The sequence below is a fragment of the Lactuca serriola genome, chromosome 5 (assembly GCF_051521515.1).
Source record: "Lactuca serriola cultivar US96UC23 chromosome 5, Lser_US96UC23_V15, whole genome shotgun sequence".
NCBI classification, from domain to species: domain Eukaryota; kingdom Viridiplantae; phylum Streptophyta; class Magnoliopsida; order Asterales; family Asteraceae; genus Lactuca; species Lactuca serriola.
In genome coordinates, this window is record NC_136412.1 from 225,945,890 (window position 1) to 226,017,978 (window position 72,089).

The window sequence follows — 72,089 nt, forward strand, 5'->3', positions numbered from 1 at the left end:
GATGTTCGGGTCTATCAAGACCACGTTGATAGAGACATTCGATGAGAAGTACGCTGCTCTTTCCGAGGCTGCTGTTGCTGCAGCCACTGTAGCTATAGCTGCGACGAGGCCGTAGGGTGGTGATGTGTTGCTGTTCCGAGAGTTCAGCAACACAAAACCACCGGAGTTTGACGGGACCCAGGACCTGATTGCGGCAATGAGGTGGATTTCAGACATAGAGGGGTGTTTCTTCACTTTCTCATCTCCTGAGCATTTGAAAGTCCGGTTCACGCTGAAACAGCTTCGCTTGGGAGCGAAGGACTGGTGGAAATTTGTGACGGCACACTATACGCCTGCTGAGCTTGCAGCAGTGACCTGGGAGAGGTTCACTGCTATGTTTCCAAGATGAGTATGTTCCCCAGGTGGAGAGGGAGCGTTTGGCCTAGGAGTTTCTGACCCTCAAGCAGGGTACTGAGTCTGTTACGGTGATTACGAGGATGTTTCATGAGCGAGCGATGTTCTGCCCAGAGCACGTGTCCTCCGAGCAGGCATGTATGAGTCGATATTTGAGCATTCTGAGGAGGGATATACGTGATTTCATGGCGAACTTGACGTACCAGACGTTTGCCGAGCTTCAGGCAAATGCCCGGAAGAGGGAGATAGAGTTGGAGACTCAGGCTAGGGAGGAGGCTGAGTCTCAGGGGAGGGATCGGCGACCGGTGCAGTCTCAACCGGTAGCCAAGCGGGCCAAGCCCACCGATTCGAGATCAGGGAGCCAGAGGGGCCGCACTTTTGGCAAGTGCGGCAAGAGCCACGACGGTGTGTGCAGAGTAGGGTCTTGCTACAAATGTGGCAAGGAGGGGCATATGGCCAAGGACTGCCCCAAGGAGTTTGCAGTATGTTTTCACTGCAACCAGACCGGACACCGGAAGGCAGATTGTCCGCAGTTGCGGGGATCAGCACAGGGAGCACCTCAGGGATCTGCCCCTGCCTCCATCAGAGCTACCGAGAGTCGGCCAGTGAAGGCCGAGGCGCCGAGAGCACGAGAGAGAGCCTTTCAGTTGACCGCGGAGGAGATAATATGCTTATATTATGTTATGCGTAGGTACTCTTCTTGTGAATTATGTACCTGCCTTGGTGTTATTTGACTCGGGTGCGAGTCGGTCTTTTGTATCTCTGGTTTTTAGTCAGCACATCAGTGTTAGTCGTGAGGCGTTGAGTTGGCCTCTGAGAGTTTCCATAGCTGACGAGAGAGTGATATATGCCACGGAGGTGATCCGTGGGTGCGTGTTTGAGATTTTCGGTGTTGAGTTCCCATTTGATTTGGTTCCTATTGTGATGGGTAATGTCCGTGTCATTGTGGGCATGGACTGGTTGAGCAGATTCGGTGCGGTTATCGACTGCGAGCGACAGCTGGTGACCATACGAGACCCTAGTGGGGGAGTTCTTACGGTGTACGGCGAGGGTACACGTTCTGGGTCAGCGTTTTGTTCGGCCTCTAGGGCGAGGCAGTGTCTACAGTAGGGCTGTAAGGGCTTTGTGGCGTATGTGATGGATACGCGGGTTGATTCAAAGAAACCGAGGTCAGTTGTGGAGGTTCCGATAGTGCGTGAGTTCCCGGATGTATTTCCAAAGGAGTTTCCGGGTGTGCCTCCCGTGAGGCAAGTGGAGTTCAGTATCGATTTGGTTCCGGGGGCCACACCTATTGCCAAGTGCCCTATCGCCTTGCACCTCCAGAGATGCAAGAGTTATCCTCGCAACTTCAGGAGCTGTTGGGGAAGGGGTTTGTTCGGACGAGCAGCTCGCCGTGGGGAGTGCCTATCCTTTTTGTCAAGAAGAAGGATGGTTCACACTGGATGTGCATTGATTACCGGGAGTTGAACAAGCTGACGGTCAAGAACTGTTACCCGTTGCCGAGGATCGATGATTTGTTCGATTAGTTGCAGGGAGCATCTTGGTTCTCCAAGATCGATTTGAGGTCGGGGTATCATCAGGTAAGGGTGCGAGATGACGATATCCAGAAGACAGCATTCAGGACTCGTTATGGGCATTATGAGTTTGTGGTGATGCCTTTCGGACTCACCAATGCCCCGACAGTGTTCATGAATCTCATGAACAGAGTGTTCAGGCCGATGTTGGATCGGTCGGTGATCGTGTTCAACGATCATATTTTGGTGTATTCGAGATCCAGAGAGCAGCATGAGGAGCATTTGAGGGAGATCCTCGGAGTTCTGAGATCGGAGAGGCTTTACGCCAAATTCTCCAAGTGTGATTTCTGGTTGCGAGAGGTCCAATTCCTAGGGCACCTCGTAAACCAGAAGGGGATTTTGGTCGACCCGGCCAAAATGGAGGCAGTGATGAGTTGGGATGTGCCGAGGTCACCGTCCGAGATCAGGAGTTTCTTGGGGTTGGCAGGCTATTATCGGAGATTTATCAGGGATTTCTCCAAGATCGTTGTGCCACTCACCAGATTAACCTGGAAGGGTGTCGCTTTTTCATGGGGACCAGAGCAGCAGACCTCTTTTGAGACGCTTCGCCAGAGGCTATGTGAAGCCCCAGTGTTAGCCCTCCCAGAGGGGATGGAGGACTTTGTGGTGTATTGTGATGCGTCGATCTTGGGATTAGGAGCAGTGCTGATGCAGAGAGGGCATGTGATAGCATACGCATCGAGGCAGCTGAAGCCTCATGAGTCGAGGTATCCCACCCACGATCTAGAGTTGGGGGCAGTGGTGTTCGCCCTCAAGGTTTGGCATCACTATCTATACGAGGTTCGGTGTACGATATACACGGACCACAAGAGCCTGAAGTATTTGATGGATCAGCCCAACCTAAACATGCATCAGAGGAGGTGGTTGGATGTGGTCAAGGATTATGATTGTGAGATCCTGTACCACTTGGGCAAGGCTAATGTTGTAGCCGATGCACTGAGCCACAGGGCGGAGAGCACCCCGTTGCGAGATGTATGTTTGAGATTGACTGTGATAGCTCCAGTATTGGACGCCATTCGTGGGGCATAGGCTGAGGCTGTGCAGCCTGAGATACAGAAGAAAGAGTGAGTTGTTGGGTTGGTTTCGGAGTTCGTTACCGATGGTCGAGGGCTTATGACATTCTAGGGGCGCATCTGGGTACCGTTTGTGGGAGGGACGCATACCATTTTGATGGAAGAGGCTCATCGGTCGAAATTCTCGATCCATCCTGAGGCCACTAAGATGTATTTAGACCTGAGAAGAGAGTATTGGTGGCCCTGTATGAAGAGGGATGTCGCGTGGTTTGTTGCGAGGTGCTTAACCTGCCGTAGGGTTAAGGCCGAGCACCAGAGACCGCATGGTAAGTTGCAGCCGTTGGAGGTTCCCAAATGGAAGTGGGAGCAGATTACCATGGATTTTATCACCAAATTGCCAAGGACTGCTAGGGGAGTTGATGCAATTTGGGTGATTGTGGACAGGTTGACGAAGAGCGCCCACTTCCTTGCTATTAGTGAGAGCTCTTCCGCAGAGAAGTTAGCAGAGATGTACGTGAGGGAAGTGGTATCACGGCATGGAGTGCCGATCTCGATTGTCTCAGACCGAGATGTGCGTTTCACTTCCAGATTCTGGAAGAAGTTTCACGAGGAGTTGGGTACTAGGCTGCATTTTAGTATCGCATATCACCCCCAGACTGACGGACAAAGTGAGCGGACGATTCAGACGCTCGAGGACATGCTCCGGGCATGTGTGCTGGATTTCGGGGGGAGTTGGGATACGTATTTGCCCTTGGCAGAGTTTTCCTACAACAACAGCCATCATTCGAGCATTGATATGCCACCCATTAAGCTGTTGTATGGGAGGAGGTGTCGGACCCCCATTTGCTGGGGAGAGGTCGGGCAACGTGTTATGGGTAGTACTGAGATCATGCTTCAGACGACAGAGCAGATCCAGCAGGTCAGACAGAGGTTGTTGACCGCTCAGAGTCGTCAGAAGAGTTATGCGGACAGACGCCGGTCCGAGCTTGAGTTTCAGGTTGGCGACTTTATGCTCCTGAAGGTCTCTCCTTGGAAAGGAGTGATCCGATTCAGAAAGAGGGGCAAGTTGGGGCCCCGATATATTGGTCCATTCAGGGTGGTCGCGAGGGTAGGCAGGGAAGCCTATCGTTTGGAGTTTCCAGCAGAGTTGGGTCAGATTCACGACACTTTCCACGTGTCGCAATTGCGGAAGTGTATAGCCGATAAGTCGGCAGTGGTACCATTAGAGGATATTCAGGTGGATGCGAGCCTGAATTATGCTGAGAGACCGGTGGCAATCAGAGATTGGAAAATCAAGGTTTTGAGGAACAAGGAGGTACCTTTGGTTTTGGTTCAGTGGCAACATCGGAAGGGGTCCGAGATGACTTAGGAGCCGGAGCGTGAGATGCGTGAGCAACATCCGGAGTTATTTGCAGATCGAGACTTCGAGGGCGAAGTCTAGTTCTAGTGGGGGAGACTTGTAACACTCCGGATTCCCAGGTATTATTTATTCTTGTATTTTTGGGTTTTGTGAGGGGACTCGGCGAGTTGGAGCCCAAACTCGCCGAGTAGGATCGCGGTTTTGGGCGCGGGTTCGCGTTTGGACTCGGCGGGTCCAAAAGTGGACACTGCGAGTCCATGCTGTTTAATGAAACCCTAATTTCTAGGGTTTGAGGCCTATTTAAAGGGGCTTATGGCCATCATTTGCGGCCACCAACCCCCCAGAGAGAAACCCTAAAGAGATTTGAGCGTTTTGGGAGAAAGAAGAGGCCATTGTTGACCTTTGAAGCCTTGTTTGGCAAGTCAAGTGAGATTCTAGCTAAGAGAAGGAAAGGGAGGTAGACATCCTTCGATTTTGGAGCTCAGAGCATCATCTTGGAGGTATATTTTGGCTCCCTTTTCTGTTGTTATGATGAACATGGGGGTTTAGGGTTTCTTTACCCCTTTGTTGGTTAGATTTGATGTCCATTTCATCCCTATTTGTGATGAGGCTTGAGATGAGATCCATAGAGGTCCAGAGAAGCTTTATTCCTTAAACTTTATGAGGATTCATGAGAGTTTTGGCCTACAGTTATGAGATATGGGGCTAAAACATCATTTATGAGCAAATAGTTGTTGTTTGAGCCCCAAGGTTTCGACTTTACGTGATTATCATGCCTGGGGAGGCCAAATCTATGATTGTATGGAACAGATCTGACTTCAGAAGTGAGTTTGAGTTTATTCATGGAATAGACTCGTCGAGTATGAAGAACAGACTCGGCGAGTAGCATGAAGTTTGCCCGTAACCACTCAGCGAGTGGTCTTGCCGAGTTGAGGGGTCGACTGAGTGAGTCAGGGAGAGTCAAGGGGGGGCTGAGTCAAGCCGGAACTCGCCGAGTTGTTCTTGAGACTCGGCGAGTTGAGTCGTGGTGGCCCCGCGATTCATGCCAGGTGGAACTCGTCGAGTAAGGGAAGTACTCGACGTGTCGAGAGAGGATCCAAGGGAGTCAGTGGACACATATAGACTCGCCGAGTCGCCCTAGTGCACTCGCCGAGTCCGGTCAAAGTTGACCGTTAACCTTGTTGACCTTTAGGGTTGAGTTCAGTTGTATTTATGAGTGTATTACTTTGTGTGATTAGGCGGAGGCTAGATCACATTTATTTCGAGACAGATATTTACCAAGATACCCGAGGTGAGTCTTCTCACTATACTTTACCTAGTGTGGTAATAGAATTCAGAGACAGAGTATTATAGATTTATATGCCAGTATGTTTGCATGTTATTATGTGTTGTGATTTGTTGTGATATGTGATATGCATGATTCAGAGTTACAGAGTTGGGACTTTCGGGTCCCTAGAGTTAGGGCCAGAGAGCCCACAGAGAGTTGGGGATGGAGGGCCCCACTGAGACACATTGACCAGAGGGTCAATAGAGTTACAACCTCGAGTGGCTATTATGTGATTAGTGTGGTATTTTGGGAAACTCACTAAGCTTATGCTTACAGTGTTCAGTGTTATGTGTTTCAGGTACCAGTGATGACCGCGGGAAGGCGCCGGCTTGATTCGTACACACATATGGGATTGGATGTATTTTGATCTTGGGAGACATTTGTGATTTGAAAACTTGATGTTATGACATTTTGTGAATGAATGGTTTAATTAAAAATGCGTTTTCGAAAGTGAAAAATTGTTTTAATTTTTATGGTGTTACACCATATTAGGCTGTTGCGTTCACTCTAATCGAGAGCTATCTTACTCTTCTCATATTGAGTTTAGAGTTTTCTGCTAGGTCCTACTTTTATAGTAGAGGTACATTTTCTTCTTAAACCACCTCCATCATTTTTCTCCATTACACTTCATCTCACTCATGTAACCCTTGAGACTATTAGCACTTACCACTGAGGTTTTTGGTTACACAAAAATTTGTGTTTATTATCTTAGTCTCGTGTCACTACGTACTAAGTGAAACCCACAATTCAATACACTTAATGCATTGACGGTGAACAATTACTATGTTCAAGATTTCACCATTGAAATCTCTTTTTATTTTGAGAGATCCTTTTGAAAATGTCTATTACCAAGACTTTTCTTCCCTAAGGATGCAGTTATATTTCTTTTTGAGATTTCTCAGTTTCAACAAGCTACTAAATACATATCAAACCTACTTGTTCAACAGGCCACATTGGTCTCATAAGTACTTCATTCTCTTTTAGTCTTATATCGAGTACCGAAATTTGAATTGAAGAGCAAGCCACCCTTACATGCCTCATATCTAAAAGATGCCTTTCATTGCTTCTTCAAAATTCTTTGATCGTATTTTAACAGGAAACCACATAGACACTTTGAAGTCTCTCTTGACTTGAAAGGAAGAGATTCATGCCCGAGATCTACTGTTTCATGTCTTACTTGACATCACAATATCCAATAAAGTTCGATTTATTTCTGTTTCATTCACACTCTATGCATGAAAATCTTTGATTTTCCAAAACTCTGGTTCTATTTTATATATGAGCTAATTTTTATAGCTTGGGTTCTAAAAAGCATTATGATGATTTTCAATCGATATAATAAGAATGACAACGGTTCATGTAAATTATGTGGGTGACGTTTCAGAAAGCACAATGGATGAGTAAGCTATTATCCAATCATTTCGTCGATTTGAAAAAGGTACTTTCTATGGAAAGGCGCGTAAAAAGTGCAACGTCTTTTCTCTCTCTTGCGTCATCATCGGGGTTGCCAACTGTCTACTCCCCATCGCATCAGGAAACGTTTCCCAAAAGGACGAGATTTTAGCCGGATCTTTCTCTCTCCTACTCTCACGTATAAAAGGGTTTCTCACGATTAACTTTACTCTTTTACCACTCACAAATCTTCTAAAAGAAAAAGGTGATTTCTTTAACTGTTCATCATCTTCTACTCAAGCTTCATCAATGGCGGGATCGTCTTCTGTTCAAGATACCTTTGTTCACTCCAACCTTCTGACCATTAAGCCACAATAAAACCTCATCATTGACCTTACACCATTCGTCTATGAACCCTACATGTTGTTCGTGGTAGAATGTCTCAAATACTCTCCACTTATCGATGCTCTTACAAAGGTGGAAGTGGTTCCCATGACTTGCCTCTCGCACATCTATTCAACTGCTTACTATGACAAGGTTGCTAAGAGGATTCACTTTGACATTCACAACAAGAAGACCTCGATTTCCAAGAATCGCTTATGTGCCCTACTTGGTCTTGCTCACGAACCCACTCTAGTAAACCCTGACTCCATCACTACTGGTCAACTGTTCTCGATGTTCTACCAAATGAGGTACACTGAAACCCTAACCACTGTTACGAAATTCAAGAAGTCTTGCCTTCCCCCACAATGGAACTGTCTCTTTACTCTCTTATTCAAGGGCCTCTCAGAGCGTAGCACTGGATCAGATGGAGCAAGCAAGTCATTTATGACTATGCTTTATGGGTTATACAATGGTGTAAATCTGGACTTTGGGGCGGTCATATAGCAACAACTTGATCAGAGTTTATAATCTTCTTCTCACCATTCTCAGATTTCATGTGGTAGGTACTGGTCAATTATCACAAAGTGGGCAATGGATCGTCTTCATGTTCCAATCATGGCAGACTCCCTTCTGTCATCGATCACAACATTTCACACAACGAAGATTATCGTCACAGATCCTTCCAAGTTTTTCTTCATTGGATCGATTCCAAAAGCTATGTATGCTTGTGTGTCTAAGGCAAGTAACGTCATTCAAGAATACAAGAAGCTTCCTTCTTCAGGTCCAAGGGAACTCACTCCTACTATGATTCGATCCATAGAGGAAGCAGACAAGCCTGCAAAGAGGGGAAAGAAACCAGAAAAACAAAAGGATGTGAGAGTCATTAAACCAGCTAAGGGGCAAACCCCAAAGAAGAAAAAGTCAAACAAACTGCTCCTTCACATCCTAAGCAGAAGAAGCTGAAAAAGCCAGCCCAGAGACTTATTCTTCAATCCTCTAGTGATTCAGATTCTGAGTATGTTCCTCCTGGCAACAAACCCCCTACTCCTACAGAATCAGAGAGCAAAAGCTCTGACGAGGAGGCTTCGACTCGTGGTGGTACTCCACCTAGATCACCCACACCTAAGGTACCTGTTCGCTCCCCAGTTCCTTCTTCTCCACCTGCTTCTATTCCAATTTCCTTACCAACAACCTTCCCAGTTATCACATCCCCACCTACCTCTACCATTCCTATTCCCACTCCTCTCTTTTCTGAAGCAACCAAAACAACCACCACTGGAGTTCAAACCAACGTATCTGATACGAGGGTTCGGTCTTCAGTCCTGGAAACAACCAAACCATTATCTCCCACACTTTCAACCGAAACCAACATTGTCCTTGGTGGAGAAGACATGGAATTTGATTCCATATACTACAGCCCTTATCATGTTCAAAGTGATGAAGATGATGATGCTCCTCTTACCAAAAAGCATCTCAAGGAGCTGAATGCCAAAATTGACACTCCCATGGCCTCTTCTACCTCTCACAATCCCAATTCTGAATCTGCTATTCAGAAAATGCTTGACTCCTTTGTCAAAGCACATGAGGCTTCCATTTCTCGTGCCACAACAGCTATTACCGCTTCAACCAAAGTGTGTACCGACGCGACCAAAAAAGTCGATAATATAATTCAAAATGCTAACATTTTTCTTGAGTCCTTACAGGGAGCAGCTGAGTTGAACGCTTCTAAAGTGACCAACTCAATAACCAAGCTCGAAGAAGCATTTGCCGCTGAGAAGCAAAATTTTGTCAATCTTCACCAAGATATTCAAAAGGACAATGTTGCTCTTCTTTCCTCTCTCAATGAGCATTTCACCAAGCTTCAAGATGATCTAGCCATGGAGAACTCACTCATGGATGAGCTTGCTCGCAAGACCACTCAACTCAAGACCAAAAATCTCCAACTTTCTTAGGCGAACAACGAGGTCAGTCAGCTTCGCTCTGAAAGGGCTGTCGTCAAAAGTTGTGTCTCCGAAATCCACACTATTCTCTTGAGTGTTTTGGAGGTTCATGAACCTATTCTGACTATTTCCGTTAGACGCCATCTTGCTGACAAATTCCGTCCTGCCCTTGGGATGTTGAGTCGCATTGAAGGTGTTTTAGAGGCGATGGTACCTCCAAAACAAGGGGGAGAAGGACTCACATCTAAGTCTCAACCTCCTCCTAAATCTCAACCTCCTCCCACTTCCCAACCAGAACAACAGAAGACTGAGCATGCTTCAGGTTCGGGTCCTAAGGATAAAGGCAAAGTTCCAATAATAGATGACAGTGATGAGGAAGAGGAAACAATTGCTGATGCTTTGAAGCGAAAGGCAAGGGAAATGGAAATCGATCTCAATGCCAAAATTGTAAAAGAAGCTGAAGAAAGAGAAAGGAGATTAAAGGAGGCTCTGGATCTCCTAGAAAACAAGAAAACCCTTTTCCCCTTCTAGACGTTGGAGAAGCTGCTCAAAGAAGCCATTGACTCTCCTAGCACGCATTGGCTTGAGCCAATAGTGTCTTTGGACTGAGAAAGCATAACGGACTCTCAATTTGATATGCCTATCACCTGAAAGGCGTTTGTCTTTCACTACTTTCTTCCCATTGCAGAAGTCCCACATCCAGACCCGAAGGTTGATCGTGAGCTCATTGACTACTACTTGGAGTTCGCTCAACCACAATATATCACTTGGAGCGCTCAGAAAATCATCACAGTTCGGTTCCTTAAGCCTCAAGCAGCAGGAAAGTTTATCAACGTTAAGTTCAAAGCCACCAGAGGTTCGACTTTGTCTAAGCATACCTTCTCTCTTGCTGATCTGCCCAATCTTAATCCTCATGATTGGATTCTCCTGCACAATATTCTACTCTCCAAACCAGTTGAGTATGAGCCAATTATTGATCATCTTAAAAGATTGTTAGTCTGCTACGTTCTGGAGGTAGCTAAGATGGATCAAGAGGTCGCTTCGGTTCTCAGGAAGAAGCCCACTTTTTTGCCAGTTGGTTCTGCAAGTGATGTCAACAAGATGAAGATGGGAAAGATTGATCCAGTCTTAAACTCTGTGATGTTCACCAAACAGGATGGTAAGAAATGCCTGTTCGCTTTGATAGATAACCATCTCTTTACTACTTCGTGCTTGGAGTATGTTTTGGGGATTATTCACAGATGCAAGCAGAACAGTGAAAGCGACAAGAAGTACTTCATTGATATGATAAGATAGTATATCCACTTTCGCCATGCTCTTCTTGCAGTAATTCCTTGTTTGTTCAAAGTAGTGAAAGGTCTTGCCCTAACTGACGCAAAGGGAGAGATTGTTGGGATTATGATGTTGCGTCTTAGGCTCGTTCCTTTTAGCCTAGTTTTGTAGCCGGTTTGGGCATGTCCAACCGTGCTTTATTTTATTCTAGGGTTTTAGTATTTAAGGTGCATGCAAGCATCCTTAGTAAGTAACACTTTAATTATTTTCTTATCATAGTATTGTAAACCCTAGTTCACCTCTACAGTGGAAGTTCTTTATCGAGCTCTGCTGAGGCGTGACTACGTTTGAATCATAAGTTTCATATTGATTCTATATTGTGTTCTTTGTCGTGTTTTGATTGAATAGTTTGTTCTTTATTAATATACATGTGACAAATCTAATCGATCTAGAGATTTATTCTCATCAATAGGAAAACACGTATATAAATTGTGATAAGTATAATTTATGAGTCAATCCACTCTTTCTATCGTACAAAGTTATAAATGAAAATTGTTATTTTTATTTACTAAAAGGTTTTTCATAAATTACTAGTGAACTTATTGTTAGAGAATCATCTGTGAGACAACGGCTTTCTTTAGTATTAAACGAAAGTCCATCACTTATAGTCAGAGTCTCTTGTAGGGAGAGCGTGAGTTTGTGTATAGATCTATACGGGACAGACAATCCCATGCCCTGACTGTTAGCTACAGTTGGAATGAAAGTTCAGGGGTGACGAATGTCATTAACAGTATGAATATCCGTTATCTTAGCATAGTTATAGGAACTCGCACGCTGAAATAATGACTCATGAACGTAGTAATACTCAACTCAATCAAGCTCGGGGGATAATAACTATATGATCACTTAGTATTTACATCGGGGTTTTATATGGTTTTCATTTAATAGATAGTGAGATGTGTGATTTCAGCTTCATTTCTTGTTCCTTGTTTGGTTGTGGACATGGTAGAATCACCCAATCGACTGTCGGTTCAAGTCTTAGTCATATATAACTTGTAGGGACTGGGTAATCATGATAGGGTATTATCAACACATTCATAATTCAGTATAGATACAACTACATCTAGTTTTACTTAATAATAAAACTACAAGTTATCAAACTAAGTATGACATAATTACTTACATTCATGGTCTTGGTTCATATAAGACTACACCTCAATTTTAGAAAAATATAGGATTTTCCTGGTTCAAATATATTCATTTTGTACAATAACGATTTACAACATCATTCTTAAGAAAATATCGGATTTTTTTGAAAACAAATGCGGACTTTTCAAATGACATTCATTTACACAAATAATATATTATGAACTCACCAACTTAAATGTTGACACTTTTTCTTTGAAATAACTTGTATTCTCAGGGAATCGCTAAGCCAGGTTAGCAACTACTTTTGAAGACTTACGCTCAGACGTTAGTTTAATCTTTTGGATATCATATTGTAATTGACTTTTGCAAACATGTAATACTACAATCATGTAAACTTTTCAATTATGTATATCATGGTTGTGTGTACTTTCTTTACTATTCAATGGTTATGATATTGTACATGACGTCCTCCGCCCCCAAATGTTTCCGTCGTTCTAGTTTGGGGATGTGACAGATTCGTATCAGAGCATTGTTTATAGTGAACTAAGTATATCAAAACCATTTTTGATATACAACTATAAACACAACTGGGCAAAAACACTCTGATTAAGAGTTATACTTTTTAAAATAGAATTTTTACAAATGTATACATTCATACATTACATAACAGGGTCAGTATCATAATAAAACCAACATATAAGTATTTCAGATGAGTTGTGCACTACAGGTATGCCTTGGGACATGTAATTGGGACTGGGATAAATATAGCATGATCAACTATATTTGTCCGAGAGCCAACCAACATATGCCAGGGGATAGTTACAGTGGACAACAAGTCTAAAACTTACCAAACTTATAAACCTTAGAATCAAACATAACATTTAGAATACTATAGGAGTATTTTAAGTACAATAAGATAAATTATGTGAAAACTAAAAGACCCTTGCTGGCAGGTCTATAATTGCGGAGTGTATGCTCCAAGGTTATATATAAATTTCATAGACTTAGAAGTAGTGATCTTTGCTCTGCTACCTATTCCTTTTTTGGTTGTGGTTTTAGAGTAGGATCACTTAATCCAAAGTCTATTTAATCTAAATTATATACAACTGGTATACACTGCATAATTATAGGAGGAACCAATAAGGATCACCATAAAAACTATTAATATTCTCTAGACATTCCCATTCTCGCACGACAACATAGTTAGATATAACCACTCCATTACATCACCGACAGAAGAGTCGAGGAAGATCAAAAAGAAATTCATGAGGAGAATTCCGAGAAGGAAACAGAAGAGGATCAAAGAAATAGAGAACACTACTAGAAAAACAACCTTTTACGACGCTCATTGTGCGTCGTAAAAGGCTCAGACGACACGCAAATGCGCGTCAAGGAAGGCCCTGTCATAAAGAGAGACGACGCGCTTTTGCGTTTCGTCTCTAGACGACGCGCGTTTACGACTCGCAATGCGTATCAAGGAAGGCCCTGTCATAAAGGAAGACGACACGCATTCGTGTGTCGTAACCTTACGACGCGCGTGTTGATGACACGCAATGCGTATCAAGAAAACCCCTGTCAAGAAAGGCCATGTCATAAATGAAGATGACACACATTTTTGCGTATCATAATTTTAAATGTTTAAAAAAAATTATTTATAGATTTACTTATTTTCAAATTAAATTTGTATTTAATGTTTCATAAGAGAAAATAAAATATCATATACAAAAAATAGAATCCATTGCATAAATTTAATGTCATACAATTCTATTTCGTACAATATATAAATTTGCATCTAATCTACTATGTACATTAAGTTCCAACTAACTAAAGTTGCATCTTGCCTTTCATAATTCTTTAAGACTAATGCTCCAAACAGCTAATTATATGGATAAGCAATTGTACATTGGCCCATCTCACTTAATAATGACTTAGCCAAATTCAACTCCAAGTCTTTACTGCACCTTGTTGATAATGCTGCAAGATTTAAATCAAATTCAACTCCAAGTCTTTACTCAATAATCAAAATCCCAAGAGCAACATCAATTGTATAGGCAAGTTCATTTTCAAAACAAAACATAGTATTTATAATGATAAGGATGTGGAGGGTATACTGTAAAAACTCAGACATGGCTATAATGGAGATAACAGGGATAGATATATATACCTTAAACAAATTAGCTTCCAGATCAGATTGAGAGCTGCAAAAAAACTAATATATGTAAAGGTAGTATTTGGAGGATGTAATATGATGGCATACACATCCAGAAGGCTATTATCTATGAGCTTGACCAACACCAAGGGCATTATTGGTAGAAATAATGTTACTATTTGCAGGGTTGATAAGGATAATGTCTCCTCACTTTGTTCATGTACTGAAGCTCCCTGTTGAATATATTATGTTTTTCTATGCATATGGGAACATGGGGAGGCGTCCTATGGGGGTAGATTTATCATTCGACATACCGGTGACTGAACTGGAGGTGAAGACAAAGCATTTTCATGAAATTTTTTGTTCATATGAATTCCTTCTACATAGGACAATTAAGCCAACTAAATTGACTTAGTTGACATGGTTTCTAATTGAAACTAGTTTCTAGATGATGAATGGAATATAAATTCAAGTAGGGTTTTGAAGTTTGAACAACATATATGTTGTTACCTTAACGAGGTCAGGTGGACCAATGATAACAAGATCTTCAAGTGCTTCTACTTTGTCTAGTGATAAGGTGTTGTATAACATATCAACATCCTCAAACTTATCAAAATCCTCCTGCAGATGAAATGGTTTGTGGTGGTTTTAGATGCTTTGTGAAAAGTGAAAACAACAAGAATCTTTTATCATGAATTTGACAAGGTGGCATAGAGGAGAGAACCTCAAAGAAACTATTGAGAAAATGTGAAAGGGAAAAAAGTATATGATGACCTGATTTCGTTCAACATAGTCATCAATGAAGTCCTTAACATCATTGACTTGTTCCTCCAAAAATAGGAGGCATACCAAGAAGGGTGACGCTTCCTTGTTGTAGTTGTTGGAATCTGGTGCTATTTCAGTTCTTCCACGGAATTGTCCCTATTAAAAAAAAGTATTTTAGTTAATGTAGATACAATGTATAGTATAGCAATATATATATCATAACCCTTCATGTTGAGTTTGGAAGGAACTACCAGGTCTCCACTGAATGCCAGGAACACCAGAAGGTGAAAAGACTCTTGTGCCCATGCCACCCTCACCACCATTTCCATTATCACCATCAGTACTTTTGACACCACTTTATGGCAACATCATTCTGCTACTCAAAGATGAAACAGGAGGATGCTGCTGAACCACTCTCTCATCTGTCCCTAACATAGGCCTCTTAGCCATTTCAGAAGCTTGACCAACACCAAGGGCATTATTGGTAGAAATAATGTTACTATTCGTAGGGTTGATAAGGACAGTAACTGAAGATTGACTTGTCAAACTGGTCAAACTTCCCCTCCCGAGATTCCTTAATACAGATTCACTAAGGGCAGGAGATGATTTACGAACAGGGAATCCTCCGACTTCTTCTTCCTTGTTTATAGGTGATGAAGGGATGGAGGAGACTAAGACTGAATTCTCTAAAATGCCCCTCACTGGACTTGGACTTGGACTTGGAGGGACTGAAAAATGAAACAAAGTAAATGAATATCTCACCATTTTCCCATAGTATAAATAACTAATTCTAGGGCTAAACACAACAAAGTACAAGGATTTAATAGAAAGAGATGAAATAGGATGTTATAATACACGTGTAAAAGAAAGTATGCTGTTGTTTCTTGCATTTAACAATAAATAACAAGTGCAATAAAAAGTAAAAAGTAACCATGTGTAGCTCCAAGGGAAGGAGTACTCCTTCGCAAAACTGTAGGTCAAGTTGGCTTCCACAACAATAAAGTTGTGAGTCACTTCATTACTATTGTTCTTTCTGATTTAAAAAAAAAAACACATCAAATCTGGATCGTAAAGTTTAAAAACAATATTAAACTCCAAATTTTATAAATACTTAACAAGTATAAGTAAAAAACAGAGGATTGATTACCTTATTGTGGGTTGCAGAACCACCGTATTGAAGTGGTAAAGTGTCACCCATTTTTTCATAAACTTTCATTAAATTCTGTGCTAAATTGGAATCAAGCTCAATAACTGTGGTGTCATTGTATCCCATGGTATAAGTTTCTTACGTGTAACAAATATTATTTGTTAAAGATTGAATTTCATCAGCATTCAGCAGTGAAATTGTTCCCATAGAACAAGATAATGAGCAGGTCTGCTAGTTCCTTGTAGAGAAATAAGAATGTAGTTTTATTAATTTCATTATTATGGCATCCTACTCTTATTAAATGATTGTTTAATTATCATACTTGGATTCCTGCATGACTGCAATGGTAGAAGTCGAACTCAACTGGATGACAAATCTTTGTGTCCACAACCGTACCTACAAATCACCACGTATAGTAAACTACCTTTATATATATTTTTTGGGATTTAAGATGATAAATATGAAATATTTTTTGAAAATGAAAAAGATACCGGGTAATATGTTTCTACTTTTGTCGGTGCATTTTCGGTCGTTGTGGTTGTTTGGAAAGAGGCGCGTGTGATGGCGTTTTTGGACAACAATGAATGTGACTGGAGGTTGGTAATTAGGTTCAAGAGAAGCACAAGCCTACAGAATGTTGAAAAATATGATTTTAAATAATAGAAATTTCTGATTAATCATTTGAAGCAAATACAAATAATAGGTATCTTAGAATTATTTATAAACCAACCTTACGAATTGCATCGAGCTCATAGAGTAGGACCTGATAGAACTGTCCATCACATATACCATCTCTGTAAATAAAAAACAAAGTGAGGATTCGATATTTTTTTTTTTTTAAAATTGCACAAGTTGGAATTATATATATATATATATATATATATATATATATATATATATATATATATATATATATATATATATATATATATATATATATATACCTGTAAAATATGATCCTCATTGGTTTTTTCCTTGTATTTTCTAATATCTGAGTTACTGCATTACCCAACCTATGAACATCCATAAAAACACATATTTTCTTTTAACCCACCCTAAAAAAATGAAACAAGGTAGGACAGGGACTTGCTTTAGACCTCTCGTCTGTGCAAAAGACATAAACGCCCCTCATATCAAACACAATATGTAATATGCACCTAATCATGCCTCCATTGACTTTTCCACGTTGAGGATCTTGCCAGGTTTTATACAAGTCCTGGATAAGTTCTTGCTTGTGAGGTTGAGCACTAACTAGCCCTACATATTTTGTAACTTCTCGCTAGTCTTGAGAGGAAACAACCTTTTTTTATAAAAATAGTTGTAAGAAAAATTACAATATTATATGCAAATTGAGCAACATGTGTTTGATCCCAACGGTCTATATAAATAAAATCTTGAGCGAAGAATAAGTTGTCTTTTTATGTAAATAAAATCTAATTAAAAAATTGTGAGATACTATCAAGTATTAAGGTTTTATTAATTTTCTATATTATATTTAAATGTGCGTATAAGATAATATGCGTTCTAGCCACTGCATAATTTAATTAAAAAACAATCAAAAAAACAAAACTATATTTGGCTAGTATATCACTCGGTCACTAAGTCTTAAATAAAGAAAATATAATTTTTATGAATGTAATAGTAATAAGAACTTTTTACTAACTTGGAATCCGAGTGTGACAAGATCTTTTTCAGATGATCCAACAACTGAAGAAACACCCCTCTATGTCTGAAATCCATCTCATAGACGCCACCGGGTCCTGGGTCCCATCAAACTCCGGCGGTTTGTGTTGCTGAACTCTTGGAACAGCAACGCATCACCACCCTACGGCCTCGCGACAGCAATAACTACGGTGGCCGCTGCAACAACAGCCTCAGAAAGAGCAGCATAACGCTCATCAACGTGGTCTTAATAGACCCGAACATCTCTGGTATCTCTGCCCTGATGGCCGCAGCCACCTCCTCATGGATGATCCGACGGATCTCCTCATCACTGGCCCCACTGCTCTCAGGTATAAGACGTGTCCTCACCATGATCTACCTCTGAAATACAACATACGATAAATTAGAATCCATTCGAGCATACTGACACTTGACAACTCATCCCTCCTTGATCCTTGGCATTCCAAAGATTCTTACTTGAACTGTACACCGCCCCGGTGCTTTCAGTAGTACGGGCCCAATACTACTGTCCGCACCGTATCAGTATACACCCCAAGTCCTCCTCTTCGGATCCCAAGTTCCAAGTACTCTGTTATGCACAATCCACTATCTAACAGATCTCTCATAAGCTCCTCGCTGCTACCTACTCACTCTCATGCATCTCATAGCAGCTCACCTCTCCCTAGACTAAGGCATCACAAATCAGGTCACTCTAGTCCTAATAGGAGTACCTAGCCTACTCTAGCATGAGAATACATCATATCAATATCATAACACATATCATGAGGGTATCTTGGGAAATCACCGTTCGGGCGCGGACTGATCGTACACACGATTCTGCTCTGCGTTTTTCAAAAAATCTTTTACTCTTTTTCAAAATACTTCTCAAATCCTCAGTTTGAGTTCAAATACGCCCGAAGGTGTACTCGAATCCCTCAAACCAAGGCTCTGATACCAACTTGTAACACCATAAATTTCAAAACAATTTTTCGCATTTTATAAAAGCATAATTCATTTAATATTCATAAAAACATCAATGTTTGAAACTCAATCCATGACATATAAAAATCCCAAGATCTCATAACATAAAAATCCCGTGTGTGTACTGATCAAGTCGGCGCCTTCCCACGGTCATCACTAGTACCTGAAACAAATAACACCAAACACTGTAAGCACAAAGCTTAGTGAGTTCCCCGAAATACCACACATAGCACATATTAGCCACTCGAGGCTATAACTCTGTGGGTCCGTGGACCCTACTCTGTGAACCCTCTGGTTCTAACTCTGTAAACCTTCCGGTTCCAACTCTATAAACATGCACATCATAAATCACATAGAAATAATGCAGTACAACACATAACATACATACAACATACAAATACTCTGTTACATAACTCTGATTACCTAATCAAGGTAAAGTATAGTGAGAATACTCACCTCGGGTATCTCGGTAAATATCTGTCTCGGAACAAATGTGATCTAGCCTTCTCCTAATCACACAAAGTAACACACCCATGAATACACTGAACTCAACCCTATAGGTCAGCATGGTCAATGGTCAACTTTAACCGGACTCGGCGAGTGCACTAGAGCGACTCGACGAGTCTATGCGTGTCCACTGACTCCCTTGGATCCTCTCTAGAGACGTCGAGTACTTCCCTAACTCGACGAGTTCCACCTGGCATGAATCGCGGGGCCACCACGACTCAACTCGTCGAGTCTCAAGAACAACTCGACGAGATCCGGCTTGACTCACCCCCCCCCCTTGACTCTCCCTGACTCACTGGGTCATCCCCCAACCCGGCGAGTCTACTCGCTGAACAATTTACGTGAAACCCAAACCCTACTCGCCGAGTCTCAAGAACAACTCGGCGAGTTCATGCCATGCACAAACTCTATTGACCTTCTGAGGGTCAGATCTGTTTCCCCAAACCATAGATCTGGCCTTCCCAAGCATGAATGTCACATAAAGTTCGAAACTTGATGCTTGTATAGCCACAACAAGGCATCAAAAGGAGATTTGGTCCCAAAAATGACAACCGAGGTCCAATAACTCCATACTAACCCAAAAAGCTTCAAGGGTTAAGGTCTCTGGACCTCTTTAAGTCCAGATCCAAGGCACAAACTCGAAGAGGGACCATTTGCTCCACATAATCACTCTCCAAAGGGGTTAGCAAAACCCTAACTCTAAAGATCAACCCTAAAACTGAAGGAGGTTCGAACTATTACCTCAAAATGAAGTCTCTGGACTCTGGATCTGCTTGAATCTCACCTCCTCCTTGCTCTTGTCACCTTCTTCTTGCTAAACAAAGGATACAAAGATCCAAAAGTGAGTTCTTCTCTCTCAAAGCGATTTAGCTCTCTTAGGTTTCTCTCAAGGGACTGGTAGCCGCAATAGGAGGCTATAAGTGCCCTTAAATAGGCTCCAAACCCGGGAAATTAAAGTTTCATTAAACAGCGTGGACTCGTCGAGTCCACTTTTGGACTCGCCGAGTCCAGACGCGAACCCGTGTCCATAACCACGATCATACTCGGCGAGTTTGAGCTCCAACTCGCCGAGTCTCCTCACAAATCACCAAAAAAATACAAGAATAAATAACACCTGGGAATCTGGGGTGTTACAATATGAGTAGAGTTTTCGACTCTAATTTTCCAATAAAAAAATGTTTATGTCACAAAATCCACTTGATATGCATGGATAATTGAAAAAAAAAAGCAACGAACCTTTTTCGCTTTTTTTACGATTTGTGGCTTTGTGCTTCATAGGTTACCTTTTTTATGGATTATGGTACACCCTAGTATGTGACTAATTTACACTTGGCCTTCGATAAAATCACACTCTTAACACATAATCAATTCTTTTATCATTTGTCTTTCCTATTACTGCCACCTGATTTTTAAGACATGCAAACAATTTCAAGTCAGTTAACATCCAAATCATGTTATAAAGTAATATAATTTAGAAGTATTATCCATCCAAATCATTGATATGATTTGTATATTGTGAAAAAATACCATGTGTAGATATAACATTTAATTGTAGTACTTAATAACTTTTTATAAATAACAAAATAGAGAATAAAAGCCTATTAAAACCCATAGAGTAAAATTATCTCTCAGAAGGTGCACGATCACCCAAAACTTGACAATTCCTAAAGCTCAAGAATCCTCTTGTACTCCACCCATACACACATACATTGAAAAAAAAATAGACGATTTAAACAGCAAGAGTAAGGTTTCTGAGACAAAAGAACAAAAGGAAATTAAAGAAATATGCATGTAGATGAAGAACAAAATCGATAATTACGTCAAAAATTAAACTTTACAAACTTCAACATGTCGATTCCAAATGAAAAGTAAAAGGAACAGAAGGAAAAAGAAAACAGAGGAGATTTGGAATCTGATATATACAAGAAAAAAACACTTGAAATGAAAGGACGAAAGGTACCTGTTCCTAAGGGAACATCAAATTAATATAAACTAGTGATGGGTCCCATGCTCCCCATGGATTGGGAGGGTTTTGTGTTTTTTTCACTTTCACTGATTTTATAGTGTTCTTTTTTGTTTCGGTAGATTTTCACTATATACTTATATTTTTAAATCCACACTACCAGCACATATAAATAGAATAAATTCCATCACAAGGCTCAATATATTGATTCTAGTCATTCAAAACCATGTAAACAAAAAACAACACTAATGAAAAAATTACCCCTCCACAACCTCATACGAGTTGGTCTATTGCAACTTTATTTTGAGAGATAAACTTGATATTTCTTAGGCTTTTAACTTTAAATTGCTTCATCTCCAATGGGATGTCAATAGGGAATTCAATAAGCAAAAAAGATGATGTGATGTTAAATCTAATAAACTCAACATTGCAAGTTAAGTTAAATGAACGAGTTTAAACCTCATTCAACACGAAAGTTTTTCAACTCAACGGTGGTATATGATTTTGCATTTTTTACCCAATTTAATATAACCAATTCTATAGAAATTTAACATTTTTTTTATCATAAACGGACTATAATATTCTTTTTTGTTATATACTATAATTATAATTTATTTCATTTTATGCTCAATAATTTAATTTATTAATTTATTATATTTTTCTTATTATTATTATTATTATCATTATTATTATTATTATTATTATTATTATTGAAAGATATATCAAATTGCATTGATGATATACTAAAATTATTCAAAGTTGCGCCAAAACTAATGCAAAGTTCTTGCAAATACCAAATAAATAAGAACAAACATAAAAGCTAGCATTTATGTTTATAATCAATTTAACATAAACCAATCATGATTTAGAAAAGAATCTTCATTGATGATATACTAAAATTAAATCTATATAACATTTAACTTTTTATAAATTATATTGCATAACTTTATTTGAATAAATGAAATACTTGTCAATATTTAATGCAATAGAAAAAACGGTATATTGGTTGTCAATATATGTTTAAATTAGGTAACATTATTATGCAAGGAACGTCGAATTAAAATGCTTATAAATATATAAATATCATAACTATATGAGACGAGGAAAGTCGTTCAACTAATAAAACAAAAAATGATGTCTACAAAGAGATCTTTCAATGATTATATATATTCATCGTTTTCAATGTATACTTTTTTATAATCATTCTACAATATCTATAAACGATTATATATAGTTTTTTATGCGTTTCTCGCGTTTAACGCGGGCTATAATCTAGTATAATTATAAAAGTTAAATACTAACAAAACCACAACTAATATTCATACGAGTTGGTCTATTGCAACTTTATTTTGAGAGATAAACTTGATATTTCTTAGGCTTTTAACTTTAAATTGCTTCATCTCCAATGGGATGTCAATAGGGAATTCAATAAGCAAAAAAGATGATGTGATGTTAAATCTAATAAACTCAACATTGCAAGTTAAGTTAAATGAACGAGTTTAAACCTCATTCAACACGAAAGTTTTTCAACTCAACGGTGGTATATGATTTTGCATTTTTTACCCAATTTAATATAACCAATTCTATAGAAATTTAACATTTTTTTTATCATAAACGGACTATAATATTCTTTTTTGTTATATACTATAATTATAATTTATTTCATTTTATGCTCAATAATTTAATTTATTAATTTATTATATTTTTCTTATTATTATTATTATTATCATTATTATTATTATTATTATTATTATTATTATTGAAAGATATATCAAATTGCATTGATGATATACTAAAATTATTCAAAGTTGCGCCAAAACTAATGCAAAGTTCTTGCAAATACCAAATAAATAAGAACAAACATAAAAGCTAGCATTTATGTTTATAATCAATTTAACATAAACCAATCATGATTTAGAAAAGAATCTTCATTGATGATATACTAAAATTAAATCTATATAACATTTAACTTTTTATAAATTATATTGCATAACTTTATTTGAATAAATGAAATACTTGTCAATATTTAATGCAATAGAAAAAACGGTATATTGGTTGTCAATATATGTTTAAATTAGGTAACATTATTATGCAAGGAACGTCGAATTAAAATGCTTATAAATATATAAATATCATAACTATATGAGACGAGGAAAGTCGTTCAACTAATAAAACAAAAAATGATGTCTACAAAGAGATCTTTCAATGATTATATATATTCATCGTTTTCAATGTATACTTTTTTATAATCATTCTACAATATCTATAAACGATTATATATAGTTTTTTATGCGTTTCTCGCGTTTAACGCGGGCTATAATCTAGTATAATTATAAAAGTTAAATACTAACAAAACCACAACTAATATTCATACGAGTTGGTCTATTGCAACTTTATTTTGAGAGATAAACTTGATATTTCTTAGGCTTTTAACTTTAAATTGCTTCATCTCCAATGGGATGTCAATAGGGAATTCAATAAGCAAAAAAGATGATGTGATTTTAAATCTAATAAACTCAACATTGCAAGTTAAGTTAAATAATCAAGATCAAATAAGAAGGAAATTATATATATATATATATATATATATATATAAATTTCCTTCTTATTTGATCTTGATGCTATATATATATATATTATTTTAAAATGAAAACATATTATTTATTATAATCCAATATATTGACCTAGTGGTAGAGAGTGACTCTCTCATTTGAGATCATCAGTTAAAGTCTCACGACATAGATGGTTATAGTTAGGAGTAGATTACTTTGTCGTTTCAACATATATATATATATATATATATATATATATATATATATATATATATATTAATAAAACATTCTCAAATATGCTTTATTAAATCATGTTGAAGAGTGTAACGTATTACATTATCATGTTGTTCAAACTTTCTTTGAATATCAAAATGAACTTCTTCGACAGGTCCTTGATTCACACGTATATGAGGATCAACATCATCTGACCACTTACTAATTCCATTTCTTTCATTTTCTACGATTATATTATGTAATATGATACATGTATATATTATATTTTTTATGTCTTTAAGTTGACATGATCTTGTTAGACCTCATACCATTACCCCAAGATGTGACATCCCCAGTTTTTTCGGCTAGAAAAGACCGTTTTGTTTATGCTTATTTTAAAAATAAAGTTTGTTTATAAATGAGGACTTGATCCTATAAAAGTATTTCTGAAGAAAATGTTTTTTGTTGATTATTAAAAATTGGGATGTCATAACAGATACATAAACATAAGCATAAATAGGCCTTTAATTAATACTCCAGCGACCTACAAACTCCTTAAGTCTCTTAAAAGATAATTACATTATCTACGAGTACCTTTGTATAGCTAGTTGTGATACATAGAAATTAAATCGGTCAGGCTTGGGAGTCTGGTGAACACATAGGGTTTCAACCAAAAATATTATTATTATATTGTTTTAAGTATATATAAAATACCAAACATATTAATCCCGATTACCTATGCCTATTATTCTCACTCTTCGATCCTAAAATGATAATCTCAAGGGACCTATCCTAGAAGATTTCTGTATCAATGAGTAGACAACATTGCCTCAGGGATTCCTTAGCAATACATGTCAGTAAGGCAACTATGAGGGGGATAGAGTACTCAAATGAACACGCAATCCATACTCACGGATAGTATGATTCATTAACATTTACAAATTGTGAGTCTGCTAGTGTTCCACTAGACTGTCTAGAAGAGTCGGTGGGTGTCATCAATACTCTATTTGATGACTGCTCTTACTTAGGAAAGGTCTTTCACCATTATCTCTAGTATGGTCTCTCACCACTATTTTATCTTTGGCATTGTCTTTCACCATTATTTAATCTGGTATGGTTTCTCACCACTATTCTATCTCTTTTTTCTCTCTCTACCCTTTTTTACCCGATACATTATAAGTTTAATAAAATACATATATAAATTAATGCGAGCAAAAATCATTATCTCATTTAACACAATTATTAGGAACGCTGGTAATAAACACATAGGACATCTAAGAAAATTAAATACTTTATATCTAAGCGTAAGATGAAAGTAATTATGCACTCACTTGACTTAGGTGAATGACTGGTGATTTCGGCAGAGCTTCACCTAACACCTTTAACTTTTCCTTTGACACGACCTCGGTATGATTTATACCAAGTCTTAGTCTAATATTCCTGGTGAATAATGATAGTCTAGATTCCTCAAAAATCTCAATGTCTACATCAAGATCTATCAAGTAAGGAACAACCATGTAGGATCATATTTGAGGTAGGGTTTGTTTGGTATTTATAGTATACTGTTTGGCAATCCTACTTTAAATACGTCACTAAATATAATATCGACATCATCCCCGTAAGTACATCAAACAATATAATGACTTGGAATCAATGATAAATCTTATTAATAGGTTCATAATAATGACTTACAAAGGTTTTAGTGAGAATCGGGAAAACGCATGGACATAACTCCGAACCGAAAGCTTCTATTCGTTGGACACATTAACCTCTCAAAACCTTACGAAATACCCCTAAGAACCTCAAAAAATTCAGACTCGAGAAGAGATAGTGGCTCAGAGAGAAAGGATTGAAAATTTAGCGTGAAAATGAAGAAATTTGGAGGTCTATATATACCGCAGGGCGTGCGCGCCGCACAGGTCGAAGAGGCATGCAGCGCTCTAAGGCCTGGTTGGCTCCCCTCCCCATTTCGCCATGTGTCATGCTCTGATCTCTCCTTGTAATACCTTCTAGAAGGGTACCACGTCTTTGCTCTTTATGGCACCACGTCTCATGTCCACAACGTGCCACATCTCATCGTACATGTAGTTTCTTGCAGATCTTCGGTCGGCCATAATTTTTGCATACAAGATCCATTTTCAACGTTCTTTATATCCCTGGAATCCTCTCGAAGAGGTCTGCAACTTTCATTAAGGAATACACATCTAAATATCGATCTAAAAAAATCCATATATAGACCGGTTTAGACCGTTAAAGTCCGTGCGAAATTCATAACTTTTTCGTATGAACTCCGTTCTCGATTGTATTTTTATCGATGGGTTCATATTCACGAGATCTTTAATTCTCGTTTAGATTGTTTCGGCTAAAAATCAACCGATTAAAAGTTCGATTTCTGTGCACTCACTATTACGCTGGAACTTCGAAAAATCATAACTTCCTCTTGCGAAGTCAGATTTGGACATTCTCTATATGCATGCTCTCGTTTTTACAAATACTAATAATTTCATTTAGATCACTTAGGGTAAAAAGTAATTTATCAAAAATTCGCTTTTTGAGGTACATAGATCCATGCTAGTTTAATAGCAAAACTTCAAAGAAGCATAACTCATTCATACGAAGTTGTATTTCAGCGTTGTTTATATGTACGAAATCCTTGTCACACATACTACAACTTTGGTTAAGATTATTTAGCCTAATTATTTTTCGATCAAAAGGCCATTTTAATGTTTACTATATCTTAATTTACTAGCTCGAATTTGTGGGTGTTACAAAAGAGATTCAAGAACACCAAATACTCATCCATGTCCTCTCTTGCAGCCTCTTTCATTTCTTTAAACTTGAGCCTTTCTGGGTTAACCAGATATGGAAAACTTTTAACCATTGTATCTCATCTAGGGTATATACCATTTGCAATGTAATGTCCTTTCCTGTATGTTCTTCCATTAGCAGTAAAATTGCGTTCATGAGCATGCCCTTATAATACATCATTGAATAATGGTGAGTGATTAAGTACATTAATGTCATTGTTAGACCTGGCAACCCCAAAATACGCATGCCCTAACTAAGGTCTTGTGATGCAACTACTTCCAGCATAAGTATTAGATACCCTTGACCACCTCGAGTATATTGACCTTACCATGCAACATTGAATAATGGTGAGTGATTAAGTACATTAATTATAACGTCCCGATTTTCAACCCAGAGTTTTCCATTTTTATTTATTAAGATATATTAGAGTATTCTTACATTGTGTAGAAAAATGTTGTGAATGTACATGTATACAGTCAAACTTTTCCCTTCTCACGCATCACTGAAGTACCTAAAAAACATTTCGATTCAACTAGGTATAAACGAGGCTTAGTGAGTTCCCCAAAATATCATTTACCACAATACATATACATGCGTACAAACAATGCTCCCATATTTTTTTCGTTCCTGCATTAATCCAAATTAAATCTACATGGGTTTATAGGATCCCGTACTTTGGTCGTTCCGTCATCAACCCAAACTCAACCTATGCGAGTCTATAGGCTCTCGAGCTTTGGTCGTTCCGCCATCAACCTAAATAAATTTATGTGGGTCTATAGGTTTCCGTACTTTGGTCATTTCGCCATCAACCCTCTAACCAAATCTAATATCACAACAATTACACATTTAGAGACTGCACTTTACATTCTACATGCACATTTATACTTTCTACTATACTAGTTTACACTTAACCACATAGAGACTATTCTATTAGTTCTTTATCCTAACATACATGGACATGTATTATAATACATAGTATAGTGAGATAACTCACATGGAAAGTTACTAAGACGATTGATGGCTATCTGGACGATCCAACTAGAAATACAACTAGTGGGTAACGCGCATAACAAGTATTAACCTATAATAATATTACTTATTAATCCATATGAAAATCTGGTTTTGAAAGCTAAATCTTTCACTAATCTAAATGAACACTGAGAGTTATATCAAATAGCGATTGATTACGCCGGACAGTTGGGAGGCATGATCAGTTTGGCATATAGCCTTTTTCAAATCAAACTACCAAGCCAACATGACCATACTAGACACCTTTATCGTAAGTAGATCAATCATCATTATAACTGGAATTACTGATAAATCTTATTTATATATCCATAACAATGACTATGATAATAAATATAAGTTACTCGTGCATAGTAAGTGTAGCCTAATTTACAGAGAGTTTCTGGCGAAAACCAGAAAAGTCATGGGCAGGACCCCAATTTTAACGTGAATATTGTAGAACTCCAAAAACTTAGGAATCCAGAAGGAAGAAGGTTATCTAGACAGAGAAATCCAAGAGTGATAGTGTGAGGAAGTGAGTGAGGCATGGGCTACTACTCATATGCCATTTTTGGGAGTTGGCGTAACACAAATGGGAGGTGAATGTTGTGCACATGGGGTGGTGCCACGTGTCACTTTCCTTATGGTTCACGTGTCACCTTCCAGAAGGTTGTGTGTCATGCAACGCAAAACGTAGATTTTTTCAATTGCATAACTTCTTCAAACGAGCTCCATTTTCGATGTTCTTTATATCCATGCATAGCTATCGAAAATATCTACAACTTTCATTTAGACTCTTTCAGCTAATTCTCACTTTATTTTTAAAGTTATATTTTTATAAGCTTAGACTGTTAAAGTCCATATAAAAACCATAACTCTTTCTTACGATATTCGTTCTCGACTATCTTTAAATCGACATATTGGTATTGACGAGATCTTCAATTCTTGTTTCTATTGTTTTCCCTAACGGTCAACTGATATTAATTTTGGTTTCTATGGGCATTCTCTATATGCAATCTCTCAGTCTTGCGATTACCACGACTTTCATCAAGACTATTTATCCTAAATAGTCTTCTATATAAAATGTTTATTTACGTGTTTATACTATAAGGAGAATGTAACAACGTAAATTTCAAACCAAAATTTTCATTTTTCATCAACCAAGTTCATATAAAAACATTCTCAAATATTTCCAATATTAGTTTTTGGAACATAACATATCCCACGATCATAAAATCAAGCTCTCTCTCTAGTGTGTATGAATCACGCCGGCACCTTCCCACGGTTCTCGCTAGTACCTGAAACACATAACATAACAACTCTAAGCATAAATGCTTAGTGAGTTCCCCAAAATACCGCATACAACACATACGCCACTCGAGGCTATAATACGACCCTGGTCGATGTGTCTCAGTGGGACCCTCCAGTCCCGTAGCTCGTTGGACCCTCTGGTCCGGTCATAGGTCGTTGGACCCTCCGGTCTGGTATATAACATCATACGACATACATATATCACATATCACATAAACTCATACGCAACACATAAGACCCTCTGGTCAACACATAATACCACTCTAGGTAACGTATAGTGAGAAGACTCACCTCAGGTGTCTCGGTAAGTCTCTTGCTCGGTAGAAATGTGATCTAGCCTCCGCCTAATCACATAAAGTAAATACTCTCATAAATATAACTATACTCAAACCTTTCTTAAAACCCTCAGAAGAGTAAAAGACCATTTTACCCCTCTCTTGGCTTAAAGGCGTCACTGTTGACCAAACCCTAAAAGTCAACAAAAGTCAATGGTCAAACTCTGACCCGACTCGTCGAGTGCACTTGGGCGACTCGGCGAGTCTACACGTGTCCACTGACTCTCTTAGTCCCTCTCTTGGCACATTGAGTCCTTCCCCTTACTCGATGAGTTACACCTGGAATGAATCGTGGGGCCACCCCGTCTCAACTCGTCGAGGCTCAAGAACAACTCGGTGAGTTCCGCCTTGAACTCCAGTCCCCTAACTCTCTCTGACTCACCGAGTTATTTCCCCAACTCGGTATGTCTACTCACTGAGTGATTTACGGGAAACCCTCATCCTACTCGCCGAGTCTGCTCTTCGGACTCGGCGAGTTCGTGCCATGCACAAACTCCATAGACCTCCTGAGGTCAGATCTGTTCCTTAAATTCATAGATCTGGCCTTCCCAAGCATGATAATCATGTAAAGTTCAGACCTTGACACTCATATAACATCTAAATGGTTTAACTTGGTGATTTAGCCCCAAAAATGACATCCCAAGCTCATGGCTCCCAAAATAACTCATATAGCTCCAAGGGTTAAGGTCTCTAGACCTCTTTGGGTCCAGATCCAAAGCATAGACTCGAGAAGGGACCAATTGCTCCACATATCCATCCTCTAAAGGGGCTAGAAAACCCTAACTCTAAGAATCAACACCAAAACTGAAAAAGGTTCGAACAAATACCTCAATATGATCTCTATGAACTCAGAAGTCACCAAAATCGCACTTCCTTCAACCTCCTCTTGCCTTGGTCACTTCCTTCTTGCAAATACACCAACAAAAGGATCAAGAATGGCCTTTCCTTCCTCACAAACGCTCTAGATCTCTTAGGGTTTCTCTCTGGGGTTTGGTAGCCGCAAATGACGGCCCTAGGGCTTTTAAATAGGTCCCAAACCCAGGAAATTAGGGTTTCATTAAACAGCATGGACTCGCTGAGTCCGAATGTGAACCCGGATACGAATCCGCGACAATACTCGACGAGTTTCAACCCCAACTCGCTGAGTCTCCTCACAACTTCCAAAAATAAGGAATAAAATATTATACCTGGGAATCCGGATGTTACAATTCGCCCCCACTAGAATTTTACTTTGCCCTCGAAGTCTCATTCTGAAACAGCTCTGGATGCTGCTCCCGCATCTCACGCTCTGGCTCCCAAGTCAACTCTGACCCTTTCCGATGCTGCCACTGGACCTGCACCAGAGGCACCTCCTTGTTCCTCAAAACCTTGATCTTCCGATCCCTAATCGCCACCTGCACCACTGCCGACTCGTCGGCTATACACTTTCGTAGCTGCGACACGTGGAATGTGTCATGGATCTGACCCAACTCTGTAGGTAACTCCAAACGGTAGGCTACCCTGCCTACCCTTGCGATCACCCTGAAAGGACCAGTATATCAGGGCCCCAACTTGCCCCTCTTCCTGAATCGAATCACTCTTTTCCAAGGAGAGACCTTCAGGAGCACGGAGTCGCCGACCTGAAACTCGAGCTCGGATCGGCGTCTGTCCGGATAACTCTTCTGAAGACTCTGAGCGGTCAACAACCTCTGTCTGACCTGCTGAATCTGCTTTGTCATCTGAAACACGATCTCGGTACTACCCATCACACACTGCCCTACTTCTCCCCAGCAAATGGGGGTCCGACACCTCCTCCCATACAACAACTCAAATGGCGGCATACCAATGCTCAAATGATGGCTGTTGTTGTAGGAAAACTCTGCCAAGGGCAAATACGTGTCCCAACTTCCGCCGAAATCCACCACACATGCTCAGAGCATGTCCTCGAGTGTCTGAATCGTCCGCTCACTTTGCCCGTCAGTCTGTGGGTGGTACGCGGTACTAAAATGCAGTTTTGTACCCAATTCCTCATGAAACTTCTTCCAGAATCTGGAAGTGAAACGTACATCTCAATTTGAGACAATCGAGATCGGCACTCCATGCCGTGATACCACCTCTCTCACGTACATCTCTGCCAACCTCTCTGCGGAAGAGCTCTCACTGATAGCCAGGAAGTGAGAGCTCTTCATCAACCTGTCCACAATCACCCAAATTGCATCGACACCCCTCGCAGTCCTTGGCAATTTGGTGATGAAATCCATGGTAATATGTTCCCATTTCCACTCGGGAACCTCTAACGGCTGCAGCTTACCATGCGGACGCTGGTGCTCGGCCTTAACCCTGCGACATGTCAAGCATCTCTCCATAAACCATGCGACATCCCTCTTCATACAGGGCCACCAATACTCCCTTTTCAGGACCAAATACATCTTAGTGGCACCGGGATGGATCGAGAACTTCGATCGATGAGCCACTTCCATCAAAATGGTATGCATTCCGCCTACAGACGGTACCCTTATCCGACCCTGAAATGTCATAAGCCCTCGACTATCGGTAACAAATTCTGATACCAGCCCGACAACTCGCTCTCCCTTTTGGCTTTCTGGCCTTACAGCCTCAGCCTGGGCCCCACGAATAGCGTCCAACATTGAGGTCATCACTGTCAATCTCAAACAAACATCTCGCATCGGGGCGCACTCTGCCATACGGCTCAGTGCATCGGCTACAACATTAGCCTTGCCCGGGTGGTACAGGATCTCACAATCATAATCCTTGACCACATCCAACCACCTCCTCTGGCGCATATTCAGATTGGGCTGATCCATCAAATACTTCAAAATCTTGTGGTCCGTGTATATTGTACACCGAACCCCATACAGATAATGTCGCCAGATCTTGAGGGCGAACACTACCGCTCCCAATTCCAAATCATGAGTGGGATACCTCGACTCATGAGGCTTAAGCTGCCTCGAAGCATATGCTATCACATGCCCCCTCTGCATAAGCACCGCTCCCAATCCGGATATCGATGCATCACAATATACCGCAAAATCCTCCATCCCTTCTGGAAGGGCTAATACAGGGGCTTCGCATAATTTCTGGCGAAGTGTCTCGAACGAGGTATGTTGCTCCGGACCCCAAGAAAATGCAGCACCCTTTCGGGTTAACTTGGTGAGTGGCACGGCAATCTCGGAGAAATCTTTAATAAATCTCCGATAATAGCCGGCCAAACCCAGAAAGCTTTTGGTCTCGGTGGGTGATCTCGACACCTCCCACCTCATGACCTCCTCAATCTTGACCGGATCGACCAATATCCCATTCTGGTTGACGAGGTGCCCCAAAAACTGAACCTCTCGTAACCAGAACTCACATTTGAAGAACTTGGCATAAAGCCTCTCTGATATCAGAACTCCGAGGATCTCCCTCAAATGCTCCTCATGCTTCTCTCCGGATCTCGAATACACCAATATGTCGTCGATGAACATGATCACCGAGCGATCCGACATCGGTCTGCACACTCTGTTCATGAGATCCATGAACACCGCCGGTGCGTTGGTGAGCCCGAAAGGCATCACCACGAACTCGTAATGCCCATAACGAGTCCGGAATGATGTCTTTTGGACGTCCTCATCTCTCACCCTCACCTGATGATACCCAAACCTCAAATCGATCTTCGAGAACCTAGATGCTCCCTACAACTGATCGAACAAATCATCGATCATCGGCAACGGGTAACGGTTCTTGACCGTTAGCTTGTTCAACTCCCGGTAATCAATGCACATCCGGTGTGAACCATCCTTCTTCTTGACAAAAAGAATAAGCGCCCCCCATGGAGAACTGCTTGGCCAAATAAACCCCTTCCCCAGCAGCTCCTGGAGCTACGAGGATAACTCATGCATCTCTGGAGGCGCAAGGTGATAAGGCGCCTTGGCGATAGGCGCAGCTCCCGGAACCAATTCAATACTGAACTCTACTTGCCTCTCCGGAGGCACACCCGACAACTCCTCTGGAAACACATCCGGAAACTCACGCACTATCGAGACCTCATCAACCGACCTCGGTCTCTCTGAATCAACCCTCGCATCCATCATATATGCCACAAATCCCCTACAGCCCTGTTGTAGACTCTGTCTCGCTCTGGCGGCCGAACAAAATGCTGACCCAGCACGTGTGCCCTCGCCGTACACCGTAAGAACTCCCCCACTAGGGTCTCGAATTGTCACCAATTGATGCTCGCAGTCTATCACGGCTCCATACTGGCTCAACCAATCCATACCCACCATCACACACACATCCCCCATCACAATCGGAACCAGATCTATCGGAAACTCAACACCGAAGATCTCAAGGACACATCCTCGAATCACATCTGAAGCATACACTGCTCGCTCATCAGCTATGGAAACTCGCAGAGGCCAATCCAACGCCTCCCGACATATACTAATGTGCTGATTAAATGCTACGGAAACAAACGACCGACTCGCACCCGAGTCAAATAATACCAAAGCAGGCACATAACTCATAAGAAAAGTACCTACGCACATCATCATATAAGCATAATAACTCAACTCAAATAAAAGATGAATATAGAATACATACCAGCCACAACATCGGGCGCCGCGCGGACCTCCTCTGCAGTCAACTGGAATGTTCTCCCACGAGCCTTCGGTGCCTCGGCCTTCACCGGCCGAACCTCGGTAGCCCTAGCAGCAAGCGCAAATCCCTGCGCTGATCCCTGAAGTAGCTGAGGGCACTTGGCCTTCCGATGGCCGGTCTGGTTGCAATGAAAGCAAACCGAAAATCCCTTGGGACAATCCCTCGCGATATGCCCCTCCTTCCCGTACTTGTAACATACTCCAGCCTTGCACGACCCCTCGTGACTCTTGCCGCACTTCCCATAAGTGCGGCCCTTCGCGCCTCCAGATCTCGAATCAGTGGGCCTAGCCCGCTTGGCTGCCGGATGAGACTGAGTCGGTCGCCGATCCGCCCTCTGTGACTCGGCCTCCTCCCTGGCCCGAGTCTCCAACTCAATCTCCCTCTTCCGGTCATTTGCCTGGAGCTCAGCAAATGTCCGGTAAGTCGAGTTCGCCACGAACGCCTGAATATCTCTGCTCATAATACTCAGATAACGGCTCATACGAGCCTGCTCAGAAGACACCTGCTCAGGGCAAAACATCTCCCTCTCATGAAACTTCTTGGTGATCACTGCCACAAAATCAATACCCTGCTTTAGGGTCAAGAACTCCTGAATCAACCGTTCCCTCTCCACTGGGGGAACATACTCGTCTATGAACATAGTGGTGAACCTCTCCCAGGTCACCTCAGAAATCTCTGCCAAAGTGAAGTTCGCCGTCACGAACTTCCACCAATCCTTCGCTCCCAAGCGGAGCTGGTTCAGAGCGAACCGTACCCTCAAGTGCTCTGGACAAGAACACATATAGAAACATCCCTCGATGTCAGAGATCCATCTCATCGCAGCAATCAGGTCCTGCGTCCCATCGAACTCTGGTGGCTTCGTGTTGCTGAACTCCTGAAACAACAACGAGTCACCTCCCTGAGGTCTTGCAGCAGTAGCTGCAGCTGCCACAGCCTCAGTCAATGCTGCGTACTGCTCATCAAAGGTCTCAATCAATGTGGTCTTCATGTCCCCAAACGTCTTAGGAATCTCATCCCGAATGGCAGCAGCCACCTCCTCATGAATCAATCGACGGATCTCTTTGTCGCTGACACCACTTCTCTCAGTTTTGTGTCGAGTCCCAACCATGATGCCTCTGAAATACAACAATAAATATCAGAGATTAGATCGAGCATACTCATACTCGATGATGCAACCCTACTTTTCTTCCGTTGTCCAAAAGATTCTTACTTGGAATGCCCACTGATCCGGTGTCTTTAGTAGTACGGGCCCAATACTACTGACCACACCGCATCAGCATTCACTCCAAGTCCTCCTCCTTGGAGCCTGGATTACAAGTACTCTACTCTCATTATGCATTGGCTACCCTCCGATAGTCCTCTTATGAGCTCCTAACTGCTATCTACTCGTTCTCAAAGCATCTCAGCAGAAGAAATCTCCTAGGCTAAGGAATCACAAATCAAGCCACACTAGTCCTAATATGAATACCTAGCCTACTCTAGCATGCATAATGTAACATAGCGTATCTCATAACACACAATGTAAGGGTACTTTTGGGGATTTACCGTTTGGCCGCTGGCTGATCGTACACACGGCTCTGCTCTGTTTGTCTCAAAACTCTTTTTACTCTTTTCAAAAATTTTACTTCATTATCAAAATTTTTCCTCAAATCCTCGGTTTGAGTTCAGATACGCCCGAAGATGTATCCGGATCCCTCAAACCAAGGCTCTGATACCAACATGTAACAACGTAAATTTCAAAACAAAATTTTCATTTTTCATCAACCAAGTTCATATAAAAACATTCTCAAATATTTCCAATATTAGTTTTTGGAACATAACATATCCCACGATCATAAAATCAAGCTCTCTCTCTAGTGTGTATGAATCACGCCGGCACCTTCCCACGGTTCTCGCTAGTACCTGAAACACATAACATAACAACTCTAAGCATAAATGCTTAGTGAGTTCCCCAAAATACCGCATACAACACATACGCCACTCGAGGCTATAATACGACCCTCCGGTCGATGTGTCTCAGTGGGACCCTCCAGTCCCGTAGCTCGTTGGACCCTCTGGTCCGGTCATAGGTCGTTGGACCCTCCGGTCTGGTATATAACATCATACGACATACATATATCACATATCACATAAACTCATACGCAACACATAAGACCCTCTGGTCAACACATAATACCACTCTAGGTAACGTATAGTGAGAAGACTCACCTCAGGTGTCTCGGTAAGTCTCTTGCTCGGTAGAAATGTGACCTAGCCTCCGTCTAATCACATAAAGTAAATACTCTCATAAATATAACTATATTCAAACCTTTCTTAACACCCTCAGAAGAGTAAAAGACCATTTTACCCCTCTCTTGGCTTAAAGGCCTCACTGTTGACCAAACCCTAAAAGTCAACAAAAGTCAACGGTCAAACTCTGACCCGACTCGTCGAGTGCACTTGGGCGACTCGGCGAGTCTACATGTGTCCACTGACTCTCCTAGTCCCTCTCTCGGCACGTCGAGTCCTTCCCCTTACTCGACGAGTTAAACCTGGCATGAATCGCAGGGCCACCCCGACTCAACTCGATCAGTCTCAAGAACAACTTGGCGAGTTCCGCCTTGAAATCCAGTCCCCTAACTCTCTCTGACTCACCGAGTTATTTCCCCAACTTGGTAAGTCTACTCACTGAGTGATTTACGGGAAACCCTAATCCTACTCGCCGAGTCTGCTCTTTGGACCGGGCGAGTTTGTGCCATGCACAAACTCCATAGGTGTAACAACCTAGATTCCCAGGTATTATTTATTCTTCTTAATTTTGGTGTTTTATGAGGAGACTCGGTGAGTTGGAGCTCAAACTCGCCGAGTATGATCGCGGTTTGGGAAAGGGTTCGTGTCCGGACTCGACGAGTCCAAAAGGTGGACTCGGCGAGTCCACGCTGTTTAATGAAACCCTAAATTTCAGGGTATGAGACCTATTTAAAGGGGCTTATGGCTGTCATTTGCGGCCACCAACCCCAGAGAGAACCCTAAAAGAGTCCTTGAGCGTTATGTGAGAGAAAAGAGGAAGATCCTTGATTACTTGTGGGTGATTTTGCATATAGAAGAGGATCAAGGCAAGAGGAGACCAAAGGAGGTGCTAATCCAGTGATTCCTGAGTCCAGAGACTTCATTTGAGGTAACCATTCGTTCCTTTCTCAGCCCTTGGTGTAAATCTTAGAGTTAGGGCTTCTTTGTGGAATGATTCATGGAGTAATTAGCCTCTTTTTGTGTTGATGCTTTAGATCTGGACCCAAAGAGGTCCAGAGACTCTTTTCCCTCAAGCTTTATGAGTGTTAATGGAGGCCATGAGCTTAGAATAGCATTCTAGAGACCATATTATCAAATAAATCCTTTTGACCTTTGCATGAGCACCAAGATTGTAACTTTATGTGATAAATGTGCTTGGAAGGACTGGATCTATGAGTTACTAGAACGGATCTGACCTCAGGAGTGAGTTTGAGTTCATGCATGACTTAGACTCGCCGAGTCCAAAGAACAGACTCGGCGAGTAGCATGAAGATTGCCCATAACCACTCAGTGAGTAGTCTTACCGAGTTAAGGGTTGACTCAGTGAGTCAGGGAGAGTCAGAGAGGGTTGACAGGTGGACTGAATCAAGCTGGAACTCGCCGAGTTGTTCTTGAGACTCGGCGAGTTGAGTCGTGGTGGCCCCGCGATTCATGCCAGGTGGAACTCGTCGAGTCAGAGAAGTACTCGACGTGTCAAGAGAGGATCCTAGGGAGTCAGTGAACACGTTTAGACTCGTCGAGTCGCTCTAGTGCACTCGCCGAGTCCGGTCAAAGTTGACCGTTGACCGTTGACCAGAGTTGACCAGTGTTGACTTGATAGGGGTAGTCAACCTTAGTTGTGAAAGTGTTAATTAGAGATATATTGTGTTATAGGAGGATTATAGCTCGGAGGATCGAGCGCAAGTGATTTTCGGGATTTGCGAGTTATCGATATACGCAAGGTGAGTCTTCTCACTATACTTTAACTTGAGTAGGTAACCAGAGTTATGTGACAGAGTATTTGTATGTTATGTGTTGTACTGCATTATTTCTATGTGATTTATGCTGTGCATGTTTACAGAGTTAGAACCGGCAGGTTCACAGAGTTAGAACCAGAGGGTTCATAGAGTAGGGTCCACGGACCCACAGAGTTATAGCCTCGAGTGGCTAATATGTGTATGTGTGGTATTTTGGGGAACTCACTAAGCTTCGTGCTTACAATGTTTTGTGTTATGTGTTTCAGGTTTCTCTCAGGATCACGAGACGGCACCGGCTCGATTGTACACACCAGAGAAAGAGTCATGTTTTGAGGATCCTGGTTTATTATGCAAGTGAAAATGGAGTTACGTTTTGTAATTCGATTATGAATGAGATTTTAAGCAAAGTATTTTAAGAATTAAACGACTTTTTTAAATGAAAAATTGTTTTGAAATTTTCGGCGTTACAAGTTGGTATCAGAGCCTTGGTTTGAGGGATTCGGATGCGCCTTCGGGTAAATCTGGACTCAAACTGAGGAAGTAAGAAAAGTTTTCAAAGAAATAATTTTCTAAAGCGAATAAGAGTTCAAAGAGAAAGCGAGAAAGAGCAGTGTGTACAATCAGCCAGAGCCCAAACGGTGATTTCCCAAAATACCCTTACTTTTGTGTCATGAGATATTTATGATACACTTTATGAGATATTATTGCATGCTAGAGACAGGCTAGGTATTTCATATCTTAGGACTAGAGTGGCCTGATTTGTGATGCCTTAGCCTAGGGATTGCTGTTATATGCGATGTGCTTTTGAGTATGTGATGAGTGAGAATATTTAGTTGGAATCCTTTAGGGGATTTGAGTAGAGGACTAATCTAGGGGAGATACCTAGATAAGTACCGTGGTACTTAGAGAAAGAATAGTTAGAACCCGCGAGGGGAAGAGTTGCAGAGTTCGGTGGTACTTTCGAGGATGAGCAGAGCAAGCGGAGTTATCACCCAGAGTGAGTCATATATATTCTTCGATGCTCGAATGCTACTTGCTTCGTGCTTTGTGGAACTCTCGATGATGGGAGTCAGCTACCAAGTGAATATGACGATATTCAGGAGGTAGATGGCTGGCATCATTAGGAGCTCTTCAGCAGCTGATGGCAGAGAAGTGTGGGAATCTAAGAAGAGCCTAGGGAGTAACCTTAGCCAGATGAGTGTGCTAGCAGAGTAGAGAATTTCGCTGTGGAGCAAGCACGCGACGGAATTGGTGAACGAGAAGGTCGAGCAGCTACTTAGGAGCTCCGGGATAGTGCGTGTGGAAAGTATGGGTAGATATGGCAGGTAGTATGGGCCCGTACTACTGAAAGCAGAGGACCCATACTTGATACATGGAGTATTCTGAAGGTTCTAATGAGCGGATGGAGGAGTGATGTTATGGTTCAAGTACCATACATCGAAGCGTACTGAGGAGTGATGTTATGGTTCGAGTACTATACATCGGAGCAGATTGAGGAGTGATGTTATGGTTCGAGTACCATACATTGTAGCGGATTGAGAAGTGATGTTATGGTTCGAGTACCATACATCGGAGAAGATTGAGGAGTGATGTTATGGTTCGATACCATACATCGGAGCGGATTGAGGAGTGATGTTATGGTTAGAGTACCATACATCAGAGCGGATTGAGAAATGATGTTATGTTTCGAGTACCATACATCAGAGCAGATTGAGGAGTGATGTTAAGGTTCGAGTACCATACATCGGAGCGGATTGAGGAGTGATGTTATGGTTCGAGTACCATACATCGGAGCAGATTGAGGAGTGATGTTATGGTTCGAGTACCATATATCGGAGCGAATTGAGGAGTGATGTTATGGTTCGAGTACCATACATCGGAGAGGATTGAGAAGTGATGTTATGGTTCGAGTACCATACATCGAAGCGGATCGAGGAGTGAAGTTATGGATCGAGTACCATAAATCGAAGCGGATGAAGGAATGATGTGATGGTTCGAGTACCATACACCGGAGCAGATGGAGGAGTGATGCTATGGTTCGGGTACCATACATCGGAGCATATTGAGAAGAGATGTCATGGGATGAGTACCATGGTTCGTAGTGAATGATGCTTGTGGTTCTCCGGTTATCCGGTCACGATTGATGAGGTAGAGATTGGACGCTATGGGTTTTAGGCCTGTGGGCCATGATTGAGTTCGAAGAGGCGTCCCTTGAGAGAGAGGTCGAGAGCATATCAGAGTATTTTGGTAAGGAGTTAGAGGGAGGGGAGAATTTCGGTATGAGTTGAGCAATCAGTCGATAGAGGAGATGTCACCTTCTATGACCTGAGTGGTGCTATTTATGTTCGTGTGCGGAACATGAGAGGCCTAATGTTTATGTTTCGGGTTTGGGGGTAAAACCCTGCAGGTTGTCATTGATAATGATTTTCCATCAGGGTATCAGGTAGCATGTGTGCTACGAGACAGTGATTTACGATGGGCAGATAGTCAGTTGGGACTGAGATAGTCGAGGACCACGTTACACCTATTTGAGTATAGTAGGGCGTATTGTAGAGGTATCAGTGGGGAGTCCAGTCGAGTTAATCAGTGCAGTGGTTTTTCTATCTATGTTGGGTATTGAATATGGGAGTGGGTCCCTGTTCTTGGGATGATCCATGTGTTGGAACGTCGGTTGATGAGTCGAAGTGGGGGAATATGATGATTTCGTGGTCCAGTCTATGAGTCAGTGATGTTATTGGACAGTTGAGTTGTTTGGTATTGGATTGGTACGAGACTTGGAACGACTAGAGGCAGTCATGACGAGAAGTTCTTGAGGATTTCATCTGAGGTTCAGAGTTATGAGATCGATTGATTTCCTTAAAGGGGATTATCAGGCGTTGCGTAGCACTTTCCAGGAGCAGGTGCGTTATTGCTGGTGAAAATAGTTCGTGAGGTTGTTGATGTGTCAGATAGTGATGGTTCGAACCCTAAGTAGGGGAGAACCGGGTGGTTTATTGAGAGAACCAGAGATTTTTACAAGAGCGGTTAGGGGTTGGATGCAGAAACCTGCGACTTGAATTCATGAGATCAGGGTCATTGGTGATCAAGGAAAGGTGCAGGGTGAGATAATGCATGTAGTATATGTATGAAAGAAGGATGGGTGTCTCCGCGGCGGGTGGTCAATGGTCAGGAATTTGGTGGTGGTCAGAAGCGTTTCAAGTGGAAGACTCGTAATGATGGTATGGGCAGTTGAAAACTTCTGGGTTGAGACATGGGTAGAAGATTGTCGAGTAGCCAACTCCCGGGCTGGGATGTGTATTCTTGCTTAGATTTTGAGCAGTAGTGGAAAGGGTTTCGGAGGATCATCAATGTGTTCTGAAGGGTTAGCGCCTTCCTTGTATTCCAATTGAGTGTTTGGCTGCACTGAAGTTGCGCATTGAGTGAAATAGGAAATTATTATGGGATTCAGAGGAAATGTATTCTTGTATGTGTATGGTGCTGGGAGTAAGGGAATCAGTGGTAGAGGCAGGACATTGTGATGCTCTGTTATGGTGTTCCGTGGTTTCCGCGTATAGCGTCCCGATTTCAGAGATATTTAGAGTCTTGGGTTTAAGATGACTAGTGATGTATCATGTATCCACGGTTCCAGTGGGAGCCCTTCATGTATTGTCATCAATAGGGATTATTTAAGGAAGTGGATCTCCACAGAGGTAGGTTCTGTATTATGGCGGTTGCCGCCAGAGTCTGTAATGCATATCGGGGTAAGTGTGTGTGTAACTATCTATGATAGACTTTGGTGCATGAGTTAGTGAACATAGTGTGGCGTTGTAATGAGAATGAGAGTATAGGGTGATGCTACAGGGAGCCGTAGTACTCACAAGTCAGAGAGAGAGAGAGTAGTGATGCTATGGGGAGCCGTAGTATTCGACAGTCAGAGGGTGTTGTGATGCTACGGGGAGCCATAGTACTCACAAGTCAGAGAGAGAGAGAGAGAGTCGTGATGCTACGAGGAGCCGTAGTATTTACCAGTCAGAGGGTGTTGTGATGCTACGGGGAGCCGTAGTACTCACAAGTCAGAGGGAGGGAGTCGTGGTACTACGGAGAGCCGTAGTACTCACTAGTTAGTTGGCGTTGTGATACTACGGGGAGTCGTAGTACTCATTAGTCAGAGGCTGTCGTAATGTTGTGGGAAGCCATAGTACCCACTAGATGGCAAGAGAGTGTGATGATGGAGTGTTCTCCGATAAGTGCATGATGCAGAAGAGCTTTAGGCTTCAGTAGCCCTAGTGTTGAGTTTTTGGAATCCTAGTGGTTAAACCGGGGCGAGACTGGGGTCTCCGTCTCTGTCGGGAGGGTCAGCGAGGCACGCGGGAGAATATGCGCAGCAGACGCCAGAGGTTAGAGCTAAGTCGATCTTCGATTGGATTGTATTTTTTATGAGGAAAAGGGAATTTCGTGACTTGCGTGTCACTGGGCTATGATAGTGGTCACGGGGAGGAAGTTAGTGAAATGTTTTGGATCATGTTATGTGTGACCTTTGGGGGTTCAGCTGTGGGGCCAAAAGCTGACCAGGTGCTCAGTATCGAAGATGAATATGAGAAATGAGCTAGAGTTTATCATGGTGATGTCTATGGACACTTCAGAGAGAGCGAGCGACTCAGACACTCGAGGATATGTTTCGGGCATGTGTATTAGATTTCGGGGGGAAATTGTGGCCCGTATTTGCCCTTGGCAGAGTTTTCCTACAACAACAGCCATCATTAGTGCATCAGTATGCCACCCTTTGAGCTGTTGTAGGGAAGGGGGTATTGGACCCCATTTGCTGGGGAGAGGTAGAGCAACGTGTGATGGGAAGTACAGAGATTGTGCTTCAGACGTCAGAGCAGATACAATAGGTCAGGCAGAGGTTGTTAACCGCTCAGAGTCGCCAAAAGAGTTATGCGGACAGGCGCCGGTCCGAGCTCGAATTTTTGGTCGGTGACCTTGTAGTCCTGAAGGTCTCTCCTTGGAAAGGATTGATTCGATTCAGGAAGAGGGGCAAGTTAGGGCCCCGATATATTGGTCCATTCCGAGTGATCGCGAGGGTAGGTCGGGTAGCCTATCGTTTAGATTTGCCAGCAGAGATCGGAAAATCAAGGTTCTGAGGAAATGTATAGCCGATGAGTCGGCAGTGGTTCCATTAGAGGATATTCAGGTGGATGCGAGCCTGAATTATGTTGAGAGACCAGTGGCAATCAGAGATCGGAAAATCAAGGTTCTAAGGAAAAAGGAGATACCCTTGGTTTTGGTTTAGTGGTGGCATCGTAAGGGGTCCAAGATGACTTGGGACCCGGAGCTTGAGATGCGTGAGCAGCATCCGAAGTTATTTGCAGAGTGAGACTTCGAGGCCGAAGTCTAGTTCTAGTGGGGGAGAATTGTAACAGCCCGGATTCCCAGGTATTATTTATTCTTCTTAATTTCGGTGTTTTGTGAGGAGACTCGGCGAGTTGGAGCTCAAACTCGCCGAGTATGATCATGGTTTAGGAAAGGGTTCGCGTCCGGACTCGGCGAGTCCACGCTGTTTAATGAAACCCTAAATTTCAGGGTATGAGACCTATTTAAAGGGGCTTATGGCCGTCATTTGTGGCCACCAACCCCAGAGAGAACCCTAAAAGAGTCCTTGAGCGTTTTGTGAGAGAAAAGAGGAAGATCCTTGATTACTTGTGGGTGATTTTGCATATAGAAGAGGATCAATGCAAGAGGAGACCAAAGGAGGTGCTAATCCAGTGATTCCTGACTCCAGAGACTTCATTTGAGGTAACCATTCGTTCCTTTCTCAGCCCTTGGTGTAAATTTTAGAGTTAAGGCTTCTTTGTGGAATGATTCATGGAGTAATTGGCCTCTTTTTGTGTTGATGCTTTAGATCTGGACCCAAAGAGGTCCAGAGACTCTTTTCCCTCAAGCTTTATGAGTGTTAATGGAGGCCATGAGCTTAGAATAGCATTCTAGAGACCATATCAACAAATAAAGCCGTTGGACCTCTGCATGAGCACCAAGATTGTAACTTTACGTGATAAATGTGCTTGGAAGGACTGGATCTATGAGTTACTAGAACGGATCTGACCTCAGGAGTGAGTTTGAGTTCATGCATGGCTTAGACTCGCCGAGTCCGAAGAACAGACTCGGCGAGTAGCATGAAGATTGTCCATAACCACTCAGTGAGTAGTCTTACCGAGTTAAGGGTTGACTCAGTGAGTCAGGGAGAGTCAGAGAGGGTTGACAGGTGGACTGAATCAAGCTGCAACTCGCCGAGTTGTTCTTGAGACTCGGCGAGTTGAGTCGTGGTGGCCCCGCGATTCATGCCAGGTGGAACTCGTCGAGTCAGGGAAGTACTCGACGTGTCAAGAGAGGATCCTAGGGAGTCAGTGAACATGTATAGACTCGTCGAGTCGCTCTAGTGCACTCGCCGAGTCCGGTCAAAGTTGACCGTTGACCGTTGACCAGAGTTGACCAGTGTTGACTTGATAGGGGTAGTCAACCTTAGTTGTGAAAGTGTTAATTAGAGATATATTGTGTTATAGGAGGATTATAGCTCGGAGGATCGAGCGCGAGTGATTTCCGGGATTTGCGAGTTATCGAGATACGCGAGGTGAGTCTTCTCACGATACTTTACCTTGAGTAGGTAACCAGAGTTATGTGACAGAGTATTTGTATGCTATGTGTTGTACTGCATTATTTCTATGTGATTTATGTTGTGCATGTTTACAGAGTTAGAACCAGAGGGTTCATAGAGTAGGGTCCACGGACCCACAGAGTTATAGCCTCGAGTGGCTAATATGTGTATGTGTGGTATTTTGGGGAACTCACTAAGCTTCGTGCTTACAGTGTTTTGTGTTATGTGTTTCAGGTTTCTCTCAGGATGACGAGACGGCACCGACTCAATTGTACACACCAGAGAAAGAGTCATGTTTTGAGGATCCTGGTTTATTATGCAAGTGAAAATGGAGTTACGTTTTGTAATTCGATTATGAATGAGATTTTAAGAAAAGTATTTTAAGAATTAAACGACTGTTTTTAAATGAAAAATTGTTTTGAATTTTTCGGCGTTACAATAGGCCTCCTGAGGTCAGATCTGTTCCTTAAACTCATAGATCTGGCCTTCCCAAGCATGATAATCATGTCAAGTTCAGACCTTGACACTCATATAACATCTAAATGGTTTAACTTGGTGATTTAGCCCCAAAATGACATCCCAAGCTCGTGGCTCCCAAAATAACTCATAAAGCTCCAAGGGTTAACGTCTGTGGACCTCTTTGGGTCCAGATCCAAAGCATAGACTCAAGAAGGGACCAATTGCTCCACATATCCATCCTCTAAAGGGGCTAGAAAACCCTAACTCTAAGAATTAACACCAAAACTGAAAAAGGTCCGAACAAATACCTCAATATGATCTCTATGAACTCAGAAGTCACCAAAATCGCACTTCCTTCAACCTCCTCCTGCCTAGGTCACTTCCTTCTTGCAAATACACCAACAAAAGGATCACGAATGGCCTCTCCTTCCTCACAAACACTCTAGAGATCTTAGGGTTTCTCTCTGGGGTTTGGTAGCCGCAAATGACGGCCCTAAGGGCCTTTAAATAGGTCCCAAACCCAGGAAATTAGGGTTTCATTAAACAGCATGGACTCGCCGAGTCCACTCATGAAGTCGCCGAGTCCGACTGTGAACCCGAATACGAATCCGCGACCATACTCGGCGAGTTTCAACCCCAACTCGCCGAGTCTCCTCACAACTTCCAAAAATAAGAAACAAAATATTATACCTGGGAATCCGGATGTTACAGAGAAAAGGGGGTGTTACAATAATTTTTTTAAGGCCAATGCATGTAATCAATACTTTCTAGCATACCAAGAAACTTTTGATTTTTTGAACGTTGTTGTACTAAATTTTGGGTGTCACTAGCATTAGGCTTTCACAAATAATGGCTTGAATAAACCTCAATCACATATTGACAAAAGTTTTGTAGACATTCAACTGAATTTGATTCACTAATTCATAGGTCATCATCAAAGAGGTCACCAGTTGTGCCATATGCCAACTGGCATATGATAGTAATGCATATTTGTAAAATGAAATCCAAATTAAAGTCAAACGAAATTGAAATTGGAGGAATATGAAATTGAAATTACAGTAAAATGAAATTCAAATTAAAGGTAAATACATATAAGATTCTCACCTTTACAGATGAGGGTGACCTATTATATTATCATTCACACCTACCAAGCATCTAATACATGAATCATGAATCCAAAATTACTATACACAGTTGTTATCATCATATGACCCAAAAATTCAAACAATCCTCCACAACACCCTTACCCAGATCCAAACAATCATCCACAAAATCCATACTCAAATCCAAAACAATCATCCAAAAAATCCATACCAAAATCCAAAAAGTCAAGATGTCATTGAAAAAAATTTAGTAAGTTTTTTTCATATAATCCATGAAAACCTTATTCAATAAATCCTTCAATGAGGTTGTAGCATTAGTGAAACCATAAGATTAACTTGTAATGGCCCTAGTGAGTTTGAAATTCAACATTGTGTATATCATCTTCAAACACCTGAATCTGATGGTAACCACTTCTCAAATCAAGCTTCGAAAACTACTACTACCATGTAAATCATCAAGCAATTCCTTGGGATGTGGAATTTCTCTTTAATCATGATGGAATTGAGTGCACAATAATCCATAAAAAATTTCCAGGTATTGTCCTTTTTTTCACCAGCAACACTAGACAGGCATAAGAACTCACACTTTCCCTGATAATACCACTTAACAACATCTCATTGATACGTTTTTCTATCTCTTTTGGATGTGTGGTATCTGTAGGGCCTTACATTCACAGGCTCACTACCATGTTTTAAGGTAATGTAGTAGTCATGATTCCTCTTAGGAGGAAAAGGTCAGGCTTGTCTCTAAAGGATTTACATTTACTTAAAGAAAAGACTTGATCCAAGGAACTATAAAAGTATGATGGGAGGCCTAAAATCTTTCATGTTGACCCAACCCGATATGACGTTTTCTATGAATCAAGTCTTTTTGTTTATGTATGCTCCTCGACAAGAACATATACAAGATGTCAAAAGAAGACTCCATGAACAAAACAAACAAGATTGATTATGTATCACAATTTCATCACTACATTGAAGGCTTTTTTTTGTAAATATATTTATAAGATAGCTTAGTATCCAAACTTTATCAATGATTGTGATCCTCATTACAAAGTGTACATAATTCGTGTTAGGATCTACCAAAGAGGGTGGGTATAGGGCATCTAATAAAAAAATTTCCATTTCTATCAACCATAAAATCAATAAAAAAGAAAAAGCAGTCAGAAACAATTTTATTCTTTAAACAAGCAGGTTTGGGTTTCTTTTTCTTAAACACCTGATTTGTCTTGTTTATTGGCTTTAATACCATGAAAGAAAATAGAGAAAAATACCTACAAGATAATAGTCATTTTAAAGAGACAAACTCCAGTGAACAACTTTCATCCTCTTTTTTTTCTTCATTCCATTCATTCCCCTTTGAAAGAAATAAAAAAAAGATTCTAACACTCTAGTCTATTTGAAGACTTTCAATTCTCATGTTATTTAAAAGAGCTTTCAACACAAAATGGAGACTCCATAACGTACACAAAGGATAACTACTCTAAGAACGTCATCCTAATTCAGGTCTTGTTCCATAGTTAAACAGATAACTCAAATCCATACATTGACCAGAAAAACCTCAATGACATAATCATTTATAGTCACTCACTAGAGGTTTGGAACCCTGAGTACAGTGTTCCGGGTGTAGCATTAAAAGAGGTTGTACGTGAAAGGATACTCAAACTAAAGTGTTACTTCTTGGCAAATCAACCATAATAACCGTCCCCAAATCCAAACAATCATCCACAACATTCATACTCGATATCACCACACCATCCCTACTAAAATACATATAGATTCTACATGTCCAGATCCTGCCCATATTCCAAAAAATAAGCCAACACATTCAGAAACTCCCATTAACAAAAAAAAACCTAATTGAGAAAAGAAAAAGAAATGTTGTTGGAACTACAAATTTCCAAGAAAAAGTCAACAATGTGATAAAGAGTTATGGCGACGAATTACTACGTACCATGACAGTAACAACATGTCGAACATTGCAATAACTCAAGACAACCTCAAAATGCATTGTTATTAAGTAACCCGGTTGCAATTGCATTTAATCAAATGTATATATTGTTGAAAAGTCTGCACCTCAGTACATGCTATGATGCAAATATTAGGCACGAACAAATTTAGAATATCCTTAGAAATGAACCCAAATGGAAAGGTTGAAGCACTACATTTGGGGGGCGTCTATGTCTTCATCAAATACAAAATCATTCATTAACCTGGATAATAATGAAGTTACAACTCGCCCAATTGGTGGAATGCAACAAAAAAGCGGCAAAAGGAGAAGCAACCAATTCCACTTCGTCATTGGGTGATAGGCTCGATGAAAACTTGAAAAACATATAGAAGAAAATGAAAAGAGTTTAGAACGTTGCCAAAAATCTTTGGTTATGAAGAATGCACTGAAAGAAAAAAAAAATGATAATTAAAGAAGAAAATGTAAAGAATGAAAAGACTTTAATCCTTTTCATGGATCTAAGTATTATGTCGGAAGATAGACGTGAAATTTGAAGAAACTGTTGTCACGAGATTAAAATAAAATACAATTGTAGAAAATTTTGTATTTTAGATGTATTTTTTATTTAATGTATTATTTGTAACTTTTAATTTATAACTTGTAATCTTTAATTAATAATTTATATATTTAAATTTTGATTTCTAATTATTATAATATTCTAGTTTTATTTATAAACAAATGATATAATAAAATATTGATGTGTCAAACCATACTTTTAAAAGTTTGATGGAGCCTAGAGTTCAACAAAAATTTTATGTATGAGAGTTTACTTACAAATATGGTGGATTGGAGAGACGATGATGTTGTTGCTTGGGATGTAGTTTTGAGAACGAGGGACTGAGACATAGAAGTAGCAACACTGGTGCCAGATCATTAACTGTAGCTATACGAACATAGACAAATATTTGCTTTCACTACAACATGAACACCCTATGGCGACGACAATTCCGGACCCTATCCTGACGACATGTCGTCACCATAGGGTATGCAGACGACTTGTCGTCGGCAAACAGTCGTCGACATCGGTCAATATTGTCGTCGGCATAGATGTCGTCGGCATCGCTTCCCCCTATTGCGACAACTTTGTGTCGGTACAACTTTTGTCAAGCATATTCTCGGGTAAAAATAATGTTTTATTAATTACCTGCGGCGACGACAAGTCGTCGGGAAGCCTACATCGACGAAATGTCGTCATTAAAGGTTTAATCTATTATGATGACTTGTCGTTGCTATAGGTTTTTCATAGTTTTCGATTAAATACCTATAGTGATGACTTGTCGTCAGGATAGCCAATGGTTGTTTTTTTAGTTATACAGATTCTGTACATTACTATTCCTGCATTTTTAACAAATCCAAAAACATTACAGTATATATCAATTGAAATACATTAACTAGGTACCATTGTTCAAATTCAAAACATCAAATTCAAGTTTAATATTATAATAAGTAGTTAATTAACATTGTTCAAAATACTAAAAAAACATCAAACATCATTATCATCATTGTCTTCTTCTTCTTCTCCTTCTTCTTCTTCTTCCCCCTTTTCTTCCATGCTTTCGGCAAATTGTTGAGAGGTACTTGCTTGTGTGTTAGAGTTGAATAGAAAGTTAGGAAATGGTGGTGGTTGGATGTTCGGAATACATGTCGCCAATGATGCATTACGTTGTTGCAAGTATTCTTGCATTTGTTGTGCATCAAATTGAAATTAAGATTGGCGTTGAGATTAGGATGATTTGGAAGTGGAAGGTCATTCATTTGGAATTAAACTGAAGTTGGTTGTTGGTCTCCTATGCACCCCACGAGTATATAAAGAAATATATACCCTGGAAGTGGAAATCGGATGAAATCGATAGAGTATTGACAAGGGTAGGCTTGTAAACGCATTTTTTGAATACTTTATCTCATATGTTAATGTGTATTGCATGACTGTTTGTTTGAGAAAAAATCGACAGCATTTCCCCTTTTCTTCCAAGTATATAAAGAAATATATACCCGAAGAGCAAGGAGAAAATGACAACCAAATTTTTCTTAAATAAAAATCATGCAATACACATTCGCATCCTAAATGAGATAAAGTATACAAAAAGCAGTCCCAAAACGGGGACAACCTGAAATTAATTTCTAAATCAATTTCGGGCGAGTATTTCTTGGCTCTTGATGATTACAAATAAGAAACGTATACTAAAAATCAATGAGTCAATGTACTTTTACAGCAATGTACTTTTATTAGTTTGTTTAAAACGTTCTATTTTCACTTCTCTTTCATACTTATAGTATATATACATCTTATTTTTTTTTAATTATAGCATTGTACTTTTAATATTATTTTGTTTGTTTTTTTGTTTTATTATATCATCGTAGTTTTAATAGCAACATAGTTTTATTATTTTGTTTTATGTTATAACTATCAAACAGAAATAAAAATAAAAAACTTTAATAAACAAGCTAAAAACAGTATGTTGTTATTAATAACTTTTCTAGTTTAAATATTTTTTACTTAATAAATTTTGTTCTCAATAAACATACTTTTATTAGTTTAAATATTTTTATATTTTGTTTCATGTTGCTATTAATAACCTTTGTTATTAATAAATATATTTTTATTAGTTTAAATAATTTTATATTTTGTTTTATGTTACTATTAGTAGCATTTGTTCTTAATGACAAACATTTTAACTTAAAAATTAAACACTTTATCACTTCATTCACTCAAGCTAATAAACTAAACAAGTAACACAACCATACATATTTTACATTTTATACATAAAATTTCATATCAAACTATACAAAGATCACAATCATACATATTTCACAATCATACAAAATTTCGATTTCATATAAACCTAAACAAGTAAATTAACATTGTATACATACAATTTCAATTTCATATGTACCTAAACAAATTTGAATTTCATATAATATTTTAACCACAATTTCAATTTCATATAACATTAACCAAGTAATTTAACATTTTATACATACAACTTCAATTTCGTATAAACCTAAACAAACAAATAACATACATATACCAAACAAACAACACAATATACCAAACAAACAACACTTACACATATACCAACCAAACAACGCAGTTCTATAATCATAGGAGGCGCAATTTCAATTTCAATTTCATATAAACTTATCCATATATATAATTTCAATTTCAATAAAAATTAAAAAAAAAAACTAACCTATTTCGTTCTTCTTGTTGTGATGGACGGATTCCGATTGTCAAAGTTGATGGTGATCCTCTGATGGTGGATGGTGGTCACCAGAAATACACAAAATCATAAAAAAATATAATAAAGAAAAAATAAACATGAAAAACCCACCAGATTTGTTACTTGTTGTGGCAGTGAAGGAGAGAAGCTGGAAGGAGGGTCGAGTTGTCAGTGGGGAAGAATAAGGTGGTGGTGGTGGAAGATAGACGGTGGTGAAGCAAAACCTCATCACCACCGGTTAGCAACTATAAACACCAAAAAAAATCCCAAATTTGGCGTAAAAATATTTACCACACACTACAAGAAGATTGGGCAACAGCGGCGACACGTGTCGCCGCTAAAGGTTAGGCTTGTCGCCGCTAATACCTTTAGTGGTGACATGTCGCAGCAAATGCGTCGTCGGTATTGTTTCGTCGCTAATACGTTGAATGTCGCCGCTAATGCTCATAGTCGCCGCTAATACAACGTGCCGTCGCTAATACTACCCGTCGCCGCTAATAGGTTGTCGCCGCTAATAACATAGTGTCGCAACAAGGCTTCGCCGTTAATGCTTTGATTTCTTGTAGTGACACAACAATAAAAAAACGAATTAGGAGTAGAAAAGATATTACCAAGGCTAATCGTCGGTTATGGAAGGCAGAACGTGATTTTCGTCGGAGAGAAAACAAATCGGTGTCACTGTGTGCAAATGAACGAACGACTGTATTTTTTTAGGGTAAATACCTATGCCGACGACATGTCGGCGATATAGGGTCTATATAAACGATGTCGTTTCATTTTTGTTGAAATAAAAAAAGAAAAAATTAAAAACCTGTGCTGACGACATGTCGTCGGGATAGACGTTTCACGCGGATCGCCACGTGGCATGCCGACAACATGTCGTCGGTATAGCTTACACAAAACTACGTCGTACTGTATTTGTATTTCGGGAACACAGAATAAAAATAAATGGAAAATAGATTTTTTGACCTATCCCGACGACAAGTCATCGGTATAGACTTTCAAAATACCGCGAACAATTTTATCGTTCCCGCCAGACTTGTAGCGACAACTTGTCGTCGGCACAAATATCCTTGTCAAAGGAATTAATCAAAGATTGCAAAAGGTATGGCGACGACGTGTCTTCAGATTAGTTGGACTTGTAGTGATGACTTGTGTCGTCGGGATAGGTGTTGTCTGCATAGCTCCGTATTCTTGTAGTGTTTCAGCTCCAACGACATCTTTGGTCCAGTGGTGGAACTAGCTAGAAGCAAGGAGTAGCACGTGTTACCTCTTAAAATGATCGTCAGAGTAGCACGTGGAGCTAGCTATAAATGTTAATTTTTTATTTTTGTTGTTGCTGCTACTGCGAGATTGTTGCACGAATGTTGGAGGTGCTAGTCCTTACATGTTGTCGGGGAAGATGAAGAATCAAACGGGAGTAGTTGATGGGGTGGTTAATTTCCCTATCAAAGCAATTTCTAGGGTTCGATTTAGGGGATTAGGGCTAGTTCTTCGCAACACAAACCCACCGATGCTATTGTTTGAAAGTATGATGAACCATTTTGGATTTGCTTCCACATAGTTTTACCTTCATTGGGGTTTGTTACTTGGTTTCACTGTCTCACTTATCTATTATGAAATTTGTTTTTCACTAATCTTTGTGAATCAAGTTGTGCCGATGAGTCTCTAATTACTTCAGTAATTAATATAAGTAAATCTTCAATTAATTTCTATAATAATTCCAAATTAAAGAATGTGGTGACAGATTTTAGTTCCATTTTCGTTTTCTCCAGGAATATTTGCATGGCTCTTTGTCATTCTGGCACTTGTATGCCATCACTACATTCTTTAATCTAAAGAAATGATTGCTCACAAAATGCATCAATCGGTGGCCCTTGCCGCCAGAAGCTCGCCACTCTCGCTATGACCACTCCCATCATATTCGCTGCTTGCCTCGCCAAATGTGGCTCGCCAGACTTCTAGCGATAGGAAAGAGTAAAAGAAATGGAAGAGAAAGGCTGTGATTGGCTTATTTCTTATTTTATTTTATTTTTTGAAACTAAAATAAAAAGAACATTTTAAATGATACAACTCCCTATCTTTTACAACATAGATGCTATCACACTTTTCTTCCTATGTGCCTTAAAAAAATCTTATATAAGTATGTTACCACTCCCCTTAGCCTTAGCCTTAGAAGACTCATTTTTCTCACATACCTCCCTTTCAATTAGGAAATAAAAGGAAAAAAAAAAAAACAAAAACAAAAGCTTGGCGTAAAAAAAGCTGTATAAAGCTAAAATCTTTACATAAACAAAGCTCATGAAGTGTACCATTATCTGTTTGTTGCCTTAAAATAATTCAAATTCAATTTTGATTGCCTATTTGGAGGAATCTTGTTTTTTTTCTAAGAAACCCAAAGGAAGGTGGTAGAATTGAATTAATTAGCAGTCTAGTTTTCTGTTTATGTTTGTTAGCTACGATTAATATTTCAGTTTTTATTTGGATTTTGATTACAACTGGTTTAATTTTGAATGGAATTGAAGTCTGGAACTCCTTTTCTTTACGTCTGGACTCTTGGTTAGCATTTACTCAACTTTTTGGAGATGCTGGTAAATATTGGCGTTTAAGATTTAAAAAAATCATAAATAATTTTAGATTTTTGGTGTTTCTGGAGCTTGGTTGAAAGGTTCATTTGAGAAGTAAATATTTGTATTTGTGCAAAATCCGATTAATTTCTATGTTTCTAGCAATATAATTTTAATTTTTATATCAATCTGATTTTCGGTGTCAACAGTCTTAATATCAATTTGTAGCTTGTGTAAAGTTTGCTGACATAGAAGCGATCGTCGTTCAGAGACACAAAGACACGTACTAGTGGTTGTTGGTCGAACACACATAAGTCATCTGGGGTTTCTAATGTGAACGCCGACAATGTTTTGTGTTATTTGTAATCTACGTTTTGTATTTCTCAAAGATGGAGATCGTAAATTGGATATTAGATTAGTTTATTTGTTTTTTTATAGAAATTTTGTTTTCTAAAATTTAGTAACCTAATTTTATTTGAATTGTTACTGATTTTGTTCAGCAATCGTATGGTTTTGTTAGATATTTATTTAATTGCATAGCTGCATGATTTATCAAATAAAACTGATTTGCTTGTTATTTGGAGTGAGTATCTAACAAATAACTTTTTACATTACATATATAAATACATATAATTACGTGGAGGGCAAGAAGCCATTACATTGAAAAAAATATATAGACAAATATCGTCTCATATACATTTTTGTAAATATTAGCCTCAAAATCCTTCTAGATTTCAAATAGGACTTTCCTTTTCGTGGTTGTTGTTGACATACTACGCATCCCTAACCATTCCCTATAAATACAAATCATAACACAACCATTTTTCAAAACACCATATATTGACCTTCAAAATCCTTCTAGATATTTTTCTTCCCAAGAATTTAAAGACAAAAAATGCAAGGTTTAAAGATCGATTTGTTGGTGATTATGGCGCTCATGCTTGCATCTGTGCAGTTTCAAGGCACGGCGGCTCAAACTACCCATGTGGTCGGCAACGCCTTGGGCTGGAATATTCCTCCCAACGGACCATCTGCTTACACCACCTGGGCATCAACTCAGACCTTCAGAGTCGGCGATGTTCTTCTCTTTAACTTCATCACCGGATTCCATAACGTTGCTGAAGTCTCGCAGGCGGCTTACGGCCCATGCACCACCGCCAACCCCATCTCCATCGTCACCACCGGCCCCGCTAGAGTCACCTTGAACGCACCTGGCAATCACTATTACATCTGCACAGTTGGAACTCATTGCCAAATTGGTCAGAAACTAACCATCAACATCTCTGCCACATCTGCCACCCCTCCACCAACACCAACACCAACACCCTACTCTCCCACACCGGTTTCTCCACCCACAGATAGCACCATTCTACAACCACCATCATCCAGTTTTGCTCCATCTTTCACCGCTGTCGTACCCTTCAGTTTCTTGGCGATTGCTTCAGCTTTCTTTTATTAGATCCAATGTTTAGTTGCCTAATTTGAGATGTGTATACGTAACTCGTTTTGGTTTGAATTTTCTCTTTTTGATTCTATTCATATTTCGTCTACTTATAGAGATTGATATTGCTTTATACTGTTTATATGAGTATCAATTTCCATTAGATTCCGCTTTTTTTTTTTAAAAAAAAAAAGATTGATATTGCTTTATGCCTTTGATATATATGAGTATTTCCATTACTATTAGTCCGTCATAATTGGATATGTGACATGATAAATTTTAGAAAAGGGGAGCTCTACTTTTTTTTCTTATTGAATTTAAAGATATGGTGATATATAACATACTAAACCAGTCATCTTTACGTAATTAAAGATCCTTCAGGAGTGATGTTGTAATTTTTAAGCAAATAAAGGGCTGATCACGTCTTTTGCTTAGGTAGAAATCGATCCTAATTAAACACCTCCAAAACAAATTGATAACTAAAAATCATCTGTTTTTCATGTCACTCAAATTTGGAAACTAAAACTTCTTTTTTGTTCCCATCATATAAATACAAACCTTTCTGAAATTAAGGGATCCATCAAACTAATTAATATGGCAGGTTTTCAGCTGAATCAAGCGGCGGTTATGATTGTCATGGTGGCATACATGCAGTTTCATACCACGGTGGCTAAGAATACCCATGTGGTCGGTGGTCCAGCAGGCTGGACTATTCCTGCGTCAGGATCCGATATCTACTCTAGTTGGGCTGCTACCAAGACCTTTAAAGTCGGAGATGATCTAGTCTTTAACTTCACCACCGGAAAACATACGGTTGCAGAAGTACCCCTGCAGGGATACGACCAATGCAACACCACCGACCGCACACACATTTACAAGACCGGCCCCGCCACCATCGCCTTGACAAAAGCTGGCACCCGCCATTACATATGCACTTTCCATTGCAAAATGGGCCAGAAGTTAAGTGTCAATGTGAAATAGGAATATATAATTAGGATTTATGTATAAAATAAAATGGTATAGGGTAAGTATCATAATTCTTAAAAGATGTGGCTCGTTAAATGAATGTATCGATCTTTATTCAATGAAAAAATTGTGTTATTTCAAACTAGATGCAATATATTTTTTTTTAAAGAAATTTTCGCAATAAAATCTTTTATTTTATGCATCAAACTATTGCACTATAGTAATTAATTTTCTAATTAAGAGACAAAATTATGATATATATTTAGTTAAGGTTCAAACGACTTTGTTGAACTACATGGCTACATATGTTATAGCTAGATATATCAAAAACACAATTTTTTCATTTACCGTAATATTTGATTCATTACGTTATGTATTTATAACATCCTTAAATTTCTATAATAGTTCTACTAAAATATCACAAGTTACCACTCTCTTGTCGACTGGAAATTACCATCGACTATAACGTTGATAGTTGCCATTTTCAATCAATTATGTCTTTCACATATGTCAATCTAGTGTCAATTGTCTGGGATCAAAGAGCAGTATTTATGCATTATTATGGACGAGAATAAGAAATTTAGGATATGTTTTTCAGAAATTAGTAGTCTTTCACTATATCTGGTCACTCTTAGCTACCAAGGTTTATCAGTATTGGTCCTATTGTGTTAATATTGAAGTTTGGTTTTCTTTTATACTACAGAAATCTATTATAGTTGATCTTATATTCGTCTGTTTGGCAAAAATCTTGGTTCTTATTCAACAACGTGATGTCATGACTTTAAAAGGACTTAAAGTCATGTGATTTTACTAAAATCCAAACACCTGAACCAACTTTTTTGCACCTAATTTTGTTTACATTTCAATAAACTACTTATGTTTAGCCAATTTCACAAAAAAAATGGCATTATCTTTTTGCAAAATGACAAAATTATGTTATGTTCAAAAGGTTTCAAAAGGGAGTACATGAGGAACCTTCAGGCTTACTTAGAAGAACAAATGAACTTTAGGTCCATTGTTTACAAGAAAAAATTTAGTTTAACAGTTATGATGATAATTATGGACTTATAATAATACCTGTAATTAAGCTATATCTCTCTCTTGAAATGTTAATTGTGCATTGAGCATAAATAAACTAGGATTGTTGTGATTTTTTTGTTTATTTGCTTTCCTATCATGGCAGGTACCAATTACCAAATGAGCATGTTTAAAGGTGGATCAATATTATCTATATGTGTCATGATGATGATGATGATGATGATGATGATGATGATGACAGACGGGTAAGGTAACTAAACTATATACTAGTGATATTAACTCCCTTGTTTCTGGCAAAGTCGTTGAAACCAATGAACAACTAAACATCTATTAAATTATTAGGTTGGCTGACATTTTACATCCAGACAATGGATTGGAGCAAAAAAGGCATGTTCATGGATTCGGGTATCATTCTAGAACCAAGCAGGAAGTATCGAGGAGGCAACGATTGTACACTATGATGGAGTAATGAAACCATGGTTAGTATTGGCTTTAAAAAATATAAAATCTATTAGATGAAACATTTCAAATACGATCACCCATATTTGCAACCGTGCAACATAGAATAGCTTCATATATTTCATGTTGTAATTCACTTTTGATTCACATATGAATTACATGTGATTCACAAGTAAATCATATGTAATTCACATATGAATTACATGTGATTCACATGTAATTCACATATGAATCACATGTAAATCACATATAAATCACATGTAATTCATATATGAATTACATGTAATTCACATTCACATGTAAATCACATATAAATTACATGTGATTCACATGTAAATCACATATGAATTACATGTGATTCACATGTAAATCACATATGAATTACATGTGATTCACATGTAAATCACATATGAATTACATGTGATTCACATGTAAATCACATATGTATTTTTGTAAGTGTTTTACATCAATTAATTTCATTTTAATTTTCTTGTAGATTTGGAAGAAATTGTGGTGAATATTGAAGAGATGAAAAATGATAAATTGAAGAAAATATGAAAATATTGACACGAAGACATGAAATGCTTTGAAATTTGTAGCATTTTTTGTTTTTTATATTTTATTTGTATCGAATAAGATATTTATTCTATTGTGTTTATAGATTAGCAAATAAAAATGTGTATTTTGTATGATATATACTTACGAATATTATAGTATAACAAATATGTATATATTCTTATATGCTCCTAAAAGGTTGATTTTTTTGTTAAAAAAGTTATAGTTTTTTTTTTAAAAAAATATTCTAGTTTTTTTTTTTAATTTACTAAGTTTATAAAATTTACTGTTTTTTAAAAAAAATGCAGTTTTTGAAAAAAAAATGTTTTTTTTCAACTTTTTTAAAAAAAATATTTTTCTTAAAAAATTTAAAAAAAAATCTGCAAATAAAAAAAACGAAAATTTTCATTTTTATAAAAAAATTCCAAAAATTTGATTTATAATGTTAATTTGAGAGTTTTTTATTAATACTTCTAATAATACAAAAAGTTATATGAGATTGGTAAGAACACGATCATGCCATTAAAGAGTTAATTTTGATCTAACGTTCCGTCTTTAGTTCTCAGGTTCTCCGGAAACTATGAGTTCTCAACTGATCTCACTCCTATATATATATATATATATATATATATATATATATATATATATATATATATATATATATATATATATATATATATATATATATATATGTGTGTGTGGGGGGGGGGGGGGGGAGCGTTAAATCATGTACATTTCTTATTGTGAGAACATTTGAGAACAAATTTGGACCACACAATTTTTTTTAATTAAAGTATAAAATAATATTCATAAAAATCAAAAAATAGTTACTAACAATTAAAAAACTCACTAACAAACACCACTCACCATCCAACTAACACCACCCACCACCACCAATCACAACTACCAACCACTACACCCACCACCCACCACTACCTATCACTACAAACCACCACCACCCGCCTCCACCACCACCCACTACCACCACCCCGACCCAACTCCCACCACCCCCCCACCACCATTCAACCAACACCACAACCCACCATCACCACCACCCATCTCCATCACCCATTACCACCACCAACCACCACCCACCACCATCACCATCCATCATAATTCACTACCACCACCCATCACCACCACCTCCACCCACCGAAACCATCACTGCCACCACGATCACTACCCACCACCATCATCACCCACCATCTAACCACCACCACCTATCTCCACCACCCAGCACTACCACCCATACACACCACCCGCCACTGCCACCAACCATCGTCCAGAACCACTAGCCACTACCTACCACCACCCCACCCACCACACACAAAAACCACCAAACACCATCATCACTACCACCCTTACCACTAACCACCATCACCCCCACCCATTAAAACAACTACCCACCACCATCACTACCACTTGCAACCATCACCCACCACTATCATTACCACCGACCACCATCACCACTCACCACTCACCACTTATCACTACAAATCACCACCACCACCAAACATCACCACCACCTACCACCACCACTCACCCACCAACACCTACCACCATTCACCATCACCACCCACCACCATCACCCCTACTGAACATCCACCAAAACCACCACCCACTACCATTACCACCACCCCTACCGCCAACCAACACCCACCAGCCACCACCACCATCATCACCCGCTACTTACCACCACAAACCACTACAACATCAATCACCACCACCATTAAACATCACCACATGCCACCACCACATACCACTACCCACTCACCACCCACCAACCACCACCACCTACCACCCTTCATCGTTAGACAAGATACATATATTCCAAATAAAATCATATGTGCTTAGAAACACATAATCATATGTGATTAACGGTTTTAATCACATGTGATTAAAGTGGACAAAGAACAATTATTGAATCGAGAACACAAAAATGAATATTCTCCATATAAATCATATGTGATTGAATACATATAATTACAGATTATATGTATTCAGTCACTATGATTTATTTTGGAGAACATTCACTTTTGCGTTTTCGATTCAATAGTTGGTACGGTGTAATTAATCACATGTGATTATATGTATCTAATCACATATGATTCATTCGTGTTGTTGGATCAATAGTTGTTCTCATGTATATAATCACATGTGATTATATGTATTTAATCATATACAAATTTATTAGAACAAGATTCGCTTTCGCGTTTTCGATTCAATAATTTTTGTTATGTATTTAATCACATGTGATTACATGTTTCTAATCACATATGATTTATGTAGAAAATATATATAATCACATGTGATTAAATACACATGACCAACTATTGAATTGAAATGAGAAAATGAATATCGTCCACATAAATCATATGTGATTAAATACATATAATCGCGTGTGATTATACGTATCTAATCATAAATGATTTATGTGGATACGACTTTTTTGCGTTCTTGATTCAATAGTTGTTCTCGTATACTTAATCATATGTAATTAAATACACACTACTAGAAAAAAGGCCTTTTACGACGCTCATTGCGCGTCGTAAAACGCTCAGACGACGCGCAAATGCGCGTCAAGGAAGGCCCTGTCATAAAGAGAGACGACGCGCTTTTGCGTGTCGTCTATAGACGACGCGCATTTACGACGCGCATTTATGACGCGCATTTACGACGCGCGGTTATGACACGCAATGCGTATCAAGGAAGGCCCTGTCATAAAGGAAGACGACACGCATTTGCGTGTCGTAACTTTACGACGCACGTGTTTATGACACACAATGCGTATCAAGGAAGCCCCAGTCAAGAAAGGTCATGTCATAAATGAAGACGACACACATTTTTGTGTATCGTAATTTTAATTTTTTTTTTAAAAAAATATATTTATATATTTATTAATTTATAAATTAAATTTGCATTTAATCTCTCATAATAGAAATACCATATACAAAAAATACAACCCATTGCATAATATTAAATAAAATACAACCCATGGCCGAACTATTCTTTTCAATTTCATCTTCATCAGAATTTCCATCTTTACCCTCGTCATTACCCTGTATTACTCCAGGTAAATGTCCATGACTCCATAAGGATCCTGCAAAAGCTAGTCAAAGTCATGCTATAGAGTCATGAAAAAAACAATTTAGCATCCTACATTACTGAGGAAATAACATGGAGGGGCATTTAGGTAAAATCGTCATTGGGTTTAGGATATATGTAATTATATGTAAACTTACTCATGGGGAAGAGCTATCTGCATATATATACATTATTAAATGAAGATTTATAGATTCTTATTAGGCATGTAAATGTAAATAAGAACTTATGTGTACAATTACTTGTCTTTTCAATGTGATCTATAAACTCAGTGACTTCTTCCACAATATCCGGATATACTCCAAGCAAACTATTTACCTAAAAAAAATTCTTTAATTTATCAAATTAAATCTAAGGATACCACACAAAAAGTCATCTAGAAGTTTTATGGATACACAAACAACGAATGCAAATATCTAGCAATAAAGCAGGAAGCAGATACTAGAAACAAAAAAGAATAAATCTTTAAATAATGTGTATTGTGTATATAATTTTACCCTTGATTGCAATTGTGGCCGAGTAATACTCTTTGTGCAATACTCTGCAATGCACTTCAAAAATGACTGGTAATCATCTGAGTTGCTCAATCTTTCCTTCACCTTCTCACGAAGACAAAGCATTTGAGCATGTACATCTTCCAACATACAAAGGGTCAATAAGGACATGAAATCAATTGTTCAAAAGAATGCAATACCTTTATAACAACAGCCAGATGGGACTAGTAGATACCTTGATGAAAGAGTTCAGCTACAGAGTCTTCAAGAGTACGTGGGGGTTTATTTTGGGAAAAATGATGTGTCACATCACAATATTTATCATCTTGATCATGTTCTCTTTGTTTTGTGTCTTCTGATGTGTCTTTTTCTTTCTCACCATGTTCCTTAATCTCTTTATCAGGTATAGTACATGTTGTTTCATGATTTGGATCAGGCTGGTCAGGGAACATATCATCAGGTAACCGGATCATTTGAACGAATAGCAATGCTAATCAAGTTAGGGCTCGGCTTGGGTGCAGACATACCTCCATCCATTGACAGTGAAGATGAACATGAAATTGGACTAGAATGAATAAAGATGATGTATTGAGAAAAAGTGCAACAACCATTTAAAAGAACAATTGCAAAATATGGGGCTTAGATGCTTGATATAGTTTCACTGTAAGTTTGTTTAACTTTAAACAAAAAAAAAGGTAAATGATAATCATTCATTAATATACTTCTGAACATCTTCATCTAAAAAATTCATTACAAGATTAATTGGCTGCTAACTTTTCCAACCTTGAATTGAACTAGATTTGTCAAATATTCTTGAACGTCATATATGATTAGGATGCAATACCAAGTAAATCAGATTGAAAAAGAAAATAAAAAAAAAACATTATGTTCTTCAGATTATAACCAAATCAGATTACTATAATATAAGCAAATTATAGCAAAAGCTAAAAAAACAAAAAACACATTATGCCCAAATCATACATAGGTGATACCAGCAAACAAGAAATAAGAAACACTTAAACTATATCATTTTATCAAATAAAAGCTACCCTTTAACCCACCTTGTCAGTTTTGCAATATGTTCTTCTGGAACATTGAATTTAATAAGCACCTCTCTTGCAGCATCCATGCTTAATCTACGAAGATCAGCACCAGTTAATATATTGGTTCCATAAATATAAAACAAAGTAAAGTTAATATATTGGTATTATGGGTAACAAAGTAAAGTAATGAGTAAAATTTCACCTGAAAATCACAGAATAATTTTAAGAGTCACCAGCAAGAATTACCTGTCTTGATGAAAGAGTTGATAGGATAACTTTGACATGAGTATGAACTGTAACAGCTTGCTGTGTGCTTATCTCTGGAATAAAGGACTTATAAGGTTGCTTACTCAAGAAGTGTTGTTGTTTCTTGCTGTGTGCTTATCTCTGCAATGACAGACTGTAGAAAACAAACAATTAAGTAAGTGCACATAACAACAACAGGAAATTAAATATATTTTATGAATTATATAATTGAATTAACAAACCTTGCAGCGTGAAAAGAATATACATCCAGGGTGAAGTTCAGGACCAAGAACAGCAACTATTTCATTGATGAGGCGACCTACTCCTTGCTGAAGCACATTCTATCCATTCTCTCCAGACAAAAGAATATCCATAGCAAGGCCAAGTGTTGCCTAAAAAAGAATGACAGATCATATAATAACTATTATCTCCTAGTCTAGATCGTTTTAATTACATGCCAGCTCTTGTTAATTTTTATTCTTACATTAGAGAGAAAGGTGGCAATTGTATACATACAAAAGGATATGTAATGTACCTGAACTTGTGAAACATAAGACAAGCCCGTAGCTTCTATTCTTAGAAGAAGTCCATGCAAAGCCCATACTTGTAAGTTAGCTATTGAACTCTTAGCTAGTGAAGAGATAGAATGCACAGTGGATGGAACTAAACTTAATAATGCCATTCCTCCTGCACTGCATACAACATGAGAATGATAAATCTTTTGCTTTCAAAAAATAAAATAAATAAATTATGAGAAAACAAGTAACTTCACTAAAAAGATACAACATAAAAAGAAAAATACATGCGTTGGATGCAACCAAGAGCTAGAGCAATTGATCCAACATAATGCTCTGGTGCACCAGTTACATCATTAAGCAGTGATCGAGTCTAGTCAAAACAAATTATGGATCATGAGATTTTTAACACATTCTAAAATGAAATAACTAACAATATCAAAATTTTACCAATCTGGCAGTAAACATATCATTTCCAAGGCGAGCTAGAAGCCCTAGCCCTTCTGATGATGCTCTTCGTTGTGATTCACAGGTTGGCCCTTTCCCATGCATTTCACTAATCACAACCCATAAACTGTCATATAGATTCCACCATGATTCATCCAACTTTTCAATTTGATAAGATACAAATTGCTTGTGTGTCAAAAAAAAAGTTACCTGATTGAGGGCAATAGGCTTCTGTAGAAGAATCAGCTTAGCTCTATATCTTCACTGTGGCATTTTGTCGAACACCTTCTGTGCAGTAACAAAATGAAAATCTTGCCATCAAAAATTCCATGTATGCTTTTAAACCAGTCAAAATCCCGAAAAGAAAGAACAAAAATCAGATAACGAAAAATAGCTTCGCAAGAAAAGTTACCTTGTCTCAGTGTAGGAACCACCGCCACCCTCCTCTGTTAAAATTAAAAAGATAAGAACATGTTCAAAGGTGAAACAATGACAATATCTAGAATAACTGAAAGTGTTGAAGAGAGAAGAGATGGTTGCTGATTATCCGACGGTGGCCACGTAACAATTTCCCAAATTGAACAATTTTACCGTGTGGGAGAAAGGAGAATCCTCTGCTAGGCGTGAATATTGACTGCTAGGCATGAATATCTACTGCTAGGTCCGACGAACGCACCTAGCCAGCCGGTCTCTTTTTCGTCGATTCTGATTTCCTTTTCTTCGATTGAACATCACAAAACCAACACGGGACCAACAGTTTTTCCTTCCTCCCAACCCCGGAAGACGTGGAATCGATGCCCTCTATTTTTGGAAGTCGGATCGATGGATACTCGTCCTTGTTAGATTTTTTTTAGGCTTCAAAATTGATAGATTTTTTTTTTCGATTCTTTCAAGTTTGAATCAGAAAATGAGAAAGAGTTAGGGAAATCAAGAGTGCAATGCTCGTCCTTGTTAGGTTGAAGATGAAAGATAGATAGAAGATAGAAAAAAAAGGTGGGTTTTCAAAATTTTGGGGATTTCATTTCCCCCCTTGTCTACTAAAAGCGTGTTTCATTAAAATTATAAAGCGACAGGTACAGACGACGCGCGTTTAAGATAAAGCGCCCTCCGTGTTTTTAATTTTTTTTTCTTGAGACACTAAATTAAGGGCACACAATAAAGCGTGACGTAAATCCTTAAATTTTTTGGAGAGATGACACTATTTTAAGGGCACGTCCTTTTGCGTATCGTTAATTATCGCGTGTCGTAAAAAGCGCGTCATTAAAGGTCTTTTTTCTAGTAGTGACATATAATCACATGTGATTAAATGCATGCGAAAAAGTATTGAATCGAAAACGTGAAAATGAATATTGTCGATATAAATATTATGTGATATGAATCTTTTCCATACAAATCACATGTGATTAAATACACTTGTGCAACTATTGAAACCGAAAATACGAAAATCAATATTGTCTACATAAATCATATGTGATTAAACACATATAATCTAATCACATATGATTTAGATGTAGAAGATTCATTTTTGTATTTCTTGATTCAATAGCTATTTCTGTTACTTTAATAATATGTGATTAGATATTTAATCACATGTAACCATGTGTGATTTCTATATTTAACCAAGTATGATTTATGTATTTGACCACGTATGATTTATGTGGACAATATTAATTTTCGTGTTCTAAATTCAATAATTGTTTTTGTGTATAACGCCTACAAATTCGGGCTAGTCAATTTAGAGACAATAAGCATCAAAAATGAATTTTTGATAGAAGATTATTTAGAGTAAAAATAATCTTAACCAATGTATAATATATGTCACACGGGTTTCGTACATATAAACAACTCCGAAATCCGAGTTATAACGAAGAAGTTATGACCCGTCGAAGTTTTACGGCAAAACCGGCATGACACCGGGAATCGTAAAAAGAGAGTTTGCGATAAAATACTTTTAGCCTTAGCGATCTAAAATGTGTTATGGCAAAATGTACTCGATTCTGCCAAATGTATTCTGAAATGAATGTCTTCTTGGAGTCATAATTTTTGAAATGATTTCTTATATTTGTATGTGTTTTGTTTCGGAACCACTCAGAATATAGCAAAGTTGTTTAGAACAACAATGGTGGGTGGAAATTAAGAGACAATTTCATGGCAGTTGAGATTCCCCACACCAAAATGTCAAAATATAACAACATGAAACAAGAATGAGAACGAAGATTCATTCATGAATGAAATTGTATTTTTATAGAATGAAGATTTTTTTAAAGAATGACTCACTATAAAGCTTGTTTTCTAAATAGAATGTGGAAAAAATTCAAAAAATAACATTGTATTTTTATAGAATGTGACAGTAAAAAATGTTATTTTGTTTATTTTTGGACCTTAGATTCTTCAATAATGTTAATAATAGATGATTATTTTTTAAGAATGTTGTTATTCTTCAACTCATAGTCATGGTTCAAAAATTTGTTATTCTTCAAAATGTTCATTCAATCATGTATTTTCTCAAAATTTGTATTCAATCAAAATATATATTCTATTAGAATATGTATTTTAAACTCTTGGTCCACATTAATTCTTACATCCACATAATATTTACCATCCACACTGTAACCTCTCTCTCTCTCTCTCTCTCTCTCTCTCTCTCTATATATATATATATATATATATATATATATATATATATATATATATATATATATATATATATATATATATATATATATATATATAGGGTTAGGTTCATGTGAGACGACCTAATTTTGTGAGACTGTGAGACGCAATCCTAATCACTCATTTAGTAGATAAAACAAAAACATTTTTAAAATGCAAAATAATTGAAAATTTTTGAAATTTTTTTTTTCTAATATTATTTTCGGAATATATATTTTCCAAAAAATACAAAAAATTCAAAAAAAAACATTTTTTTACATATTTTAGTAGAATATTTTGAATATTTTATATATCTGGCAAATCTAGTATAATATTCTAAACATTCTAAAAATCATATTATAAATGTAGAGTTAATATTCTATTAGAATATCAAAAAAAAAAAAAAAAACGGTAATTTTTTTGTTATCTTTTTAAATTTTTTTTTAGGTAAATAAAGTTCCGAAAGTAATAATTAAAAAAAAGAATTTTTGGATTTTTCCTTTTATTTTGCATTTTAAAATTATTTTTAGATTTAGTCTCACGGTCTCACAAAATTAGTATGATATATATATATATATATATATATATATATATATATATATATATATATATATATATATATATATATATAGGGTTTGGTTATATTGTTGTAATCATCTATTGTGTGCATGTAAGATTAATTATGGACCAATCATTTTTGTTATTTTAAGAAAGTAATTAATGCATATTAGATATTAAAGATATAATGAGCATTAATTAGAACTTCAGCATTTAATATGCATTAATTACTTTTTTAAAATAACTAAAATGATTGGTTCATAATCAATCATACAAGCACACAATAGATAGTAAAAACATTTGAACCTAACTATATATATATATATATATATATATATATATATATATATATATATATATATATATATATATATATATATATATATATATATATATATATATATATCAATGATAAATGGTCAAGTAAACTTAGATGGTAATTAATTATAAATTTCTTTTTAATTGAAAGTACTCTGAATTTCTTTTAGGAAATACACAGAATCATGTTTAAAATATGCATTGTAGCAAAAACACATCCAATATTTATTTCACTCGTCTAACAATATATTTTTTAGCCCAAAAAATTACACTACCTAAATATAATTCGATAAAAAAGGGTAAAAAATAAATTTTTGGGTCAAGCCTTATTAAACGTCAAAAATGTCGGAACATTGGTAAAAACGTAATATCATTGTGTAATTTCTATAAACTTAAATATTTAATATAATGGTCAACATGCCAGACTATATGGGATTGTTGAAACTTAAATTATTCAAAATCATTAAAAAAAAAAAAAATTACATGCATACATGTTGAAAGGATGTTTTTAAGAAAAAAAGTATGTTCCTAAAACCGTCGAGTTTGGTTTAAAAAGAATGTTTTTAAGAAAAAAATATATATGTTCCTAAAACCGTTTTTCAATTGTTTCGGTTTTTAGTTTTTGATTCATACTTTTGTATTAATCATGCTGATAAAAATTGGAAAAAAAAAATTAAAAAATAAAAAATAAAAACAATATTACACCAAAATAACCTTTAAATTCAAGTTAAAGGATAAAAATGTTTAATTAAAAGACATGTTCGAACTCTTCGTCCTTGTCAAAGTTGAACAGTGATGTGATAATTCTATTTTGACGTACTAACTGAAAAACTAGTTTATACTCTAGCCAATAAAAATTGAGTTTGGTAAAAACAAACTGATAAGCTGGTTTGAAGATATAAAATGACATAAAAGACATTTAGATAAATATGTTTTTTATATTAATTAAATGTATATTTATGAAATAAAAAAAAAAATTTAAAAAGTCCTATAAAACTAGTCTAAATAACTTTTCAAGAAGCTGACTTATAAACTAACTTATAAGCTACTTTCTGGTTTACCAAACATGACAACTCAAAAAAAACTCGATAAATAAATTAGCTATGATGCGGCAAACACAACATTAAATGTATTACAGAAAACAACATTTCAGATGTTCATTTCGTTTAAGTGAATACATTTTTATAACAACAAAAACCAAATGGACTTAAATACGTTACACGAATTTAGTTCTCTTCTTCATATTCTCATGCCTAAAACTCAAATTATCATCTTTCAGATTATCCCGAAGAGTTATTTCGTGAAGCCCAGACATAAGGTCAAAACATATAACGAAACTAAACTTACATGATCGAATATCAAACACTAAATTGTGCAAAATTTGTTACTAAATCTATAATAATTGAAACAACATTGTTGCACATAGTATTAAGATCAATACGTAGTACCATTGACAAATTTGAGCTCGAAAAACCTGATACAAAGAATAATGGTGTAAGATACGATTTATACTTTTCTTTGGGGTAAATGCAGGAAAATAACAACATACTTTCATTTTATTTGTGTAAGTAGGTTGTAGCATCTTATTTCTATTTCTTTTTAGACAAAATTACATAAATGGTCCTTGTGGTTGACAAAATCGACCAACTCTAGTCCTGTGGTTTCAAAATCTTGCAAAGACAGTCCTTTTGGCTAACGATGTTAACTTTTACAGTTAAGTCCCTTATGAAATGACACGTTTGCCTTTCTTGCCATAAAGACCATTTATATAATTTCAATATTTTTCTTATTAAGGCATCATATCTATCAAAATTCAATTTCTTTTTATGATTATATGTCAAAAAACTTGTGGAAAATTAGTCAACAAGAAGATATAGCAAAAGTAAGACAAGTTACATACCTTCAATGAATTTGCAGATGAAGATTTAAGACTTGGAAAACCGATATCATACGAAATCCTCCCATTAGGTTTATACAACCCAAAGTTCCTTTCAGAAGTGGGCCCCGGCTTTGAATTCTCATTAAATAAAGCAAAAATATACGCCTTCAATACAAAATTCGGTCTCCTTGGAGTCCCTTTTCTTTTAGCAAGCCTTTTACGCAAATTATAATTATAAATTCTTGCATTTTTCAATGTTGCTACACCTTCATTTAAATCTCCATGAGAAGCCCAACCTGTTTCTGTAACTATAACCTCCATTTTATCAAATCCAGCATCTTCAAGTGCAGCATAAGTTGCATCAATTTGAGCATCAAGCATGTTGTCATAATGGAGGTTGACTTTTTTGTCATATATTCCATTAGTTGGGTTAAAAAGAGCATAATTTATATCAATATGATCAGGGTTACCCATGTAAGCTAAAAAAGGGTATGCATTCAGACAAAAAGGGGAACCGATTTGTGAAAATAAGTTCAAAATCTTCTTCATGTTTTGAGCAATATCTTCTTTGAATGTACATGAAGATGGAGGATATGAAGTCCCAAACACATTTTGTGAATGTGCAGTTGATATTTGAACCACTTTGTGTAATTTAAGTTTTTTTGTGGCGTTGTAGATGTTTTTAACAGCATCAAAAAGAGAATCTTGAAGATCTAAATCAGTACTTCCAAGAATTTCATTTCCAACTGCAATCCCTACTATATGTGTTTTCGGAAAGTATGCATGAACATTTTGTTTTACCCAGTTGAGGGCATGATCGGGATTTTCACTCATTTCTTTGACAAATTCATTCGGAAGTCCAATCACTAAATCCAACCCACTTCCACTAAATGCATCAAGAACACTGTGATCAGCATCATATATTCGGACATTTTTAATTTTAGAAGCTTTAAGGAGTTTAACAACTTCAGTAGGAGAAGGGATGTTATCTGCTAATCTTCCATAGTTTATACCATAGGTTCCTGTGAAAGCTTTAGCTGTTACATACCCTGTGAGAAACATAAAGGGGTGAAGATTTATAGAAGAAATTATTCAATTAACACTCTTTATCACAATACAACATAATCATTCAAAATTTCCAATTAAACATTCAAATTCGCTGAGGTTGATTTCACATCGAGACAACGATTTACATTTAACAATTTGAACTTCAGTTCCAATTACTGAAGTTAAAGAAGTGTCGCTGTTTGTTAGCTCGCCGATTCAAATTTCAATCAAACAAAATCGAATAAAACACAGAAACAAATGATTAACCTTTTAATTACTATATGCATTAAATTGATATGAACATCAATTTTAACGTCAAGTTAATAGCATTCAAGTAAGAATCGATGAATGAAAACAATAATTAAAAGGGGAAAATTATTACCTTTTTGAATAAAAAAGACCAAAAGCAGAAGAAGATACCGACAAAAGGATCTCGAAATCTTCATTGCATCGGAGTCAGCAAAATGACTCCGACGCCGTTACTTTTGATCCTGCAACTCAGCCATGCCATGAGATTAATTAAACAGATTCCTTCCTCAGTTCCTCTCTACTCTACACACCATCTCTTACTCTGTATACATGTTCGTACACGCTTCTCTTTGTATAAGAGTATACTAATAAGTTCTTCTTTCAAGAATCGTGGGGATCATGTGCAGTGGCTCCGGCGACGGGGGCGGCGGTGTACGGCGGAAGAAGGGGCTTTTGGTGGTTTTCTCAGTGGGCACAATTTATAGTGTAGAGTGTAGAGTGTAGAATTTTTTTTTCAATTTTGTGTCGATGAATAGCCACATAGCATATTATATGGCCTTATATTCCCACATTATATCTTTTTACTACCCTTGAATTAGATATGTGTTGCAAATCAGTCCCTCCTGTTTAAAAAATATCCCTTTTGGGAGAAAGTTATGTTGTGAAACTTAAGGTCAAATATGTTAAAAAGAACTTATTCCAAAATCATAAAATTTGACAAAATCTATCGGTTCTTCCTATTGGGATGCCTAAAATCTTTTATAGTAAGTTTCAATTTTCAAACTATCTTTTTGATTATAAATTAGTTGACATATGTGGTTGTATCATATTAAATAATTAAAAATAACTTATATTTTTTTTATATTAGTCAATAAAAACATTTAGTATAAGTCAATCATATATGTCAAGAGATGACAAGTCAAAAAATTTAATTTTTAGAACTTCACTTTATGGGGTCATAACTTTTATAATCCACTTTTCAAAAATCGTTTAAGATGTCAAAAAAGGGAAAACATACTCATAAAACCTTTGTTTTAAAGGATAAAACATTATGTTTTATAAAGAACTATATGATCGAAATTAATAGACATAGATATAATATATTTTTAGCTTGTTAGCATAAAATGACTAAATTAGTTATTCTTTTCTGTATATTGTGAACTAAAACTGACTACTAAATGACTTAATAGCAAGGTTCTAAAAAGTTCGTTAAGGCGCATCATGGCTCCAAGGCTTGTATTTGACGT

The 72,089-nt window shown here is 38.2% G+C and overlaps 1 protein-coding gene and 3 pseudogenes across 1 annotated transcript; 2 read left to right on the forward strand and 2 right to left on the reverse strand.

Annotated features, from left to right (window-relative positions):
* Positions 1-16,003: 16,003 nt before the first annotated feature.
* On the reverse strand, positions 16,004-24,843 carry LOC145050227 (protein argonaute PNH1-like; annotated as a pseudogene).
* A 29,737-nt stretch (positions 24,844-54,580) lies between these two features.
* On the forward strand, positions 54,581-55,372 carry LOC145051470 (umecyanin pseudogene; annotated as a pseudogene).
* A 496-nt stretch (positions 55,373-55,868) lies between these two features.
* LOC145050228 (basic blue protein pseudogene) lies at positions 55,869-57,045 on the forward strand (annotated as a pseudogene).
* Positions 57,046-68,774: 11,729 nt separating this feature from the next.
* On the reverse strand, positions 68,775-71,359 carry LOC145053682 (glucan endo-1,3-beta-glucosidase 14-like). The gene is made up of 3 exons (XM_079001771.1): positions 70,976-71,359; positions 69,568-70,595; positions 68,775-69,141 (listed from the first exon to the last, which is right to left on the reverse strand). The coding sequence occupies exons 1-3, from the start codon at positions 71,037-71,039 to the stop codon at positions 69,061-69,063; spliced, it is 1,173 nt and encodes a 390-aa protein (XP_078857897.1). The 5' UTR covers positions 71,040-71,359; the 3' UTR covers positions 68,775-69,060.
* Positions 71,360-72,089: the final 730 nt, after the last annotated feature.

Bases quoted from the DNA above. Each gene is read 5' to 3' on its own strand.
- LOC145053682 (XM_079001771.1), bottom strand. From the start codon at position 71,039: ATGAAGATTTCGAGATCCTTTTGTCGGTATCTTCTTCTGCTTTTGGTC. The intron at 70,596-70,975 runs GTAATAATTTTC...TGTTTCTCACAG, and splicing joins GGTCTTTTTTATTCAAAAAG to GGTATGTAACAGCTAAAGCT. The intron at 69,142-69,567 runs GTATGTAACTTG...TCTTTGTATCAG, and splicing joins CATCTGCAAATTCATTGAAG to GTTTTTCGAGCTCAAATTTG.